The 60,948-nt window shown below is 39.7% G+C and overlaps 1 protein-coding gene across 2 annotated transcripts; it reads left to right on the plus strand.

Annotated features, from left to right (window-relative positions):
• Positions 1-3,804: 3,804 nt before the first annotated feature.
• asap3 (ArfGAP with SH3 domain, ankyrin repeat and PH domain 3) lies at positions 3,805-54,408 on the plus strand. Of its 2 annotated transcripts, none has more exons than XM_022668599.2 (26): positions 3,805-4,210; positions 11,741-11,813; positions 15,101-15,246; positions 20,124-20,198; positions 23,335-23,384; positions 24,911-25,025; positions 25,228-25,313; positions 26,478-26,553; positions 31,543-31,629; positions 32,062-32,171; positions 33,557-33,626; positions 34,146-34,233; positions 34,986-35,034; positions 40,696-40,859; positions 41,105-41,238; positions 41,999-42,090; positions 44,842-45,019; positions 45,790-45,875; positions 46,575-46,690; positions 46,822-46,889; positions 47,037-47,141; positions 47,932-48,127; positions 48,340-48,559; positions 49,267-49,480; positions 51,090-51,218; positions 51,859-54,408. In XM_022668599.2, exons 1-26 carry the CDS (start codon positions 4,085-4,087, stop codon positions 51,931-51,933), a joined length of 2,928 nt encoding a protein of 975 aa, XP_022524320.2. In that variant the 5' UTR covers positions 3,805-4,084; the 3' UTR covers positions 51,934-54,408. The 2 variants fall into 2 exon arrangements, with proteins under 2 accessions (XP_022524320.2, XP_049319851.1); XM_049463894.1 differs by having other exon boundaries at positions 51,090-51,214.
• The last annotated feature ends 6,540 nt before the right edge of the window (positions 54,409-60,948 follow it).

Genomic DNA, 60,948 nt, shown 5'->3' on the forward strand with positions numbered 1-60,948 from the left:
AACCTTATACAGCCAATAGGATCAGGTAGAGAGAAAATCTTCCAATGTCTGCATGGCATCACTAGTTCTTGCAGCCGTTTTCTCTCATGTGTTCTTGTGACAAAGTGTGTTTTTAAGAGCAGCCAGATCAGTTAACAATATCCCAAGATGAAAAATTATATAAAGCCCTATCCAGGCAGGATTATTTCTCAGAGAGGTGTTTGGGAAAAATATTTCACACTTATACTCAGTGATAAAACTCTTGCATCCGGACTGCAATTGAAAAAAAACAGTAGGACCAGTGAGTTTTTGTACCTTTCTTGGTCATGTGACATCATGTTCAGTAGCTGTTGGTTTATGTGGATCTCCGTGGAAACGCGTGTCCAAAGAGTAATTACGGTGTGTGACATGGGAAAAATAGCTATTTTAATAAACACGAGGGGTGCAAACTGGACGGTACTAAAATTAGCAGAGGACCATGGAGTTCAGCGAAAAACAGTAGGTAATTCTGTAATTTTCTCAGAGGATATCTGAAAAAAACACATACATGGTCGTTCCAGGAAGGAATAAAAAATTCCAGGCAGGAATAGAAAATTGGGCCACCTGAGAAACTAATTCCATCTGGATAGGGCTTAATTTGTGAAGCTGTGTCATGCACTGTGCACCAGTCATCAGATATATCAGATTCCATCAGATATATATCAGGCTGTATGGTCATTCTAACATTAACAACATGGGTATGATAGAATGATAGAATGTCTAAGAACAGTAATGAATCCTGAAAAGGGTTTGTACTTCTAGAAAACAGTGAATGCATTTACATGCACTTCATAATCTGATAACACCACAAGATCTAAGATTCCAATTAATGAATGTACATGCACTTTGGTAATCAGATCAGAAAAGAGTCAGAAAAATGTACTGGCTGATGTAAATCCTTTAGTAATTAATCATAATGCATACGAGAAAGAACCGTTTGGTTTTATGCTTTCATGTGACTCTAGGAGGCTGCAGCAGTATTAGCATTAGCTGCTAACCGTGCTAAGTGCTAGCTCTTTTGCCATTCAGAGGTGAGTATTATCAACCCGTAGCCTGCTGCTAACCCCGTCTAGCACTGCTGGGGCTGCATTTGCATTACCTGCTAACCACTAGCTCTTCTGCCATTCACGCTAATACTGCTGCACCCCAGCCTTAGTGGACATCTGGAAATTTAAGCTTATTGTAAATAAATTGCTCACCCAAATAAACAGGAGAGAAATCTGTGTAGATTAACATCCAGCGCTCATTTTACTTTAAAATATTTTTTTGAAGAATAACAAATTTGTTTACTTAGCTTAGCTTTACAGGTCCCAGTGGCGAGACCTGCTGAATTAGAAGGAAAACATTCTTCTGACATTCTTGTTCCTTACTAGTGTCACATAGTGCGCCTTATAATCTGGTGTGCCTTATGTATGAAAATAGACCAGAAAATAGACGTTTATTGTGCACTTTATTAGTGCACTTTATAAGCCGAAGCTCCTTATAGTGTGAAAAATATGGAATGCTGTTTATATGACTGTTTAATAATAAGATAATAAGATATTTTGACTGCATGTGAACATACTTAGTGAATCATACAATATCAGAAACCACAAAATCAAATCTACTAGTGATTAGCTTTGGTCCAACCCTTTAAAAGAGAAAAAAAAAGTTGGAATTGGAGCATGGGAACTGGAAATATTTAAGTGATTAGATATGGTGTATTTGAAAGTGAGAATGTTTGAATACCTGAGAAGAATGAGGGCATTATTAAAGCAGAAATCTCGGTGTGTGCTTACAGGTGACGTAACACCTGTACTGACAGCTCTGCTGGACTTCACATGCTCTGAGCTGTAATGCTACACTGCTGCGCTAAGCTGTGGAACTGAGCCCAGGTAACAGGTATGGCTGAAATACCTGAGGGGAGAGGTGGGCTGAACAGGTGTGTCAATATCTCACTGACTCTTTTAGACAGAAGTCTGGCATCACAGAGTGAAAGGTATTGAATAGCAGTGAGTGAAATTCCCAGTCAGCATCCATACTGGTTTAACACAAGTTTAACAAGCTCAAATTATGAAAACTTAAATGATCCCTTTGCTTTTTAATGAAAAGCTTAAAAGAGTATGTAAACACTGTTCATGCACTGTATGTCCATACAAAATCTAATCTTTAAAGTGGACATGGCAGAATAAGGTGGATACCAAATATATTTTAAATAAAATGTATAATATTAAGTATAAGGGGAAATAACTGTCTGCAGATAACAAATCTGCATTTAACATATCAATAAATAGTCTCATATGTGGAATAAATGTGTCTGGTTTTAGTGAAGCTGTCAGGTCAGACGTTAGCCTAAGAGCCTCACAAGCACCTGGGTCTGCTTCACAGGGGCTACATAACTGAGCCATTTCTCAAAGTATGTCTTTTGGCTTCCTCTATGAAAGTTTAGTAATAATGAAACACTCAGACTAAGCCGGACATTCAGATGAAGTTAGATTAGCTATGAAAGCTAATTAAACCGCTAGCTGGAGTAAACAGGTTTTATACTGTTGAATGATGCCTGTTATTTCCAGCCAGCCTGAATATCAGGCCTGTTTGATCATGTAGATCTATAACCTGTACAACCAGATCTCTGCCGCCACGTGCAATACGAACAGATTAAAACAGGGCGTCTAACAGAAACCACCGAACTTCCTCTTTACTCACGGCCTACTGAGTCAATTTAATTGACCAATTTTAATATATGCATACGCATACGTAATTACCCTATATGTATAATTGTTTGTGGAAACCCCTTTATAAAGGAATTGAACTGAACAACTGTAAATTGTATTCGTTGCTGACACAGGTGTGCAAATGCAAACACACACAAACACACATTGTGTGTCTAGTCCAGCATTGAGCTGTGTAGCAGTAGAACTGGGTTGTAGGAATGATGGTGCTCTGTCCAGTATTTCTGGAATGAGTTGGGGAGTTGGAAATGAGGTGGGTTGGTTACCTTTTCACATTATGACCTCATTAATGAGCTTGTTGCTGAATGCATTCAGATTCTCACAGCCGTGCTTCAAAATCTAACAGGAAATCACTCAAACATTTATTAAATACTGACTAGTTATGAGAATGTAGTGAGGATATTTGAGTATAATCAACTGACACTAAATACTAGATACTCAAAACCTAGTTTAACTGTTTAGTGCACAATTAGAAAGTGTGGCACAGTGGAGAACTGAGTGACCTAATACATCATCTGGTAGACTGGGGTTCAATTCCATGGGTGACTATACTATTCTAATAAGAGTCCATGTGCAGGTTTTTTAAATTTAAATGTAAATGTAATTGGAATGCAGCCAATGTATGTTTAGCAACAGCAATAACAGTGCTAACAATTGCAAAAAGTAAAGAAATTATTATTAAATACAATAATATGTATTAATAATAATTGTTTATATTCATATAATAATAATTATTATATTCTTCTTTTTTCTCTTCACTACTACATTTAAGCATAATAACAAACAACAGGAATTATTAACACCATTACATTTTTATAATTATTAACAATATTTTATTAATACATATATGCTATATACACATATGACGCATTATGCTATATATCAATAATATAATGTAATATATGTATATTATAGTTTTTGTTGCTTATATCAATTTATTGTTTATTATTTTATTATTGTATATTATTGATAAATCTCTGCGTTGCGGCAGACTGCTGCCCCCCTGAGCTCAGGAGGAGAAAAACATTCCAAAACATCGCGCGCGCGCACACACACACACGCGCGCGCGCTCAGACTGAAAGAGTGCAGTAAGTTGGGGAGCGCGCGCAGTGCTGCTCTCTCTCTCTCTCTCTCGCGGGCGGAGCTCTGAGTTCGCGGACCGAGGCGCGCGGGCACCGGTATGGCTCCGTTCTCTTTTCAGCTGCGGGAACCTCTCTGTCTCGGGGAATTGAAGGATTTTAACTGGGATTAACCTGGAATAACTGGGACTGAGCCCTGCGCGCGTTCCGAGACGACTCTTCGCTCCGTTCGGTTTGTTTTTGTTGTGTTTGTGTGTGTTGTGTGAGCGCGCGGCCATGCCGGAGAGTGTGAGTGTGTGTGATTTCGTGTGTTTGGCCAGTGAGGACCTGCAGAACCCAAACACATCCGGGTTCCACAGCAGACTGGGAGACTGCAGGAGCACCGTCAGCGCGCTCGAGGAGGTGAGAGAGCACCTACTGTCTCACTGTGAATATTACAGATTACCTGTACACACACCTGAACTGTGTGTGTGTGACGATTACAGATTACCTGTACACACACCTGAACTGTGTGGTGGGAGAGAGTTGGGTTTAAGGAATTGTCAGATATATAGGGCCAGCATTTACCTGTATATAGACTCACCTGTCCTACCAGTACTGTTTCACTGGTAAACAGACTCACCTGTACTTAACTGCATACAGGCTCACCTGTACACAGACACACCTGTAGAGAGATTCACCTCTATACAAATACACCTGTAAACAGACTCACCTATACAGATACACACCTGTACGAAGACTCACCTATACAGATACACACATTAGACAGACTCACCTATACAGATACACACATGTAGACAGACTCACCTATACAGATGCACACATGTAGACAGACTCACCTATACATATACATACATGTAGACAGACTCACGTATACAGATACACACATGTAGACAGACTCACCTATACAGATACACACATGTAGACAGACTCACCTATACAGATACATACATGTAGACAGACTCACCTATACAGATACATACATGTAGACAGACTCACCTATACAGATACATACATGTAGACAGACTCACCTATACAGATACATACATGTATACAGACTCACCTATACAGATACATACATGTATACAGACTCACCTATACAGATACCCGCATGAAGACAGACTCACCTATACAGATACCCGCATGTAGACAGACTCACCTATACAGATACCCGCATGTAGACAGACTCACCTATACAGATACAGGCATGTAGACAGACTCACCTATACAGATACAGGCATGTAGACAGACTCACCTATACAGATACAGGCATGTAGACAGACTCACCTATACAGATACATGCATGTAGACAGACTTACCTAAAGAGAGTATTGCTGGTGTAGTCTTACTTTATACACAGACCTACATGCACACAGACTCACATGTACACACATACACCTGTACACAGACCCACTGTTACACAGACTTACTAATACACAGACTCATCTGCACTTAAACTCATCTGTTCTTGCAGTCACCTGCACAGTCTCACCTGTACACACAGGCAGTGAAATTGCATTAGATGTGCTAAATAAACTTACCTGTGTAGTGTCACATCTCATCTGTTTATAGAACAGATTTCATGTACAGTGTTTAACCTGGACAGAGACTCTCCTGTGCAGAGTCTAAGGGGCCAAGACTCACCTGTACAGTGACTCATGTAGATTAGAGTGAATAGTTTAGTTGTGCTAAACAGTAATATAACTGTAGTAATACATACACCTATACAGAAGACCAGGGTAACACAAGCTTACAGACTAGTGTGTGGGAGAAAAAGAGAGAGAAAAGAATGAAAGTGTGTGTGTAGCCATATTTACTAAGCTGAAATGATCCTCCATTTGTATATTTGAGCCTGGGCAGCATGTGCCAAGAATCCTGAGAGGCTTCTGTTTGTGTGTGTTTGTGTGTGCGCATTTTCTGAGGATTATTTCAGCTCTAATTAAATTACTTCCTGATAGTGCGGATACACAATGTTTACTGCGGTTACATTTATAGGATATATTACATACATATACATATTATATACTTACATATATTATAAACACAAAACATATGATGTTCTTTAACTTCATACTTCTTTCCCGAGAGAAAATAAAGATTGATTGATGGTTACAAAGAACATTATCATTACATATTGGAACTTAAATATAATTCATATGAGATATATATTTAAATATATATGTATAAAAATATAAAGGAACGTACATGAATAATACATTTGGAACATTGTTATTACACAAAAGAACATACATATGTTATGTCTCTGTACAAAGTATGCATTTCTGACTAATTGTGAACACTACCTTCTGTGTGTTTTATAGAAAGAAAGTGAGAGAGAGAGAGAGGAAACCTGGCTGAGCTTTCAAGGGGATCTTTGTTTATAGCTGATGATTATGGACTGTGTGTGTGTTGAGGTCAAGGTGTAGCCTGAATGTGTGTTTGGGTTTTTTAAACCAGTTTGTTTTTGTTTCAATTTGATTGAAGCCTGGCTCGTGCTGTAGTATGCTTCATTTATGTAGGAAGACCACACACACACACACAGTAATAAGGAAAAGGTGTGAATGTGCCTGCTCCATAAAGCCACAGACAGGAAGTGTGTGTGTGTGTGTATAGAGTAATGTAAGTTGTTCAGGAGATGATTCTTAAAAGCAAGCCAAAGTTCACCAAGATTAAATACTCCAGCAGTGAGGAACCTTCAGGACCAAGATGAAGACTTGCTGATCTCTAGGAATAAGAAACTCCATCTCTGTAGCTAGTTGTTCAACTAAAGGTTTAAATAAGTGAATTGGAAACAGTCCAATTAGGATTGGGCAGATTACACTTAACCAGCTTTCCCATTGGTTGAGACTTCACAAGCAGAACTGAAGACTGTCAGATTCATCACCATCTCAATTAGAAAACAACCAATCATATTCTGATTTACACTGAGTAGATCTTAGCCTTATCTGGCTTCATATAGAAAAAGTCTACTCCTTCTTAAACTTCTTCATACATAACTGATTATAAATATAAGCAGCAGCCTAGTGTTGGTTACTTCAGAACTGCTACAACATAGAATATCTTTCACAAGCTTTTGCGTTTAATGTGGAATCCAAAAATAATAAGTAGTTCCAGTGCATTTTCTTTACCTTAGTTATATAATAAATTATAAAATTAATAATATAATAAAATCCCCCAAAAGGGCAAAAAAGGCATTATTGTACACATAGTTCCATGTTGTTGTGGTTTAAACTACGAATGTGAGAATATGCAGGAAGGAACAAAAAACTCGGTGGACCAATCACAGCTGCTGCTGTCTGTGACTCCACCTCTAGTTTTTACTGCTCAGATTCTGATGGCAAATTTTACAACATGCAGCTAATCTTAGCTTTACTTTTATGGAAGAAAGGAAAGGAATTGAACCATGGTCTCCGTGTTTTATGCAGTCGCTGGATTTCTAAAGTGCTGAGCTCTGCTTGCTGAAGGCTGAGATTGTGTGTTGTTTAGGCGTGATGCCGTAACACTGACCCTGTTACTGATAAGCACAGTTGGGACAGAGCCTGATAAGACTGTTTAGAGAAAGAAACAGAGACTCCAGTTGTGTCTGTGTGCTGTAAACAGAGTGGCTGGAGTTCTGGTGTGATTAATAGAGTGCGATTAGAGCACAGCCGTCTGTCTGCAGATCAGCTTCAGCACCATGCTAACCCCCCTCACCCAGTCCACTCTGGTCTGTCCAGCTTACTGAACTCTGTCTCCAGTGAGGTCCAGTCTGAGTGTCTGCGGAGGATCTCTGCACTGCCAGCTAGCAAGTGTTTGAGTTCATCTGCACTCCAGTGTGAATTTCAATCTCACCCCTGTCCTTATTTCACTTCCCAAGAACCTCCAGGCAGTTGCTGTGCACTCTGCTACCTTAGTAACTATTAAGTTCTATCCGGATGGGATTAGTCCTGGGTTATCGTCCAGAACGACCGCGTATGAGTTTTTGTTAGACGTCCTTGGAGAAAATTACAGGCTGAATTACCTGCTGTTTTTTGCTGAACCCCGTGGTTCTCCGGTAATTTTATTCCTTTCCAGACTCACATCTCTGATTTTTGTTACCTCGCGTTTTTAAAATAACTATTTGTCCACTGCCATGCACCGTAATTACACTTTGGGCACGCATTTCCACAGAGATCCACGTAAACACAACAGCATGTGGAAATGGAGGAGCTACTGAACACGATGTCACGTGACCGAGAAAGCCAAAAAACTCACTGGTCCTCCTGTTTTTTCAACTGCAGTTTGCATGCAAGAGTTTTATCACTGAGTAGAAGTGTGAAATATTTTTCACAGACGTCCCCCGGAGAAACTAATCACATCCTGATAGGTCTCTGTTAGTAACTTTACACTACACTACAGACAATTAGGTGACTAGTAGTTCCTATTGTAGAAAACAATTTAGCGATAAACAGAGTGAAAAGCAACACATTCATTTTCTCAACTTCACATAAATTAATAATAAAAAGTAGTAAAACAACATCCTAAACCAGTTGGCCCAAGAAATCCTTCAGCCCAGTTTTAGACAAGGGGGTCCGAGGTCCACAGATTCTGATCTCTGAACTTCTATTTTTCTTCCACATTCTCACTACAAAGAAAGTACTCCAGAGTTTGTTTCGTTTGAAATGTACACGTGTGAAAACGTCCTAAAACTTCCTAAAAGTTAAAGCTTAATGTTAGCTGTTGTGTGTTGTCATGTTTTAGCCAAAGATGTTCAAAGTATTCACGTTCATTGATCAGGTGAAAATATAGATACTAGGGCTTAAAAATACTTTTGAAGAAGATGAAGTATCAACTGTTGGTCACTAAATGAATTGACCTGCAAATAGGGTTGCAGCGGTAACCGGTTTCACGGTATACCATGGTATTAAAATGCACGGTTATCATACCGTGTGTGTTTGCTTATTACCGGTAAAACGCAAGCCAGCGGAGAAACTAACCCGCGCATGCGCAACTCTGCTCCGCTTCAGCTCCTCAGCACACAGCGTTGAGAACAGCAGAAAGTGCATCAGACTAAACAAATCTCCGTCCGCCTTAAAAAAGGCTAAACTAAAATCAGCAGTGTGGGACTATTTCGGATACCCGCCGAACGCACCCGAGGATGGTTATCTGATTTGTAATCAATGTGGACGTAAAGTCACAGCTAAAGGTGGACATACGTCAAACCTGTTCTCCCATCTCCAAGAACACCACCCCGCCGTGCAGCGCAAAGTATGTGTTAAGTTTATAATTTTAATCTGAACCTAAATAAAACCTCTTTGTAGTCGTGCACAACCCATGTGGGAAGCGCCCGCAAAAGCGCTGAGTTATCCGAAATTTGGGCACGCAGGTACAGGCGTGAAGTGCGTGCTACGATGGATTCACGTGTCCGTGTAAAGGTGCTGGCCGGACTGGATGTGAAAGACGCCATTCATTTACATGCGTTCATTTTCAAATCCTGACGTGCCTGTTTTTATGTGTTAAAACCAGACTCGGTGTGAGAGCCTTAGAATAGAAATCTCTATTGTGAGGATCATGTCAGAAATAAATCCCCTCTTTCTGCAGTATCTGGTTATATACCAACTTGGCAGTAAAACGGACGTTTACAACAGTTGTTGATCAGACACTGACCCAGGCTCAGTTTATCAGATATTAAATAATTTAAACTTAAATAATTGTACTGAATAGTTTAAACACAGGATCTTTACTTCTTAGAGGACATGTAATGTGTGTAACGTGTGTGTGTGTGTGTGTATATATATATATATATATTATATATATTTATATATATATATTTTTTATATACACTCTTAATGCCCTTAAGAGTAGTGGAAAAAACTAATTTCCTTCACCTGATGGTGTACAGCTTATTTTTTTTAAGGAGACATTAAATTATAATTGTTCCAGGTTTCTACAATAAATAGTTAATTGAACAAAAAAACCTTTGTTGTAATTTCTTTATGGGTCAGTTTAATAATATATGTAACAAACTGTGATACCGTGATAACCGTGATACCGCGGTATTTTCTGAGACGGTTATCATACCGTGAAAATCTCATATCGTTGCAACCCTACCTGCAAATAAAGACTTTGGTTAAACATCTTAAACTTTCAGTTAACAAGTGTTACTAATTAGACCTGTTAGCTAGATAGAGTTAGTTCTAATTAAAAATGCTAGTTAAAGTCTGTTTGGTAAGAGTTAGCATGTTTAGCTTTTCATGAACATATTAATTAAATGAAACATATTAGCTGGAGTGACCCTAAATAAAACCTGTTAGCTGGAGTTAAAATGAGGGGGAGGTACTTTAACCCAAATAGAATTTTAGTTTAATCTTTAAGGTCATGATGGACTGACCTTGAGTCTCAGATAAGTGTGTGTATTTGTGTGTGTTTGTGCATGTTTGGTCTGTTTTCGGTTTCCTGAGGGTAAATCTGAACAGTTAGGCCTTTCTGTTCACACACACTGTGTATTTGGGCAGTAGTTACTTATGATTACTAGAGTGGTGTTTATGTTGTATATACATGTGCTATACATAAATGCTAAAAAAAGGTCTTAGACTTTTAATAATAGTGATATGAGATGTATAAAGATATCTACTCTACCTTGTACAGTATATGAAGAACACCGCTACCTGCCAAAGAACCTTTTAGACAGTAATGTCTAAATAGAACTGTTGAACATCTTTTTAAGAGCTCATAGATTACACTATATGGAGAAAAGTATTGGATCACAACTCTAACTAGATAGAATTTAGGTGTTTGATTCAGTTCCATTAGCACAGGTGTATCAAGCCCATAGCCATGCAGTCTGCCTTTACTGACATTAGTGAAATAATGGAGTGGATCTGTAATATGATGGCACCACTGCAATTGTCAGCTGTTGAAATTTCTTCCCTTCTAGATATTCCACTATCAGCTGTGTGCAACTATTATTGAAAAGCTTCGGAAGAAGCAACTCAGCCAATAAGTGTCCGACCACGAAAAGTTATAGAGCGCCGTGTCCGAGTGCTGAACTTTGAAATGGAACGTCATAAAAGCTCCTGTTGATGGAATGTGTGTTTCAATACTTCATAATACTTGTCCATATAATGCAGGGGGTTAACAATAGGCGGCCTACGTGCCAGATGTGGCCCAAAAGCATGAAACTCCTGTCTCTCTGTCGCCCTCGGTGTGACTTTAGTTTCCTGTTTTTCCGTCTGTTCTTGGGCTCCCTATCTAGAGTTTTTTCCCGGCTGTATCCCAATTCACTAACCAGGGCAGCGGTAGTCTATTGGACTGTGACCCTGACTACACGGGTTCGATCCCTCGTGAGGAGCAGTGTGTTTATTTATTCATATTTTCTTTTCTTCTTGGGTTTACCTGCCTTGAGATCAACTGTTTTGCAGTTGGGTTCAACAACCCTCTGGGCTGGAGAGCTACTAGTCTGTAGCACTCCATCCCACTACACTTCATTTTCCAAAACAGAATTTTTTTATGGCACGCCATGTAATGGCTTGGAAAACATCTGGCCTGCGGCCAATCTTAATTGCCGACCCCTGATATAGTGTAAGGGAAATTTGTATAGACATAGGAAGTTTTGATTCAGCCCTGAGAGCAAGAGCGTCAGTGAGGTTATGAATTTACCCAGTAGGCCTATCTAAAGATAAACTGTATAGGTTAAATAACCTGTTAAGCATGTTTTCTTTTGTTTTTGTGTGTAACTTATCCTATCTAGAGTCTCATACCTTATCATAAGGGTGTGTGTGGAGTGTGTTTGGGTGTCTGAGTGAGAGTGGTTACATGACTGACATTTGTTGTTGAGTCACCTGTCTGTGGTGAGTGTGTGTTTGTGTGTGTGTGTGTGTGTATTCATAGGAGGAAATGAGTTCAAACATCTATGTTATGTATTCTGTATAATTCAATATTAACGGTTGTGTGTGTGTGTGTGTATTCATGCAGTCTCTGGAGACTGACCTGAGCTGTCTGCAGAGGATGAAGAAGATGGTGAAGAGCATCCACGCCACCGGACTTAGTGAGTTCTAAACTTAATAAAAAAAAGTACCTCGTGCTTCCTTACTGGCCACTTTATTAGAAACTCCAACTGTGTACGTGTATGTGTTCTAAGAAATGGGGGCTTAAAGCTGTTTCTCGTTGTGAATTCTGATAAAAATGAGTCAGAAACTTACAGTTCAGCAAGTCTCCACCCATCTCTTTCTTTTGCTCTCTCTCTGTCTCTCTTTCTCTCCCCCTCCCCGTCTCTCTCGACCTTTCTTCTTTAACCAGCATCAGATGCTTTATTCTTTAACCAGCATCAGATGCTTTATTCCGGTAATCCCACAGCGAGGCCCCATTTTCTGCCCCCCTTTTTTTCTTTTTATTTTCTCTCTCTCTCTCCTTTTCTTCTCTCTCTCTTGCTCTCGCTCCCGAGCTGACGTTGTGACTCATGGCCCCCCTCTCTCTCTTTCCTAACTCTTTCCTGTCAGTTTTAAGCCGCCTCCCCTCTCTTGCAAAGTGGTGGTCTGTAAATCATCACTTGCTCTCTGTGTGTGTGTGTTTTAATAGCGAAAGAGAGAGAGAGAGAGAGCTAAATATTTATTCATTTGATTCAGGTGGTTCTGTTTGTACCTGCCATTAACATGTGTTTTTGGTAATCACCTCATGTTCGTATTTCTCTTAATTTCTGCATTTAAAGTAGTGGTGCTCTGATCTACATTTTTTTCAGTTCCAATCAGATTCCAGCACACAACTGCCGATACAATATGTATACACCCACAAAAGCTATTTCCAAATTAATATTATTTTAGCAAGATAAAGCTGAAACATAAATAAACCACAGAGCACATGTGAAATGAATTTTGGGTGTATTAAAACACGATAAAAAGTACTTACCTTTGATGAATAGCACACCTCCGCTCTCCTGCAGTTTTCTAAGATCCAGTATTTTGTGCACTTTTCCAGGCTTTTACAATGGGTGATACGGGGCATATTTTAACCTGCAGATAAATTGCTTTTCATACTGTTATCCAGGCTCAAACTAGCTCCACACATTTAAAACAAGGCATTTAGAACTTAAAAAGTGCACAAGAAGTTCAATAAAAGCCACTGTTTACATCCCATAGTTTAGGTAAATCTCCGGGCGGTGCCATCTTAAATTTAAGTCACAGTAAGTCAACCGTTGAGCACGAATTTTAACATTTCTGAGCAATGTTTATGTAATTTGTTGTTGGTTGTTTGCATTATAATATTGACAGTAACCAGATATTTTCAGCAACAGCAGGAATTCAGGCATTGACAAGGAATTCATTTTGCAATCTGCTCAACTATCCTACCTGTTTGTTCGTCCTCGACTAATTGTAACTAACATTTAAGATGGTGACACTTTAACAGTGGCTTTTAATAAACTTCTTGTGCACTTTTAAAATGTCAGGGCTCCCCGGATACCACCAATAAGGTGTGGAGCTACTTTGAGCCTGTATAACAGTGTAAAAAGCGATCCGCAGGGGCAAAATATGCCTCATATCACCCAGTCTAAGGGCAAGGTGCACAAAATACTGAATCTCAGAAAGCTGTGCGAGAGCGGAGGTGGGCTATTCAACAAAGGTAAGAGCTTTTTATAATGTTTTACTACACTTCAAGTTCAGTTCTCCTTTAAGAACACAAATACACTGAAGCATACCCTGTGAATAGACTGTAGTTTTTAAAAGCACGACTAAAGGCGTTTTCACACCAAGTCACTCCAGTGTATTTTTGCTCTCTCTGCTATGGAAATGGGACATAGAGAAGCCACAGATCTCATAAATGTCCACTCTTTTAATTTATATATCTGTTTTCTTCTCCTTTTATCTGCTCTTTAAATTCCTCCTCCACGTTGTGGTCGTAATGGAGCATGAACAGACAGGGTTGTTTATAAAATGACCAGATAAAGGGGCATGTTATAGTCACCCTTCCCCAGCCATTCAGCTCTGCTTCTTTAAATTCTGCAGTTTTATAGACAGTGTGCTGATCTGTGCTGACTAAGATTTTCTCTTCTGCTGCCTTTTATTTGATGGTCCTTTTTAATCAGACTCCTATTAAAATTTACACAAAGTCGCAGTCTGTTTTCAACTCTGAAAGACATAATTAGTATACAGCTCTGAAAAAAACTAGTTTTAGTTTCTGAATCAGTTTCTCTGATTTTGTTATTCATAGGTATATGTTTGAGTAAAGTTCATAAAGTTTTAAGAGTTCAAGAATTTGGTGGAATAACTCTGGTTTTTAATCACAGTTTTCATGCATTTTGGCATGTTCTCCTCCACCAGTCTTACACACTGCTTTTGAATAACTTTATGCCACTCTTGGTCCAAGAATTTAAGCAGTTTAGTTATTCGTGTTCATTTTTAAGACTTGACAAATCAGATGCAGCGTTTTCCACGAAAGAGCCTTTACAGTCTTCTGCCTGATCAGTGTGGGTTTAGTCGTTGAATTGCTGTACAGGATCCAACACTGTGCTGAAAGGTCATGAGCTGTACTGAAAGGTCATGACTGCTGAGTAGGGATTGTGTGTGTGTGTGTTTACAGCTGTGTGAAAGCTGCTGTACTGATCTGCTGTGCTAGATCAGCACTAATCACTCCTAGAGCTGACTCAACACAACAATCACAGCAATGTTCCTCATAATAAGCAATTGTGCAGAATCTGTTTATTTTTGGACATTTTATGAGCCCAAACTGCTACAATCATATTTATCAGGTGTGAACCTGCATAATGAAGCCTAGAATAGCAGGTTAGCAACAATGCTTACAGGCAGACATAGCCAGGTTAAAGATGCAATGCTAATGGTGTGGTTGACTGTGATACTAACGATTGTTCTAAGCTGGATGACTTGCTTATCTTTGCCAGCAGGCAGAGGTCACCACACAGTTAATGTATCATGTCTGTTAATTACTCTAAATTTACTCTTGAGCTATTAAACCTAGAATACCAGCATGTAGCTGCTCACAGTGACATCAGGTTCAGTGAGCAGATCGCTCCTATGGATCAGCCGAATAGCACAATAGCCCATTTAGCAATTTTTTCAATAGAAGGATTGATATCTAATCCTAATGTCAATTTGGTGCATCCCTGAATTAATCTTAAGCAATATATCATACACATTATGATATTTACATTATTTTAGTATTTAGGTCTGCTACTTGTAAAATGCATAGCTTATTTTATGTATTTGGTATTTGTGCAACGTTTGCATTCCAGAAATTATTTTGCATAACTAAAACATTATTATTCTTATTATTCATATTATGCAGTATAGAAATTAATCATTATTCATATTATATGTTCTACAGGTCACGTGGAGAGTAAGGAGCAGTACACTGAGGTTTTAGAGAATCTGGGGAACAGTCATCTCTCTCAGGACAATAACGAAATCTCCACTGGCTTCCTGAACCTGGCTGTTTTCACACGGGAGGTTACAACACTCTTCAAAACACTGGTAAACACACACAAACACTCATATGGATATAATGCATGCGAACATTTAGCAGTAGATATACATTCCGTTCTAGAAGTTGATGTGTTGAAGCAGAAAAATGGACAAACAGAAACTGAGACACTTTGTAAAGAACCAAACTGAGATCTAGAAGCCTGGATCAGAATTATTACTGAACTTCAGGAAGAATCCTCCAACTCTACATCCTCTTATTATAAAAGGGACTGAGGTAGAAAGTAGTGATCGACTGATACGGGTTTTTTGATGGCCAATACCAATATTTAGACAGCAGTAGTGGCCAATGGCCGATATTTAAAGCCAATATTCCAATTGAATAAAATACAATAATAATACTAGTAAACAAGACAAGATAAAATACAACATTGTAGTGCACTTAATATACACAAGCAGAGCAGCATCGCTATGTTTTTAAAAATGAACATTTATCTAAAAAAAAAAAACAACTGTAACGACTGGAAATACTAAATAACACAAGGTATCTGGGGTACAACTAACAACTCACACAGGGGGCGCTCTAACAGACAGAATGACAGAGCTGCCCACAGCATTTGGCCGATGCCGATATGTAAATATCGGTCAATATCTAAAAAAAAAAAAATTAATCGGCTGGCCGATAAATCTGTGTAGAAAGGGTCAGCAACTACAGATTTCTGGGACTGCAGGTTACATCTGACCTGAACTGGACTCTTCACACCACAGCCACAGTGAAAAAGTACAGCAAGGGCTGCTCAGAAAAGCTGGGCTGAACCATCTCCCTCTCACTCAGGCCTATAGGGGACTGACTCACCACAGGTATCACTGTCTGGTATGGTAACAGAGTGGACGGCTCTGCACAGAGTTATAAAGATGGCAGATAGGATTATAGAGTCTATGGAACTTTCTTCATCTGAGACTCACTCGGCCCGGCTCACTCTCTGCTCAGACGTAAACACTGCTCATACAGTTTAAGGCATGGCAGAGCAGACAGCATTATCACTCATAGGACACGCTTTTTAAACGTAGGAATAAGAATTCCAATGTGTCTGTACACAAATGAAAAAAGAAATAAAAAAACTTGACCTTGGCCTTGAACATCTCCACAACATCAGGCAGATCCTGTGGGCTGTAAGAGGACATAGGCTTAGCTTCCTGAGGCTTGTTGATGCTAATGGAGGCTCCACCCATCTCACAACTTACAGGAACTAAAGGATCTGCCTTAACATTAGATTTGGGGCCAGATACCACAGGACACCTTCAGAGGTTCTAATGTCATGGTGGTTATATATACTGGAATATTATTATTAAATAGAGGTACTTTATATACATTTAGGTCATTGGTATAACCTCACATCCTGATGAGGTAATAACAGACCTCTGTGTGTGTGTGTGTGTCTGACAGGTTATTTATGAATGAAAAGCACTTTGGCTCCTGCTGAACAGTAAAAGTTCACTAGGGACCAGGAGGTGTGTGTGTATGCGTGTGTGTAGCAGCTGCAGCCACTAAAACCGGTCCATTCTGGCTTTCCATTTTAATTTATTCCAGACCCAAGCACGTGATTGGGTGGCCCCTGACCCCCAACCTGTCAATCAAATAGGTCACCCGGGATACACAGGAGAAACTGGGCTATAAAAACAAACTACATGTGATTCACTGCCTCTCTCTTTCTCTCTCTATCTCTTTCTCGCTCTCTCTCTCTTTCTCTCTCTCTCTCTCTCTCTCTCTAAGAGAGCAGTTTCTGCTGCAGACCTTTTTATTGTCCAGTTAGAGGTTTGGTGTTCGGGGTAACTCCACACCTCAGAGTGATCCAGGTCGGCTGAGGATACAGTCTGACCAGTTTGCTTTAAAGGGCTGATATCAGGGAAAATCAGAGCATACCTAAAGCTGCATTTACACTGCTCCATCACATCAAAGCACAGGGATGTATCCATTCATTTCCAATGGGAAGCGTCAACTCCGTCAGACACAGTTGCGCAGTGCATCATGGGTCTGACGCGTTGAGTGTTCTTGGCACAGTGTATGAAAACATTTATCTCAGAGACGCATGAAAGAAAAGCTAATCACTGTGGTTTCAGGCTTCCCTGTTGTTTATGATCAATCCTGGCTGATTTACAGGGACTCTGATCAGCGTAATACAGAAACAAATACAAAACCATTTCCCATTTATTAAATCGATTTAATTGGACGACGCAGGGAATGCCTTTGTAATGCCCACATGTGACCAGGAGGGGGGCAGTGCGTTTATGTGCGTTCATGTGCTTTGACGAGATGGAGTAGTGTAAATGCAGTGTAATAAAATAAACGGTTCTAGTACGTATGCACTGCTGTTAGGTTCTATCTTTACCACAGGCATTGAAACCAAAGGCCACGTTCTGCAGTAGCACGCTCCTCCCTCAACATGGTGATATAATGCATCAGCCGAAATCACCTTTATTTACAGCTAAGGCTGAGAATTATGATGGAAACAGTGGAAGTCTTGCATTTGTCGTTAACATAAGCAAATCGTCTTTCATGGTAAACTACTCCTGTTGTGTGTGGAGGGTTGGTTCAGGTCACTGCTGCTTTTGGCACTGAGCCACCATGATGTCACTCTATTCAGTGAGTGTTTTGGGTGTGTGTGGGAGTGTATTCTCTTCACAAACAAGCAAGTGCTGGAGCTAAATGTCTGTAGATTGATTGCATGGATGTCTGTTAAATGAATGGATGGAGCTAAATGTCTGTTGGGTGAATGGGTGGAGCTAAATGTGTTGGATGGATGGATGAAGCTAAATGTCTGTTGGAATAATAGGTGGAGGTAAATGTCTGTTGGATTAATAGGTGGAGGTAAATGTCTGTTGGATTAATAGGTGGAGCTAAATGTCTGTTGGATTAATAGGTGGAGGTAAATGTCTGTTGGATTAATAGGTGGAGCTAAATGTCTGTTGGATTGGATTAATAGGTGGAGCTAAATGTCTGTTGGATTAATAGGTGGAGCTAAATGTCTGTTGGATTAATAGGTGGAGCTAAATGTCTGTTGGATTAATAGGTGGAGGTAAATGTCTGTTGGATTAATAGGTGGAGCTAAATGTCTGTTGGATTGGATTAATAGGTGGAGCTAAATGTCTGTTGGATTAATAGGTGGAGCTAAATGTCTGTTGGATTAATAGGTGGAGGTAAATGTCTGTTGGATTAATAGGTGGAGCTAAATGTCTGTTGGATTAATAGGTGGAGCTAAATGTCTGTTGGATTAATAGGTGGAGCTAAATGTCTGTTGCATTAATAGGTGAAACTAAATGTCTGTTGGATTAATAGGTGGAGCTAAATGTCTGTTGATGAATGGGTGGAGCTAAATGTCTGTTAGATTAATGGGTGGAGCTAAATGTCTGTTGGAGGAATAAATAGAGTTAAGTGTCTGTAGGCTGAATGGATGGAGCTAAATGTCTGATGGAGGAATGGATGGAGCTAAATGTCTGTTGATGAATGGATGGAGCTAAATGTCTGTTGATGAATGGGTGGAACTAAATGTCTGTTGGATTAATAGGTGGAGCTAAATGTCTGTAGGCTGAATGGATGGAGCTAAATGTCTGATGGAGGAATGGATGGAGCTAAATGTCTAGGCAGAATGAGTGGAGTTAAATGTCTGATGGATGAATGAATGAGGCTAAATGTCTGTAGGCTGAATGGATGGAGTTAAACATCTGTTGGATAAATGGATGGAGCTAAATGTCTTTTAGATAACTGGATGGAGATAAACGTCTGTTGGATGAATGGATGAAGTTAAACATTTGCTGGATGAATGAATGGAGCTAAATATATGTAGGCTAATTGGTGGAGCTAAATGTCTGTTGAATGACTACATGGAGTTAAATGTCTGTTGGATGAATGGATGAAGCTAAATTTCTGGTGGATAAATGGATAAAGCTAAATGTCTGTAGGCTGAATGGGTGGATCTGAGTGTTTTTTGTGTGACACTGTAAAGGAAAGGTTTTTTTTACTAGATTTTGGAGCATTTCTGTGAGGATTTGATTGTGCAACGATGCAGCGATACAAGCCAAACAGCACAGCTACAAACAGAGCAGCAATGGAACTATTTTAGAACGTGGAGTGTTTATAACCAAACAAATCGTATTTTTTGTCCTCTTTAACTCAAAATTATTATTGCTTAATAAAGGTCTGCCTGATGCCCAGATCCCCAACTCATACCAAAAACGGGGGCTTCTATGACATGCCTGGCATTTAACACAGTCCCAAATAGGTTTCCTATTCTTTTTGGCAGTATTTCTCTGCAGAAACTAGGCAAGCTGTGTGTGCATTTGCAGTGGGTGCAGTTGAAGGGATGTCCACAAACATTGGGAAATCTACTCTATTTCAGTCCTCTGTGATTGTAAATCTGCAGGTTCTGAGCTGTAACGCTCCTCTTTTAGCTCTGAATAGACTGAGGTGATATTTTCCTGGAGTGGATTTTCTCACACATTCTTTCCAGAGGAATATTTACTCAAAGTCCCGCTGTTCCATAAGCGGCTTGGCCTCAGTGCACACCACAAGCTGCAGCAGCCCATTCATCTCCACAGGAAAGCTGACTGGAGACCAAGAACAAATGGACACCCCGACGTCCTTCTGCCCAGAAATCGGGCTGACGTTGTGCTTTTTGTTCAGAGACAGATTGAGGCAGAGTTTAGATTAAAATGGTTTGGCAAAAAACAGAAATTATACTTAAATATAATAAACTATTTTTTCACACACAATCTTCAAACAGTGCAGTTTTCTCTAAGGTTTCAGAATGATACAGAATCTGACAGGCATTTTAGACATAATTATTAGGCAGAGCATTGTATGAGTTTACATATCTATATCCATGTGTTTCTGTGTGTGTGTGTGTGTGTGTGTGTATGTGTATATGCAGGTGCAGAATCTGAACAGTATTCTGTCCTTCCCCCTGGAGAGCATCTTGAAGCATGAACTCAGAGACACCAGACTGGTGAGATACAATTCTACGTACTGCATTAAAGTTGCAACATTTTAAAATGCTCAATTTAGATTAAATCCATATTAAAGGCACATTAGTGGGAAAAGCCTAATTCAGGATGAGTCCTGTTTAAAGGTACATTAAGGAATAAAGCCTAATTCAGAATATTCTACATAGAAAAGTGCAATAAGAAATAAAGCCTAATTCAGAATATTCTACATTAAAAAGTGCAATAAGGAATAAAGCCTAATTTAGAATATTATACAGGGGTTGGACAGTGAAACTGAAACACCTTTCATTTTAGTGTGGGAGGTTTCATGGCTAAATTGGAGCAGCCTGGTGGCCAATCTTCATTAATTGCATATTGCACCAGTAAGAGCCGAGTGTGAAGGTTAAGTTAGCAGGGTAACAGCACAGTTTTTTCAATGCACACATGGGCACATTATGGGTGACATACCAAAAGAGTACAAATTGTTGGTGCAGGTCTTGCTGGCGCATCTGTGACCAAGACAGCAAGTCTTTGTGATGTATCAAGAGCCACGGTATCCAGGGTAATGTCAGCATACCACCAAGAAGAACCAACCACATCCAACAGGATTAACTGTGGACGCTGAAAGAGGAAGCTGTCTGAAAGGGATGTTTGGGTGCTATCCCGGATTGTATCCAAAAAACATAAAACCACGGCCAAATCACGGCAGAATTCAATGTGCACCTCAACTCTCCTGTTTCCACCAGAACTGTCCGTCACAATAAGGAATAAAGCCAGAATTCAGAATATAAAGGTGCAATAAGAAATGAAGCTGCAAAGATGCAATAAAAATACAGAATATGTTCACAAATAAAGTTCAATAAGGAATAAAAACAGATTCAGTATATACCTAAATAAAGGTACATTAATGTTAAATATAAACTGCAGCATTAGATGGAGTGACATTCTCTAACAGAAACATAGTAAACCTATAGATAATATATAAAGGAACAAGAAGTACAAAGAGGGTTTTTTCTAATAAAGTGGCCAGTGAATATAGTACATATTTAGTAGCTTAGGCGTTGTAGCTTAGACACTTACTAAGTGTCTGATAATGCTTTGTTGTAATAGTGTAATGCTCAGTATGAGATGTTATAAGGCTTTAGGTCTGGGTGTGTTGCAGTGTGAGGTCAGAGCAGACACATAGCTGAAGTAGTTTAGAGGAAGAGGTGAGGAGGTGTGGAACTCAGCTTTGTTTTTGGGTTGTGTTGCTTTTGTGTCTTTATTAAAACGATTTAGCTATGACATGTTTTGTGCTTCAAGTATGTGGATAAGGTATGTTATATGGACAAAAGTATTGGGACACACCTCTCTGTTATTGAATTCAGCTAATTGACTTCCACAGGTGTATTAAATCCCAGCATGTAGTCTACCTTTACAGACATTAGTGAAAGAATGGATGATTGTAGAGAGTTCACTGAACTGAACAGTGGTGTTATGTAACAGGATGGTACGACTGCAACAAGTCAGCTGGTGATATTTCTTCTCTACTAAATATTCCACTATCTGCTGTGAGTGATTATTATTGAAAAGTGGAAGCATTTAGGAAACACAGAACTCACGAAGTAGGGGTGCAAATCTTCCAGTGTCTGGCGATTCGATTTAATTCCATTTTTTGGTGTTACGTTTCGATTTAGAAACGATTTTCAATTCCGGATTTTTTTTCCCAATTCAAATGGTCTACAGATTTTGTTTAAATTATGTGATTGACAAGATGAAATGACAATTTAAACAAATAGAACATTTATTTTAAACAATACATTTAGGTTCCTTACTGTATAAAATCTTTTTGCAACATTTCATATTTCATTTTTGGCAAATCTTACGTAACCTTAAAAATAAAACACAGACGTCACAGTCTGGCTAACTAACTAGCTTGCTGTATGGTGGTCTAGGTGGCATTCTTCTACGGTGGCCAAGTGAATGCATAATGTGGTATGCAGTACTGTCGAGAGTAGGAGCGTCAAAAAATTAAAATGATTTTGGGCCATTTTGAATCAATTCAGAATCGCCATGACTAGGAATCACGATTCTTTAAGAAATAAATTTTTTTCAGCACCCCTACCACTAAGTGTCCAATCACAAAGGTGTCAGAGTGTTGAAGAGCATAGTGCAAAAACGTGTTCTATTAACCAACACACTGCTAATCAGTAACTGCAGAGATCCATCCCTTCTGTTAGAACTGCATAGGGGGACTGACTAAACAATAATGCCTATGGGTTCCTGCAGGTGGAATGAGGAGGGTCCCAATACTTTTGCCCATGTGTTTTCCATGTATCCAATAAGCAATGAAATTTTATGACCCAACAATTAGCACAGATGGTCTTACTTCAGATGGTCATTATGTTTTGAGATGTTTTATTTTTAAGGTTTGTTTTAAAGATTTACGAAAAATGAAATATGTTGCAAAAAGATTTGATACAGTAAAGAACCTAAAATTATTGTTTTAAATATATATTCTGTTTGTTTAAATTGTCATTTCATCTTCTCAATTACATATTTTTTTTTTGTTTTTATAATTTCATTTAAAGTTTTTCCCCTTTTCTCCCCAATTTACACGGCCAATTACCCAACCCACTCACTAGGACTCCCCCAATCACTAGTAATGGCCCAACACACCAGGAGGGTGAAGACTAACACATGCTTCCTCTGATACATGTGAAGTCAGCCACCGCTTCTTTTCGAGCTGCTGCTGATGCAGCATTGCTGAGCAGCCAGCGCGCTTGGAGGAAAGCACAGTGACTCGGTTCTGATACATCAGCTCACAGACTACCTGTGCTGTGGACATCACCCTAGGAGTGATGTGGGGAGAGAGCGCCATCTACCCACTCGGAGGGAACAGGGCCAAATTTGCTCCCTCTGAGCGCCGGCAGCTTGATGGCAAAGCTGCATGAGCGGGGGTTCCAACCTGCGACCTCCCGCTCATAGTGGCAGCATTTTAGACCACTGGACCACTTGGCGCCCGCAATTACATAATTTAAACAAAATTTGTAAAACATTTGAATTGAAAAATGGTCAGATGTTCTCCTCAGTGTGTGTAAGTTGTGATTTAAAGCTGTGGACTGTAGTAAGCTACTGACTGTCTGTCTATAAATCCCTCTGTTTCTGTTTCTCCCTCAGGACCTGAGGAAGCAGATGGAGAGAAGCTGGAAGGATTACGATGTTAAATTGTGAGTTTTTCTGCAGACAGATGTATGTCTGCATCACCATTCTGTACAGTCAAGTTTAAAAAATGTAGGACACCCCATGAAAAATATTATTTTTAAGACGAAAAAAAGGTTATAGAACTACTTCCATCTCATTTAATGCAAGAAGAAATAAGAAATACCACCACAAATGGTCACATCGTTGGCTGGATTAAAATTAATGTTTCAGATTGAGGTAATTTTTTCTTTTTTTTTTTTGCTGTGAAATCATTATGTATTGGCACAAAACATTGACACAACACAAACAGATAATACTTCTGCAATAACATAATTTAAACACAATAAAACAATAAAATATGATAACTAACCTAATATGTGGTATCCCTCATCTATACAGAAAAATATATACTTTGCTCTTTAATTTGGATCTTAAACATTCCTATCAAAATAGAATATATAAACTTTAAAGTATAGTAGAATAGTCTCTTTTATAAATGTTTTAGTGTCAAATATAATTCAATATAAATATACTATAAAATAATAAATATAAATATCTATTTTATCTATTATTTAACTATTTATTTTCAAGCAAGCAGAAAATTTGATAGGAAAATAGTTTTTACTATTCGGTATTCACACACATTAGTTATTTGAAGCCATTGCACAGACCTGTAAGCAAGCTCTTATCTGTATGGATGCTCCCATATGCTGTTAATGAGCTAATATTTGCAAATCAGCTTGTATCTTCATTAGTACTGATAAATCAGTTTGATGTGAAGATTAGGATTTTATGAGCGTTTATTGTCAGTCCTATTTTTTTACTGTGATTGTGGGGGTGTGTTAGTTCTGTTTGTTTTGGATTGGTAAATGCTGTGTACACATTGTTTTTTTGAGTAGCACAGTGGCAGAGATAGGCCTTGGACCTTGGAGACCTTTTACTTGGAAATTTTATTCCATTCTTCTTTACAAAACATCTCCAGTTCAGTCAGGTTTGGTGGTTTGTGATCATGAACAGCCTGCTTAAATCACACCACAGATTTTTAATAACATTCAGGTCTGGGGACTGAGATGATAATTCCAGTACGTTGTACTTGTTCCTTTGCATGAATGTTTTAGTAGATTGTGAGCAGTTTTTAGGGTCATTGTCTTGTTGAAGTATTCAGCCCCGAATCCACTTTAACTTTCTCACTGATTCTTGAACATTGTTTTTAAAAAATCTGCTGATATTGACTGAAATCCATGTGACCCTCAACTTTAACAGGTGTACAAATCAATAAAAAAACAACAAGGGTGCCCACATTTATGCACCTGTCTAATTTTGCTTAAAGAATTATTGCACATTTTCTGTAATTCATATAAACATCATTTCATCTGCTGTATGATATATTTAACCAAAATTGCTGATCCAAACAGGAATTATTATTATTATTATTATTTTTTAATTTCAGCTATTTGATACAATTTGATTTCAGCAGTGTGGCAGTTTTACACAATATGTTACTCTCTATAATACAGTCCTTTACCCTTTTTTCTCTCTTACTTTCTCTCAGGTTAAAGGTGGAGCGGGAGAGGCAGAAGCAGGCCGGTTTGATCAGGTTAGACAGTTCGGACATGGTGGAGGACATGGAGAGAGAAAGGAGGACCTTCCAGCTGCAGATGTGTGAGGTGTGTGTGTGTGTGTGCAAGGGGATTTCAGCTGTAGCTGCACTGTTGAATTGGGGTAAAGGATGGAAATAAAGTGCGGGGAGGAGTTGAGTGTCTGGTTAAGTGTCTCCTCAGCTGTCAGTATATATTTATATGTATTGTTTATGTAATATATATAAGTTATTATTCAATAAATATAACAGGTTGTATATTTTTTCTGCAGTATTTGTTAAAAGTTCAGGAGATTAAGATGCGCCAAGGCCCAGATCTGCTCCAGAGCCTCATTAAATATTTCCAAGCCCAGCTCAAGTACGTTTATACACACACACACACACACACACACATGTACACACACACACATAAGCTGTGTTAGTTTTTTGCTGAAATATTGTTGTGTTGTTTGTTGCTTTGTTTTTTGTAATGAAGGACTTCTTTACATTAAATTCTAAAACATTTAATTCAGCTACATCTACAAATTAATCAGTATATAGTTGAAATGATTTAGTAACTTATATGAATGATTCAGTAAAGTCTGTTATTTTTCTCAATATCAAGTATAAGGATTTCAGTATCTAGTAGAAAAAGTGTTACCATAAAGACAAAAAGTATGTGGTATTTGCAACAAATAATTCGGTATATACTAGAAATTATTCACTAGCTATTGTAAACAATTCCAATTCCAATAATTTAGTATCTACAATAAATAATTCAGTGCCTACACTATTTACTATTCAGCAATACAGTATTTGTTACAAATGATTCATGGCCCCTATAAATTGTGCAGTCAGTAATTTAATAATAACTATTAATAATGACCATTAAACTAATATGTATCATTATATGGTATGGGCCAACACACAGGTCATTAGGGTTAAAGGATTAATGGAATAGAAAAAGTGTTTACAGTATATACAGTTTTTACATTATGTACATGGTTTACAGTGCATACAGTGTTTACAATAAATACAGTTTTTTAATTATGTACAGGGTTTACAGTGTATACAGTGTTTGCTGTATGTACAGTGTTTACAGTATGTACAGTGTTTACAGTATGTACAGTAGTGGATTAAAAGTAAGTTGGGAGATGCTAAATGAGAAACAGCAGCAGCACAAAGGGGTTCCTCTGAACTCAACAATGAGCATTCAGTCAGTTTCAGGGCAGAACAGGGGGAATTGAATGTATTTTGGGATAAAGTCGCTTCCTGGGATCTGGCTTTGGGAGATAATACAGAATTCCTGTTTCACTGGTTCATCCGACACTGAACATTGCATTGTTCCTACATCACCCAAACACACACACACAGCTTCAGCTTCAGCCCAACAATAGCTGCTGTTTTTAGGATTCAATACCAGATTGTATATCCTGACCTACATATTACATCTGTGCGTGTGTGTGTGAGAGTGTGTATTCTGTATCTGTATGAGATGACTGTGGTGATAAGATTGATTGATGCACTTGTATTCTTTCCACAGTTTTTTCCAGGACGGATTGAAAGCTGCTGAAAATCTCAGTCCATTTGTGGAAAAGCTTGCAGCATCAGTTCATACGGTAATAACATTATTTGTGTGTGTGTGTGTGTGTGTGTGTGTGTGTGCTTGAGCAGGTTTCCAAACTAACACCATCCTGGGATGGTCAAAATTAGCACACTGGATGGAATAAAGCTCTTTTGGGACGCTATCAGGATTTATAGTATAGCGTGTGGTTAAATTTGGTTATAAACAGTTAATGAGGAGACTTTAAATATAAAGGCTAATTCTTATTCTGCATGACTTCAGTTTGGGCATTTCTCCCCTGAGGGAAGTAACTTTAGGTTTCTAGATGTCACAAGTCACTTGTCAAAAAGTCACAAGTCAAAAAGTTGCTAAGTTGGCTTCACTGGGGCTAGGTTTGATATCCAGCTCAGCTATTGTTTCAATACTGTGCAGTTCATATGTTTTAGCTGTAAAAACATCCAGTTTGCAAAGAGGTTTGTGAAACTGATTTGCGAACAGCATAAAAATTAACTAAAACAGTAACAAAGATATCACAAAACTGTGATTGTGTGATGCTATATATATACATCTCAGATACATCTCAACATTTGTTACCAAAGAGAATAAAACACCTAAATAAGCAAATTCCAGAAATTATGAATTTATGGGTGTCAGTTTCACAAAATTGACAACCAATATTCTTCACCTCTATTCTTCACTATTTCTTTGATTAGCACCACCACGTAGAGTAATAAGGCAGCAGAGATGTATAATAATGAAGTAGAACTACTTCACTACTGTACTTAACTACTGAAATGCTGTATCTGTATCTAGTAGAGTATTATTCTTTCTCCTACTTCCACTTTTACTTCACTACATATTTTACATGATATTTATACTTTTACACTGATAGATTTTATATGTGCTGCATTGTTACTCATTACAATAAAAAAGTTAGTAATCATTCTACTATCAACTCACATTATCACTAAAGCCAGAGCAGCAGATGTTCAACACTAGCAGTTGATTTGATGAAGCTGCCTACCTAGGTTCAAAAAATGTTGAATACTTTAGTACTTTCACTTAAGTGTGGAGCTTAAAGAAAACTTCAACTTCTACTTAAATCACTTTTTTATAGAGCACTTTTACTTTCTCTGTGGGGCAGTAAGTTTAGTAGGTACAATTTTGGGATGAGTCTTAGGGAGTGTAGAGCACCTGTGTTTCAATAAAGATATTAATATTTGACATCAAGGTAACACCAATCGATAATGCATGGCAAACCAATATTTTACAATGTATCGTGATTTTGGTATTTTGTCCCATCGCTTGCTCTGATACAAAATGTATTCAGGGGATGAAGTGTGGGCTGCCATTGTTGCAAACAATCCTTTTGTTTGAGGAAACACTGCAAAATTATGTTAAATAAATGAGTTATTATATGGTATTAATTATCTGCCCTTTTTAATTTTTTGTTCAAACACAGAAACTGCTTTCTTTGTCATTGTTGCATAATTTAATTTTTTTTTTTTTCAGATGGCAAATTTTAGGTGCGTTCTTAGTTACACTACAGTAATTTCCCTGGTTACACTACAGCCATTTTTACAGTTACACCAGAGCCATTACAATTGTTGCTTCTACGCCCATCTTGTTTTTTATTATACTACAGGTGGTTTACTTGTTTTAATAGGTTTTTTATTCATGAATCAAATTTGCTTATTATTTTTACAAAAATCCCCAGATTTGTGCTCATGTACAGGTAAAGCAGATGGAGGTTTTTGGGCATTAGCGATTTAAGTAAGGCTGTCTGTGATCTGCTGTAAACTGTGCGGGTGGTCCGAGCGGGTGTATTGTTATGTTAGTGGAGGGGGGCAGCAGTGTGTGAAATTACTGCATTTTTTTCTGCCTCAGTGAGTTTGAACCTCACCTGCTGGAGGCTCTACTGCAGGCGGTGCTTTCCCGCTGCACACACACACGGAAGCAGGGTAATACGGAATTGTGGTATTTTTCACTGTTAATGACGTTTGAGATACCTGTGCGTTTGTGTGTGTGGGAGGGTCAAGGGAGTGTGTCGGCTTTCAGTATGAGGAAGTAGTCTGGAGCTCTGGGCCTGTGGTGTGTGTGATTAAAGACGACTTTGTAATGGAGCTACCCACATGATTGTATGTGTGAGATTGTAAACATGATGAAGTCTAAAGTTCTAAGCCAGTATTTTCTGATCAAATATTAGTTCTGAAACTCCGTGTTTTTTTTTTACTGAGCAGTGATTTCAGGTACCAGTCAAACGTCCTCAATGTGTTTCCTTTCTTTTTATGATATTTAACATTGTAAATGTAATATTAAAGACTATATTAAATTTATACAGGAACACATAGAATTATTTTTTTAAGCAGACAGTGTTAAACCAGAATATTTTAATATTTTAGTAGCATATTTAGGTTTGAGGACAGATCTGCACACTGATATTTTAATATTTGTTTTAATCTCAGTTTCTTCATAAGGTAGAGTCACCTGGAATAGTTTTCTCATCGTCAATAGTTATCCCAAATCAACATCTCAGCTGGGTTTGAGTCAATTAAGTCCCTTCATTATTTTGATGTTTTTATTATTAATCTACAATGTTGAAAATAAATAAAATAAAGAAATAGAGAAAAACATACTAAGAGGCGTGTCCATACTTTTGACTGGTACTGTACTGTATTACAGTAGTAATAGAAGGCTTGAAAATGTACCTTATATTAAATGTCCTTATGAATAAAGAACTCCTATTATACATATTAAAAAAATGAATCTGGAAGTTGTTTGTTATACAGTGATCATAAATTTACTTCAGCCTTGCTACTCAAGTACCTGTTTAAAGTTTTATTTGTCACATACATAAACATTGTACCGATAGTAGTGAAATAGAAGAAGAAATAGAGTAGATAAAGTATATAAAATTAAAGATTTAAAATAATGTAAAGTGTAGAATATATACAGAGATAACAGAGTAGTTTAAATAAGAAGAATAGACTTACCTACTCTAACTTTACATGTGTAAAAATAACATATATAACTAGTTAACCAGCTAGCCTAACTAGCTAAGCTAACCTAACAGTGTAAAAATACAGTCAATTCTAGTCACACACTAAGTAAGCCAGTTACTTAACTACCTCAGCAGTGCTATTTTAGTAATTGAAAATTACTATTTTTTTTCATTTAGTAAATGAAAAATTTATTTCAGCATTACTACTTTAGTCACATGTAGCTAGATAACTGAACATTTAAAAAGAGACACGCAGTCAGTGTTTTGTTAGCAAGCACATGCTATCTAAAGCTAGCTAGGTTTGCTCAGCTAATGTTTCTTGCTAGCTTTTTTAGGTCGCTCTGTATAGCTTCTATATTTCAGCTAAAAGTGAAGTGAAGTTTGTGAAGAGGAAAAAAACTGATACAAAGAGTGATAAACAATGCTTAATGCTTATTTAATTTAATTTATGTGAGTAGAGGTGTGCAGCTTTTTCTCGCCTTTTGCCTCCCTATAGTAGCATCAAACATGCCCTCCTTCCTCCCCTTTGTTTTTTTAACTTATTTAACCGAACACCAAAAACATCTGACAAATATTTCCTTTTGTTCAGTTTTGGCCACAAATAGTTCTAGTAAATAAGTTAAATGTTTTTGTTAACATTTATCAATACAGTTGTATGGTTTTAGAGATACATAACTTCCTCCTACTCTCACGCAAATTCTGCCTTGGACCTATTGCTACAACATCCTATCTAAACCAAACTAGAATATGCTCCTCCCAGTCCTTGCGTCCGCACCAAGGGTCATGTGTTTGTTACACTGTGCACATTGTGGTACAATAAGTTTTGGTTTCACACTGCAGTTGTAGGGAATGAGATAAAGAACTTTATTACATCCTGTCGTCGTCTGTGTTTTGCGCCTCTCTGTATTACTACACAACTCCACTTCGGTCTGAGACCACTTCTTTTGGTAACTTTTTTTCACCTGCTACTTTGTTTGTTCGAAACTGTTTCCAGACTGAACATCGTAGGTGTGAAAGTACCCACACAGTTAAAACAGTAAACAGTAAAAAATTAAAAAGTGTTAATATGATATATTTGATTAATTTGGTGTAAATGTAAAGTATTTTCGATTTTCGACTTTCTTAGCCTCTAGAGAGTTTTTCTTGGAAAACTCTCTGTGTGTTTGAGAGTGTGTGGAGAAGAAGAGTGTGTGTAAGGCAGGACGTGTTTAAACTGATCTGTTATATGAAGGTATTCATCTGAAGAACTGGTTTGGGTGATGTTTCTGACAACACGTTCAACCTGTGGGGACTTGCCCTATTATAATTGAAATCATAATCAAAACACGAGAGAGAGACAAGAAAGTATGAAGAACTTCTTCAAAAAGCAACCATCTGAATCAGCAGACTCAGTTAGATGGTTAATAAACTGATGTGAATAAATTTATGAAGTAATCTAGTCTTGGGACACCTGCTCATTCATTGTTTTTTCTAAAATCAAGAGTATTAAAATGACTTTATCTTGCTATCTCTACTGACCAGAGAAGGCTTTCTACTAGATTTCAGACATGCATAGCTGTGATGCTTTGATTGCATTCAATAGCAAGATTTATCATTAGTAATGTCAGAATGTTAGATAATCACCACCCACCTCATCCCCGCACCCCAAACGTGAAAGTATTAGTTGGAGCACCATCATTACAGAAAGCTTTATACCCATCTAGTCTAAACCTGGCCAATAGGTCCATGTGTGATTCTATAGAATGCCCTATTCTATTGGCAGTACATCTCCACAGGAACAAGACTCTGTGTGTGCGGATTTTCATATCTGTATCAGCAATGGGTGCAAGTTAAACAAATATTTGAAAATACAGTGTCAGCATACTGTTTTTTTTATATCAGATTAAAGCCCTGTCAAAAGAAAACCACTTCTGATAAAGGGGCCTTGCTTTGTGTATGCCTGATGGTTTTCATGAGCTCATAGTATCACTGATGTAAAAACAGCCAATCAGAGAAGTTTGTGGTTGATAAGTGTTTGACCGTCTTGTGTTTTTTTTTTCACAGGTTCGTCAGGACCAGGATGAGGAAGCGAAGCAGCTCTCTCAGCTCCGGGACGCTCTCAGGAGTCAGCTACAGGTGGACGGCAAAGAGGCAAGTTTAAACTGGACTCCCAGCATGCATCACTTTATTTATGCTAGAGGTGCTGATGTCTGGGAGGAGGAGCATACCCGAAGCTCATCCTCTTCTCAATTAAATGTCCATTATATTTATACTTCTGCCTTCCATGGTGTTATTAATGATGTTGGTAATGGTGAAGTTGATGTTGATGATGATACAGATATTGGTGATTGTGATGATTTTAGTGATTGTGATAATGTTGTTAATAGTAATGGTGATGTTACTGATGTTGCTGATGGTATGTAATTTTGCTGGGAAAGATATTTTTGATGTTGGTAAGAGTGCTAAAGTTATTGACGTTGATGGGCATTGAAAATAATAATAATTAAGATGTTGATGGTGGTTGATTTTTAATGTTGACGGTGGTTGATGTTGGTGATAAGATGTTAATGATTATTTTTGTAGGAGTACATGAACCGGAAGAATTCAGGTCATGGCTACAGCATTCACCAGCCACAGGGCAATAAGAAGTACGGCACAGAAAAATCTGGTTTTCTCCTGAAGAAGAGTGATGGGTAAGAAAGAAACTTTTTTTACACTGTTCGAGAGTGACCTCGCCTCAACCATAGTCTCTCATTTAAACATAACCAAAATATTCCCACAGTCTTTCACTTTTACAGTGTTCTCTTCTATTCAGACTATTCTAGAATATTCTCTGCTTCTCACTGTGCTTCACAGGGCTTGGTTTATTTGGTTCTTTTTCCAAATCTCCTGAAGCCAAATGTTCCTGTTCATGTTTTTGGGTCAGGGAGGGTTGGCCTTGAGGGGTGGGGGTTGATGGGGGCTACAGCTGGAAGTTGCAGCGAGGTGTGTGTGTGTGTGTGTGTGTGTGTGTGTTTGTCAGACTCAGCTGTTCTTCATTAAGTCTGGTTTGAACTCTGGCTGGGGTCTAGACTCACACACTCTCCAAACCAAACCCACTACACACACACACACACACACTGTCTGATCTCAGTGGAAGGATATGAACGTACTGAGATCAGATAATCTGTGGTTTAAACTTTTGCTGACTCAGATTGAGAGTTTTCCAACACAGTAAACAACACGACTCACAGATCACCACATTTAGAGTGTCAGAAATATTCATCTTAATAAAAAGCTGTAGCTCCGCCTCAATATGACGCCACAGACTGAAGTGAGACGCTTGCAGTAATAATTAGAAGTAATTTTAATCAACAGGATTAAACCAACAAATGTAGTCAAAGTACAAGCACAGGTAAATACCAGAGACAAAGCTCGGTATGCAGCAGAAACAACAGGAGCAATACTTCACGAAGGGCAGTACAAACAGAGCGGTATGTATACTTAGTAAAACAGCTGAAAGGAATCAAAACACAGGTGAGGCTGCTCTGCCAATCTGGTGCTGATTGGCTGCCTGAGACACATGATTGAGGTGTGCATTCTGGGAATTGGAGATTGGTGATGATGACAAAGTCTGTAGAGGAATTGGAAGTATCACAATACTTAAGACTCTCACCCTAATGAGACCGTAGCTCCATCTCAATGTGTACGTGTTCTTTAAAGTAGGAAGTCTTCATAAAAAGTGGGACAGATATTTTTGTGTGTTTTGAATAGAACAGAACTACTGTCATGCTAAACAGTTGGGTGGTCAGTGTTGTGGGCTGGAAGCTTCCTTTCAACCCCTCAAAAATCAAACCCCACTGAGATGTGAGAGAGAGAGAGAGAGAGAGAGAGAGAGCAGCTCTGAGTCAGAGCTGAACGAGTGTGTGTTAGAGCTTCATTACTGCTGGGGGATGTATGTGGTTGATGACTGAAGAAAGTGGTCATTATGTTGTTACAGTAAACACTCGCTTCCGGCTCGGGTTTGAGCCGCCCATCCACTGTGACGTTGGTCATCATGGCGTCTCATTTTTACAGTGGCTTTTTTCATGTTTTACAGGATCAGGAAGGTGTGGCAGAAAAGGAAGTGCGGGGTCAAGTATGGCTGCCTGACCATCTCTCACAGCACGGTGAACACACAGAGACACACACATACAGACCATTCATTTTACCATTAAGATTTGCTTCAACTAGTAACATTTAGGAAAACATGCATTATGTTTTTTCTGTTAAATATATAATATATTATGTTAATAAAATTTAGTTTACAGTATTTATTATCAGTGTTATTTGAGCATTTGAGTATTTTAGTGAAACAGGGATACAGAAAAGTATAAAAGCAATATGTATTTGTATATATATATATATAAATACATCATATTTCAATGTTATAGATTATATTACATTTAATGAAAAAATACATGTAAAATGTTACCCGAGGACCAATTTATAATGTATAATTTATAATGCCAGCAATCAACAGTGTAGAAAATAATTTAAAAAATAAGAAAAAAGCATTAAATGAGAAGAAGTGTGTACAAAGTATTGACTGAAACATGTATGTTATATGTATATTAATAATACTTATATATTCTTCTAATGCTTTGTATTATATTACTATAATAATGATGTTCCTATTTCTGTCTCAGATCAACAGACCTCCAGCTAAACTCAACCTGCTCACCTGTCAGGTGCGGCCCAACCCTGAGGAGAAGAGGAGCTTTGACCTGGTGACCCGTAAGCTGACCTTTTTACCTTTTCTCTGGCCTCACTGATGTCAACAGGGGGACTAACAAAGAGTAGCTTATCAGCTTCAAGAAAACAAGACTCTAATCTCTCATTGCAATTTCATCAGACCATAAGTGAGGTCAGCTGACCAAAATTTATATTACAATATATTTCTTAATTTAGATGAATACATTATAATTCCAGTAGTGTTATAAAAAATAAAAAATATACCAAAATGTATTACTGTACAAACTTTTGAAAAATTTACATTTCCAATTAAATTTAGCTCTAGTTGGAAGATTAGTTAGCCCTGCTACTCCAGCTCATCCCAAACATATTGACTGGAGCTCCATCATCACTCCAGTAAACCCAACTATCCAATACATGGGGTATTTTTACCCCTCTAACCCACAGTTTAAGGTCAGAGAGTTCCGTTCTATTGATCAGATTAAAGCAGCTGAACTCACTCAGTAGAAGAGACGTCTGGATACTTTTGGAGAAATGTGTATGGCAAGATGGATTGTCTGTCAAATGTAGGTGTGTGAGTACACCAGTGAGAGGCAGTGTGTGTGTGTGTGTGTTATAATGAAAAGCAGATGCTGTGAGGGGCTTGACTGCGTGTGTGTATGTCTGTGTGTATGTGTTAAATAACGAGAAGCATGTGTTATTAGGGGCTTGTCCTGGCTTGTTGTTTCTTCTGAATTCACTTCCTCCCCCCTACACTCTTTCCATTCACACCCCTATCTCTCTTTCTCTCACAGATAATCGCACATATCATTTCCAGGCGGAGGATGAACAGGAATGTATGATGTAAGGATGCATTTGCCTATAACAGACCCCTCATACATATAACATATACATATAATTTATGTATTGTGTAGCAGTTGTAATAAAACAAGCCAAACACCAGCAGCATGAAGGATCTGGGAGAGAAACTCATCCCGCTTTTTCACCAAAAGAACTCGGAACCATGGTGCTTTTCAGTGAATCGGCCCTCGTTTCCACCAGTTTTAGTGGAACGGTCAAAATGTCACATCACTATTGGCTAATGTGGACGGAGTCGGAGAGCCAGGGTGCGCTGGTCCGCTGCTATGGCAGAATTCAGCGCCCCAGTCATCTGGTTAGCTCACCTACTGCCCAGCACGCTGTCCAGCACATCATGAAACGCCGGTACACTCCCCCGCCCAGCTCCACTCCATTTATAACCTTTTTAGCTTGTTTTCACTTGTGCTTTGATGCAAACATATACTGTCTGAGATAAATCCTCCTGTAGTTCACCGTAGAGTTTCTCCTTCCTAGTTCTCCCCTCAAGTTTATCCTGAAACTTTACTTCGGGTCACGTTTTGCACTGAGGAACTTTAGGTTACTTGCGTAACCCCGGTTCTCTGATAGCATGAGTGAGGTGTCTCACTATGGGATACGCCCCTTCCGCGTATGCCTCGGAAGCTCTATTCCACTACGCCAGCCAATGAGGCTGGCTGACAGCTGTGACGCTCGTGCTCCCACCCCCCGTATATAACACGGTGGCACAGCGTCACCTCCTCATTCAAAAAACAGGCACACCTCTTCCTCGCTTCACGCTGCAAGGAGGGTGGTCTGGTGAGACACCTCACTCATGCTATCAGAGAACCGGGGTTACGCAAGTAACCTAAAGCATTTCAAGCATTCGTTTCGGTGTCTCACTATGGGATATCCTAACTCCCGTATTGTCAGACAAGCCTGCCTGAACACACTGTCAACCAGCTAAGCCTCACAGTGGAGACTGAGTGTTCCCTGAGCCGGCGCTCAGCACCGCATGTGCTATAGTAGGTGCTGTTATGTCCAGTTTATAAAATCTGGTGAACGTATGAGGCGAGGACCAGCTCGCCGCTGCACACACCTCCTGAATAGAAAGGCCACTAAAGACCGCCCATGAGGTCGCTATGCCTCTCGTGGAGTGTGCCCGGATGCCAGGCGGGACTGCTAGCCCCTTACTGGTGTATGCCAAAGCGATCGCTTCTGAAATCCAGTGCGATAGTCTTTGTTTAGTAATAGCTCTCCCTGTGTACGGCTTAGCCCTAGATACGAAAAGCTGATCACTCTTCCTAAAGCTTTTAGATTTATCCACATAGATACGCAGCGCTCGCACAGGACATAGTGCATTTAACCGCTGCTGGTTATGTGAGGTAAAAGGCGGTGGATAAAATGCCTGCATGACTGAATGACTTTGGGAATAAAAACAGGGTTTGGACGCAAACATATCTTTGTATCCCCCTGCGAAAACTGCATACATGAGGAGTGCACAGAAAATGCTCTCTCACTCACGCGTTTAGCTGAGGCCAAGGCTAACAAGAGTGCTGTCTTAAAAGACAGGATCTTAAAGTCTACCTGGTCCAGAGGTTCAAAAGGTGCTGCCGACAAGGCTTCAAGCACCAATGACAAATCCCAAGATGGAGACAAGGGTTTGGAGACTGGTAGCAACCGCCGTGCCCCCTTCATAAAGCGGCACACTAAAGGATGCTGTCCTACTGTTTTCCCTTCAAATCCCACATGGCACGAAGCAATAGCTGCGAGGTAAACCTTAACTGTGGAGAAAGACCTGCCTTTATCAATCAGGTCTTGGAGGAAAGACAGTATAACCCCACAGAACATTGAAACAGAGTTTCAAGTTTATCTGAACACCACTGTTCAAACACCCCCCACTTGTATCCATAGAGGGACCTAGTGGAGGGGGCCCTCGCACTCTGAATGGTTTTAATAACATTAGGCGGTAAGCCTGTTGCACTTAAGTTAAACCACTCACGGGTCAGACGTAAAGGACTAGGCGCCCCCCCCCTGCCTAAGTCAGTAGATACCTGCGCAGTGGGAGGGGCCAGTGGTTGCCCTGGAGAAGCTGCGTGACTGCCGTCAGCCAATGCTTGTCCGGCCCATGTGGAACCCCTAAGATTACAGTCAGACCTCTCTCTCTTACTCTGGCTAGAGTTGGGGAGATTAACGTTATCAGTGGGCACGCGTAAAACAGTGTGCGCATCCATTCGCGTGGATAAGCGCCGACCCCCAGAGTGGCACTCCGATTGTGCGGCGAGTAAAACAGAGGGCACTACGCATTCACTAGTGACGCAAACAGATCCAGCGTTACTCTCCCGTAACGCTACGAAATCTGTTAGACACTGCTCCATAAAATCAGTCTGCGTGCGTACCGGATGGGAACGCAGCCCTGCCTGGCGACTGACATACACCGCTGCTGCCTGTCCTCACGAGAATGTGGCATCTCTTTAGAACAGGGAGAAAAAGTCTGAGTGTTAGCTGAACCGCCAGCATCTACGGACAGTTTATGTGCATATATAGCTGCCGGTGATTCCACCTGCCATCCACTGTCCTCTCTTCGTGCATGCCCCCCCAAACAGACAAATCTGTTGTCACTACTTGTCTGGCATGCACTGTGCGCATAGGGACACCCTGTGTTAGGAAGCGCTCGCGCTTCCACTGACACAAAGCCATCAGCGCCGTTTCTTTCTAGCGCATGTGACGTAACTGGTCCAACCTGAGCGAGGCCACTCAGCACCGAAACTCCCTCATGAACCATCGGTCCAGAGGGACACCGTCTATAGCTGAGGCCATCATGCCCAAAGGTGGGAATATAAGCTTCAGCAGAGCTAAATAAATCATTTTGAACGTGCTTGTCCGTAAATGATTGTTTAGAGCATGTAAATGCAAAATAGGTCTCACTAGTAAGAACCGGGAGTAGAACATGCCCCGAACTTGTCTGGGTGATGCTACTCTCATTGCTCTTTCCTTCAGTAATTGGGAAATTTCCCCCTAAAGAATGTGAGCCAATTCCCCTGGGGCTGGAGAATGAACAATACCCCTGAAACGGGGAGGCTGAATGTTGAACTGCAGCCTGCAGACATTTCGCTTTGCTCTGAGCACCTCGCGAGATAAGACGCATGTGCTCCCATTGTTCAGCTATGGGGCGTTCGCGCCCTCTAGCGGAAACGGAGTGCAACTGCAACTGCCGTCCACTGCGCATGCGCCACACGGCCGCGTCAGGATAGCGTGTTTGACGCTTTCTAGCCCAGAAAGCAGGGAAACTTTCTGAAGCTTTTGTTCTAAGCATTTTATGTTTTGCAACATTTTGTGTTTTATTTTGACTCATAACATGTGACAAGCATAAAACACAGAAACACTTTGCTTTATTTAACACTGCTAAATGTTAATCACTGCTACAATGAGTGAGGGTGTGCTTGGTGTGCGAACTGGGCATGTTTGGCACACAGAACATACGGGAGCGCTGGAACTGCGTTCCGCCTGAACATTGGGGAGGGGAGCCAGCTAAACGGGGGGTAGATTGGCTCCCTCCTGGCGCCAGATACCCATCAGGCTGACTTCTTCTGCCTCCTCACTATCCCCGTAGGTGGGTTGGAGGGCGGCTGGGCAGCTTGTGGGGGTGGCTGGGGCTTCCTAGACCAAGCAGCCTTACTTTCAGCGCTTCCGCTTTGACCCGGCTTGTCCATCTGGGGTTTCGGCCGTTTGGGGATGCGAAAGCTGACAGTCGGACGGGCCGCCGCCTGTGTGAAAGTGGAGCGAGGGGGGGGTGAGGGGCCAGGCTGTGATTTCCTGGGTAGGCACAGCTGGAGCGCTTCATCATCCCTTTTCTTTTCTTCGCACCGCTTCTGCATCAGCGCGAGAGCGGAGCCGAAGATGCCCCCGGGCACAACTGGTGCATCCAGTATGGCCTCTTTCTCCCTGTCTGAGAGATTCGCTAAGTTCAGCCACCTGCCTCTTTCCTGGACAACCATAGTGGCCATGGCTTTGCCTGCCGCTTGGACCGCACATCTCTGAAGACGGAGGGAGAGATCCGTAATCACACAAATCTCCTCCCACTGAGGTGAGCCTGGCGTGGCTGACGTGTCGTCAGAGCTAAAGCTAATTTGGTGTTTAGCTTAGCTTGGCTCGTTAGCTTAGCTAGTTCGTTTAGCCGTTGTTTGGAGACAACCCGACTAAACAGGAAAATATTCGGTCTATGGTGAAGACCTAAATAAATCCTCTTTCTCTTCAAAGTCACTAAGCGCCCGGCGACGGAGGTATTAACTCCGTCTGTGGACTGGCGGCCTGTAGAAGAGAGAGTGTGTGTGTGGAGGCTTCTGGAGTGAAGCGAGAAGAAGGTTTTGAATGAGGAGGTGACGCTGTGCCACCGTATTATATACGGGGGGTGGGAGCACGAGCGTCACAGCTGTCAGCCAGCCTCATTGGCTGGCGTAGTGGAATAGAGCTTCTGAGGCATACGCAGAAGGGGCGTATCCCATAGTGAGACACCAAAACGAATGCTTGAAAGAGAACCTAGTATTCTTTGGTTCCCCCTGCGAACGAACGTTCTTGGTTCCAGAACCTACTTTAGTTGGTGGAAACACGGCGAAACGGTTTAAAATTAGGTTCGCGAACCAGAACGGTGCCGGATTCACGTCGTTGAAAATCAGAGAGGGAGAACCAATAGGTTGTCTGACATGCGCAGAGTAGCCCAACAGGCACGCAAGCAGTGATCCTCCATGAGTCATTCTGATAATGCCAGCACCACTGGCAGATGGCTGTGTGACACAGCACTACATGCGTGCAGATCATTACTACAACTCCAGTGACAATCCCACTTTTGTCTTGGTGGAGACAAACAATGAATCTGTGGATAGAGGCACGGTCAGGTGTTCAATAGCTATATAAATGGTTTGTTGTTCGACATCATAAGTACAAAAGATCTGTGTAAATTTGTACAATGCCAGATCAATTTGGTCTTCATTTCAGTGATTGATACTGGATAGAGCAACCAGTAGCCCTATCTTTTCTAGATGTACACACTGCTATTTCAACAGGGCAATGTTCATCCACCTACCTCTGCCTTTTCAAGAGGTTGCCTTACAGACTAGGATGGCATACCATGACCAGCTGCATTGCCACACCTATCCCACATTGCAAATCCAGCTCTGGAACAAATTAAGAGACCACTTTAGTTTTGAGTTTAGAGTCAGTTTTTTTGTTTTGTTATTAATATGTATATGTTTAATTAAAATGAACATTGTTGTTTTATTTTGTAAACTACAGACCACATTTCTCCCAAATTCCAAATAAAATTATTTTCATTTAGAGCATTTATTTGCAGAAACTGAGAAATAACCAAAAAGATGCAAAGCTTTCAGACCTCAAATAATGCAAAGAAAACAAGTTAATTTTCAGTAAGTTTTAAGTTCAGTAATCAATATTTGGTGGAATAACCCTGGTTTTTAATCACAGTTTTCATGCATCTTGGCATGTTCTCCTCCACCAGTTTTACACACTGCTTTTGGATAAATTAATGCTACTTCTGTTGCAACAATTCAAGCAGATCAGCTTGGTTTGATGGCTTGTGAGGTTTTCAATTTGGAAAAATTAAAGAAACTCATCTTATTAAGTGGTCTCTTATTTTTTCCAGAGCTGTATATTTACTCTCTTTTCTCTGTGTAGCTGGGTGTCGGTGTTGCAGAACAGTAAGGACGCTGCGTTGAACACGGCTCTCAGTGGTGATGAGCAGCAGTGGGGGAGTGGCCTGCAGGACTTGTCCCGGTCAGTCATTGCTGGACTCCGAAACCTGCCGGGGAATGAGGCATGCTGCGACTGTGGAGCTCCTGGTACACACTTACACGAACACACTTTCATAGATGTAGGTGTTTCTAATAAAGTGGCCAGCTAGTAAACTAGGTAGATGCTGCTAGTAAAACACAGCTTCTGTTATGCAACATAACACTGATAGCTAGAACATTTACCAGTCAACCAATCAGACTGAGGGCAGAGCTCCCTGTAGTATGATTTAGCTTTAAATTTTTGCTTTCTTGTTGTTTATCTGAAATGTAACCCTCTCTTCCTTCACCTGCAGACCCCAGCTGGCTGTCCACTAATCTGGGCATTCTGACCTGCATCGAGTGCTCTGGAATCCACAGAGAGCTCGGAGTTCATTACTCACGCATCCAGTCGCTCACACTTGACATGCTCAGCACATCAGAACTACTGGTAAACACACAGTCACTCAAACACACACACACACACATACAGTACAGGCCAAAAGTTTGGACACACATTCTCATTCAATGCGTTTTCTTTATTTTCATGACTATTTACATTGTAGATTCTCACTGAAGCATCAAAACTCTGAATGAACACATGTGGAGTTTTATATACTTAACAAAACTAAAAAAAATGATATTCAAGTTTCTTCAAAATAGCCACCCTTTGCTCTGATTACTGCTTTGCTAACTCTTGGCATTCTCTCAATGAGCTTTAAGAGGTGGTCACCTGAAATGATTTTCCAACAGTCTTGAAGGAAGGAGTTCCCAGAGGTGTTTAGCAATTGTTGCCCCTTTGCCTTCTTCACTCTGTGCTCCAGCTCACCCCAAACCATCTGGATTGGGGTCAGGTCCGAGGACTGTGGAGGCCAGCTCATTTTTTGTTAATTACATAAAACTCCAATGTGTTCCAAATGTGTTCATTCATAGTTTTGATGCTTTCAGTGAGAATCTACAGTGTAAATAGTAATGAAAATAAAGGAAACGCATTGAATGAGAAGGTGTGTCCAAACTTTTGGCCAAACTTTTGTATACAGTACACAGTGCATGCTTATACAATTCTTCTGATTAGTATTTGTATCTTATGGGCTCAGAAAATTAACTAGCAAAATTAAATTAAATTAATTAATCTTATTAATGAGTGTCAGATCAGCAGAATCTAAAGTGCGATTTGTGCTGAAATTGTTTCCTGCTATGTTTCCTCACAGCTTGCAGTGAGTATCGGTAACAACAGGTTTAATGACATCATGGAGGCCAACCTGAGAGATGACTCAATAAAACCATTACCAACCAGCGGCATGTGAGTTCCACAACAACACTGAGCATAGTTGTCATATTTTAATACACATAGATGCATGCACTCATCATCAAAACTATTGTTGCACTCATTTAATTGTATTCAGTTGAAAGATAAAGTTTACCAAGAAAAAATTAAAGTATTAAAATTTTCGACTGCTATGGGTAACTAATGGTCGAGCAACGCATGCGGAAATAGTTACACAACATGCCAGATGTCAATATTCTACATATATATATATATATATATATATACACAGTATTTCCAATGAGTGTCACAGAGGGGCAGTGTGCAAGCAGCACTTTCTGCTCCTCTCCCTGCAGGACAGCCTATTCTGCGAGTAAAAAGCGGTTAGCCGCTATTGCTAATGCTCCAGCCTTAGTGCTGGAGAAATTTACGGCTTACTTTAAATAACAGCTTACTTTAAATAAACGGAAGTGCTTTACTCACCCAAATAAACAGTTATCAGGAGAGAAATCTGTGAAGATTAACGTCCAATGCTCATTTTGTTACAGTTTTGTTTACATAGCTTAGATTTATTTAACTAAGTTAGCTACGCCCACCCCCACCACCACCCAGCGGCGAGACCTGCTGAATGCTAAAATGCGCCTTAAAATCTAGTGCGCCTTATTTTGCGTAAAAAATAAGGTAATTATTACTATTGCTAGAAATAGTGATTGCCATATGCATGTATTGTGTATCATTAAAAAGATTAATCAGATAAATGATTGCAAATACAAAATCAATTAGTTCTTACTTAAAATTAAGTATACACAGATATTTATGCAAGTATCGTATTGAGTCAAGTCATCATTTTGGTATCATGAAAACCTAGTGTAGAGGCAGTTTGGTCAGTGCCAAGACAGACAGTTTATTGTCATGTGTCGCATGTCCAGAAGGGCTGGTGTCGTGATGTGGGATGCAATTTTATACAATACATTAATATGGTACTGCAACCAGTAACTTTTCTGAATGTACGCTGTGGTGCACTGTTCCAACATGACAATGCTCATATACCGATAATGCTAGCATCTTCATGCTTGCCTTGAAGACACATAGCTATTAGGAACTTTGTCACTGAGGCGTCTGCCATGTTGCATTAGAGATGCATTAAATCATTACACACTGCTTCTGTATGTGTTAGGGGTGTCACGATCTCGATATTTTATCGAAATCGAATCGAAATGAGGTCACGATCTCGAGTATCGAAGTCAAAAAGAGGATCGACGATCCCTCCCGCGCGCGCTACGCAAATAGCGCAGCGCGCTACGCAAATGGCGCGGCACCAACACAGCGCATCCTATTCATTTAAATAGAGATAGCCACTGCATGAGCGCAGTCGGCGGGAGTGTGATCACTGTTTTTATCTGTCCAACGGGGGAGGGGGGGCGGGGGTTGGGCGCGCAGGTTTTGTATCTGTATCTAACGGAGGGGTGGGTGCGCGCAGGTGAGAGCGTGTGAACTCGCTGAAATGCGTGTCAGTGTGACTTGAGAACACTGACTATAGATCACAGTGAGGTGGATTAAAAATCTTAAACTTATAATTGACTACACCTGTTGCTTTCCATTGAATTAAAAAAACATCTTTCTCTCAGATAAAGTAAACACAAGCGTGTTTCTGACTAAAATAAAAGCTTTTCAGGAGAGATATAAGTTATGTGTAAATATTTATAAGACAATACCCACATCACTTATCTAACCAGCCTGTACTGATTTCTGCCCCCCAATAATGCTTTCAATAACCTCTTGTAACCCCTGGGAGCCAGGGGTTACACTCTAATAGCCTTTAATAGTCTTCAGTAGCCTTTAAAAGACTTACCTGGCGGCCGTGGTGTGTCCACTAAACTCCGTAGTTATAAACATCCTGAGGTTAGCAGCGCGCTAACTGACCTGTTTATAATGTAATCCGAGCAGTGACTCCGTGTCGGCTGTTCTAACCTGCTGCTGTTAGCTGCTTGGGCTGAAAGATGAACTGTAGTGAGCTGTATTATCCGGTTAGTGGGGTTAAAACCTTTATTTGTTTACAGAAACAGTAAAAACGGACTGGCTGAGCTCTGTAGCCCGTGGCTGGGCTGTACTGAAGTAGTGACTGAGTGAAGAGAGCGGGGTGCTGCTGCTGCTAGTGGTTGGATGAAGAACTGCAGCTTCATGTAATGAGCAGTTTCACCAGCCATCCACACACAGCTCTGATAAACTGCTTGTTTTAATAGTGCACACTGTTGCTACCAAAAAAAGTCACTAGATGGCATTACCATATATATCTTAATAAATAATAATAATAATATTTATAATATTTATAATAATAATAATAATAATAATAATAATAATAAATATATTATTTAAATTTTATGAGGCATAAAATAATAACAAGAAAAAAAAACAAGAAAATCGAGAATCGAATCGAATCGTGACCCTCAAATCGAAAATGAAATCGAATCGAGGATTTAGAGAATCGTGACACCCCTAGTATGTGTAGCTCAAAAATATTTCCCATATCAGTATTTTTATTATGTATTGTTCCTGGTAATTCTTATCTTTATTTTAAATAACTTCCTTCTGAGTGCATAGTTGTATATATGTGAGTGTGTAGTATACAGTAGTACAATTTCATTTTCCAAATAATGTAAAGTATTTGTAGTGAATATGGGACACATTACATATAGTTTTTTTTACATCTATTATATAATATTGAATATAGATGACTCTGTGCCCTGTGTTTGTGTGTATATGTGTGTGTATGTGTGCATGTATCAGGAATGCCCGTAAGGATTTTATTACTGCGAAGTACGTGGAGAGACGTTACGTTTTGCCTAAAGAACAGTCCGAGCCCCTGCGTGTGTACGACGCTGTGAAGTCCAGAGACCTCACAGCTTTACTGCAGCTTCACGCTGAGGGAGAGGACCTGGCCAGACCTGCAGCCATACCGGATCAGGTAACAAGCACACACACATTTTTTTTAAACTTTCAAACTCTTAGTAAAATGAGTAAAGTGCAGCTGATTGATGGGTGATGGGACTCTGTTGTTGCTCTCAGTCAGAAACAGCCTTAAATTAGTTTTTTTTAGCTTTTAGAAAATAACACTGAGCCAGCCCCCCCCCCCCTTATGGTCAGCGTGTGGAGGGGCTTCCGCTGGATTAGTCAGACGGGTGTTCTGGAGATAAACCCTTCATCACGGCTGTGGGGCGGGCTGTGTATGGGGGCTGTGTGTGAGAGTTGGGGGCTGCCGTGTGTCAGATTTTGCCTTAAATCAGTGTGTGTTTAGCGTAGGAGTGTATGATTTACGGCTCAACTACTCCTTCAGCGTTCCTCTCACTGCAGTCATTCATTACAGCCTGACCGGCTGATGACATCACTTCCCCTACAGTTATACGCTCACTCTCCCTCTCGCTCGCTCCTTTAATCCCACGTTTCCTCTCCTTCTTTCGTCTCTAATCAGATCTGATTTGGCCTCCTCCACTCTGGGACTGTGAAATCCCACCGCTGTGTGTGTGTGTGTGTGTGTGTGTGTGTGTGTGTGTTAGATTTAAATCTGTTTGTTGTTGCAACACAGAGATCCAAACTCACCCACCCACCCTCCCACCCCTCTTACACACAGAGTTTTGATGAATCATTGTTTTCTAGAAATCATTATCATCTTTCTATCCTGTTTTTCTCACTTCCTTCTGTGTTAAATGTTCTGTCTCTCTCTCTTTCTCTCTGTAGGATCTAAAGGAGACTCCGCTACACTTGGCTGTGCGTTTAGCAGAGAAAAGCTCTCTGGCTCTGGTTGATTTCCTCATACAGAACTGGTGAGTGTGTACTTTAACCCCACCCATTCAGCCTACAGCAGTTTACAGTTTACAGCAAAAGTATTCGGCCCCCTTAAACTTTTCAACCTTGTTGCTACATTTCAGGCTTCAAACATGAAATATGAAATTGTAATTTTTTGTGAAGAATCAACAACAAGTGGGACATGATCGTGAAGTGGAACAAAATTTATTGGATATTTTAAACTTTTTTTTTAAATAAAAACCTGAAAAGTGGGGCGTGCAATTTTATTTGGCCCCCTTGCGTTAATACTTTGTAGCATCTTCTTGTGCTGCGATCACAGCTGCAAGTCAGTTGGGGTTTGCCTCTATCAGTTTTCTGCCCATTCTTCCTTGCAAAACAACTGGAGCTCAGTGAGTTTGGATGGAAAGCGAACAGGAGTTTTCAGCTTTCCGCAGATTTTCGATTTGATTCAGGTCTGGAATTTGACCATTCAAACACCTGGATACCTTTATTTGTAAACCATTTCATTGTAGATTCCATTCAATTGTCCCACTTGTTGATTCTTCACAAAAAATTACAATTTCATATCTTTATGTTTGAAGCCTGAAATGTGGCAAAAGTTTGAGAAGTTCAAGGGGGCTGAATACTTTTGCAAGGCACTGTAGCTCCACCTATTCAGACTACAGCAGTTTATCTCCAACCATTTAGTATACAGCAGAAACGTGTGTTTTTTTCAGTGGCTGTTTGGAGCAAAAGAAAGTAGATGGAAACACAGCTCTGCACTACAGCACAACATACAACAAACCAGAGTGCTTAAAACTGCTGCTCAAGGGAAAGGCTACCTTACACACAGGTACACACACACACACTCATTAATTGGCCAGTTATAACAGTATATTTGAAGTTTTTGCCTTTTCTTTGTATGGAATTTCTCACTTTTTGTACTCTCTCTTTTTTCTCACTCTCTTTTTCTCTCTCTCTCAGTAAACTCAGCTGCTGAGACGGCACTGGACATAGCTAAGAGGCTGCAGCACTCGCAGTGTGTAGAACTGGTGAGTCTGACCTCACAATACACACTTCACCCACTGAAACACACACTTTATCGCTGACCCAGGCAATAAAACGATATAAAGGCAAACAGCACCATCTAGTGTCTCCACATGGCAACTATTTAACATACAAGTGTTTGTGTGTTTCAGCTGGAGCTTGCTCACAGTGGGAAGTTTAACTCTCAGATCCATGTTGAGTACATGTGGGAAACTCCACAGGACATGTACGACAGCGAGGATGACCTGGATGAGAGGGTTTGTCTCACACACTGTTTACATAACCAATTAATATTCATTAATTTAAAATGATTAAAGGACTGACTATTAAAACCCAGACCTTGACTTTCTGCTCACTGACCGCATTATTAGATTCTGCTACCTTGACCTTTCACTCACTGGCCACTTTATTAGAAACCCCTACATTGACCTTTTACCCACTGGTCACTTTATTAGAAACACCTACCTTGACATTTTACTCACTGGCCACTTTATTAGAAACACCTACCTTGACCTTCCACTCTCTGGCCACTTTATTAGAAACACCTACATTGACCTTTTACCCACTGGTCACTTTATTAGAAACACCTACCTTGACCACTCACTGGCCACTTTATTAGAAACCCCTACCTTGACCTTTTACCCACTGGTCACTTTATTAGAAACACCTACCTTGACCTTCCACTCACTGGCCACTTTATTAGAAACCCCTGCTTTGACCTTTTACTTACTGGCCACTTTATTAGAAACCCCTGCTTTGGCCTTTCACTCTCTGGCCACTTTATTAGAAACACCTACCTTGACCTTCCACTCACTGGCCACTTTATTAGAAACCCCTGCTTTGACCTTTTACTTACTGGCCACTTTATTAGAAACCCCTGCTTTGGCCTTTCACTCTCTGGCCACTTTATTAGAAACACCTACCTTGACCTTCCACTCTCTGGCCACTTTATTAGAAACACCTACTTTGACTTTCCACTCACTGGCCACTTTATTAGAAACATCTAACTTGTACTTTTACTAACTATATGTTACATTTTTAATGCAGGTCAGCCCACCACGAAACCTGCGCTCTCCTCTGCCCTCTGCTGGCAGTGGGGGGAATTGCTTTTGGAACTCCAGCAACGGCGTGACCAACAAAACCTACCAGAACGTGGACTTCCTGTACCGCAGCCCACCAGCCAACAGCGCCCCCTCTGGTGTCTCCATGCCTCCTCCACTGCCTGCAAAATCCATTCAGAGAGGTCAGAGATACACCAAGACTTTCTTGTCTTGCCTTAAGATATTTAGGGGACTTTTTTGACAGAAGTCAAAAACTAAAAGCATTAATAGACAACAAATTAATGGTCAAATAAATGTTTTAAAAGTCAACCTAAAATGTCAGCAGACATCTTATGATATCTTATTATTAATCATATTTTCTGTAAGGATTAAACTTTATCCTCTTATTTAACAGGTCGTTCAGACCCACAGATTAGCTTCTCTGCGCAGGAATCTAATTCTCGCCACAGTTCAAGCTCCTCCGGTGGGTCGTTCAAGAACAGCCCCCCCTCTCCACTCTTAGAAGCATCAGGGGCTCTTCCTCGCTCACCCCGCGCCACAACACTGCAGAAGAGACAGACGGTGTGCTGGGAGGGACAGTCTTCACCAACAAACAGCTCCATTGGGCCTGTCGTGTAAGAGTTACTGCTGAACACTGCTGGCTCTGCACAAATACACTTAAACACCTAGTAAACTGACATGCCAAAAGTCATTTGACAGGAACAGGCGGGTATTATGGCCCACGTCTTTTTGTAGGTTTCATCGATGCCAAAGAATTCTGCACTGATCTGTGTGGGGTCTCCTGCGCTAAGTGTCGATATAATTGACAATGTCAGTTATTTTAGTCTGTCGACTACAAAGTTCATTGTTGACTAATTATTAATTTGTAACAGTACTGCATTACACAAAGTGCTGGGTTTACAAAAGTGCTCAAGCACAACAGATTACATATTTATTCCCTGAATATCAGTACTCGCCATGTTTACACAACATCCAAATATTTAAATGCCTTTTAAATCTTATGTTTAGCTGTTTCTGTTTTTTAGAGATGGGGGACATAGCAGAAATAATCGTTGACTAATCAACTGATCGAAACAGTTTTGGAAAAGTTATTGAAATTTGGTCTACAAATCTTTGTCTTTTGGTTATTGACGAAGAAAATCTATTTTTAGCTAACAAATACATCAACACTGAGTTAGTTCAGTAATTTAGCCCTACACAATGACGCTCTCAGGATCTTATTTAATATTTAATATCTAAATTATTATTTTTTATTATTCTGATCTGTGCCTATTTGACAAGAAAGTAATGTAGATGTGTGTGTTTGTTTGTGTGTGTGTAGATCAGAGAAGACAACATCATATCGGAGAACGAATGGTGGTGGTAGTGGACATGGCAGGTGTGGGTCCGGCTCTCCTGGGTCTGGTTCTGGCGGCAGTGTGGAGGAACTCTACTGCAGCCTGAGCAGCAGCACACCTAATACGACTGCTAACACCAGCACTAATCTCCCAGTGCCCCTCATCTTACCACCTCCCAGATCTCGCAAGAATGCAATGGTACGTTATTTAGAGAACATGATTACAGTTATGTACATTAATATTAAAGTACAATTTATATATAGTACAAAGTTGTATGTTTTTGGTGATGTCACACCAGATTCATTTAAAACTCAGATTTAAGGCTCAGACTGCCACAATACTGGACAGCTAATTAGAACAAATCTTATTTGTATATATTAGTATTATAGGGGTAGAAACAAAATCTACCAGTTCAGTTTTAAAGAAAGGTTAGAGAGATTAGAAATTGCTGTGAAAAAATAACATGCAATTAAAATTTAAGATAAGACAAATTTATTGTAGAATTGTTTTAAACATTCAGAGGTTTTATAACTAATTACAAATAATTCTTAACTTAACTTAAAGGACAACTCTGGTGTGAAATGGACTTTGAGTGTATTAAAACATGATAAAAAGTTTTTACCTTTGTTGAGTAGCCCAATCCGGCTCTCCTGCAGCTTTCTGAGATATAATACTTTGTGCACTTTGCCCAGACAGGCTTTTAGAATGAGTGAGATGGAGCATATTTCCCCCCTGCAGATAAATCACTTTTCCCACCTCCATATTCTAGCTCAAAGTAGCTCCACACCTCATTGGTAGAATCCAGCGAGCACTGATATTTAAAATGAGGGATTTACAACTTTAAAACTGCATAAGAACTTTACATCCCGTAGTGAAGGTAAATCTCTGGGCGCCGCCATCTTAAATTTAAGTCACAATAAAACGAGCACAAATAATAAACATTTCTGAGCATTATTTATGTAAATTGTTGTTGGTTCTTTGCATTCTAATATTGACAGTAACCAGATATTTTTAACAACAGCTGGAATTCATGCATTTTTAAGCAATTAATCTGCTCAACTATCCTACCTATTCTTTCGTGCTTGACCGTTGACTTATCGTGACGTGAAATTAAAATGCTGCGCCCAGAGATTTACCTACACTATGTGAAGTAAACAGTGGCTTTTAATAAACTTCTTGTGCAGTTTTTAAAGTATTTAAAAGTCGGTTTGGGCAAAGTGCACAAAATACTGGGTCTCAGAAAGCTGCGGGAGAGCAGCGGTGGGCTACTCAACAAAGATTCAACAAAGATACTCAACAAAGATTTCCACCGGAGTTCTCCTTTACATAGAAATGTTGGTTATCTATACTTTACTTGAATAATAATGTTTCTAATTACCTTTTACTGCCACTTACATTTTCACACAGTTACCTAAACTTTCAGATGTATATCTCCATTCAGATAGTGTGAATCTGATTGTGGTTGGATAAAAAGTATAAACATATACCATTCCGGCACCCCACATGCTCCCCCCACACTCCAAAAAGAACATAGCAGATGTATGCAGCCTAGTATGAAGATGATCCGTGGCAGGATCATCCTATGTGTAATGGACCCCATCAGGATCAGTGATGGGACAGGGAGGGTGCATCTAGGTCTCAGCAAAACACATGTATAGGCCCACACAGAACCTCTGCCCACTCAGCCCACATTCCAGCCATCTGAGCTCCACTTAATCATGTTGGCCAGGATATCATGGGATCTTAAGAAATGTTTCTATAAATAAAAGCTTTTTTATTAATGTGTGTGTGTGTGTGTGTGTATTAGTGCTCTGCAAGGCCACGACTAAAGAAGGTTCGAGCTTTAGTGGACTGCATGGGAGTCAGCTCTGACCAGCTGGCCTTCTGTAAGGATGATGTTATCATAGTAACTGCTGCAGATGATTTACACTGGTGGGTAAGTAGATGCACACACACACATACAGTACTAGTCTAAATTTCTTACTTTTCTTGCCTCTTAATGTGTTTGAGAGCATCAGTTGTGAAGAGGTTGAGCTGGTATACATTGAATAGCTCTATTTAAATAATGTTCTAATCTTTATCATGGCATGAACTACTTAACTAATTAGTAAGTCAATGTAAAAAAATCAAAAACTTTGAATGTGCAGTCGCAAAGACCATCAAAAACATTATGGTAAAATTAGCTCTTATCAGGACTGCCCCAGTTTCTTCTGTTGTACAGGATAAGATCATCAGAGTTACCAGACTCAGACATTTTTATTGAACAGCACCCCAGACCCTTAAAAGCTTCAAGTGTTTACTACAAGACTCCTTATGTCTTCTTTCATATTAAATAAAAAAAATACTAACATTAAATGGAAGGTGTGTCCAAACTTCTGAATTGCTACCTTGAACGTGCTGACCACCTCAATATTTCTGAAAAAAATTTAGATCAGTATGACTGTAGTAATAATACAAATGATACAAAAGTAGGCATTTATAATTAATAAAAACAATAATAATAATAATAATAATAATAATAATAATAATAATAATAATAATAATAATGATAATGATATGTTTTGTTGTTATTTCAGTTCGGGCACGTGGAGGGCAAGCCGTCGAGAGCCGGGTCCTTCCCGGTCAACTATGTTCAGAAATTGGGAGAGTGATTATTTTGGAAGCTTCCATCACATCGTCCTGAAGCTCAGCAAAGCCTGTCCAATACAGAACTGCTACCTGACGCGCCAACAGCAGTGATGTGGGTCTGGGGAACTTTTGTTTGCTGATCTTTGTGCGGATTTCCTTTCATCTGAGAGAAGAGGAAGTGCAGCAACACATTTTATCAGCCCTACCTGCTCTTCAGCTACCGTTATTGTAATTTATGCAGCTAGCTAACTGACTTAGCTTACCTAGCCTGCTAAAGCAGGTGCTGTTTAAGAGCTTAACCTGCAGCTTATTTAGTGCAATTACAACTGAGGACATTGATTTTGGAGATAGACCAGAGTCAAGATTTTGGACCAGAATTAAAATGTTAACTCAGCCCACTGAAAATCTCCACCAGTAGGACACAGAACTGCTAAGAGAGCAGCATGTTAAAATGCAGCTGTAGAAAAACAGTATGACAAAGTATCACCTATAAAAGGTCAGCACTGAAACCTGTATAAAAAGATCCACCAATAAGAGATAAGCAGTGCCTAGAATCGACCTATTCGAGAAACCTGGCTAAAAATCTGCTAATTAAAAGACTGGCACTACTAAAATGCATCAATTGGAGATTACCACAGCTAAAACTCCACCAATAAAACTCCTATTGGTGGAGTTTTAGCTGTGGTAATCTCCAATTGATGCATTTTCGTAGTACCAGTCTTTTAATTAGCAGATTTTTAGCACAGATAACCATCACCCTACAAGATTATAGCACTTCTGAAAATCTGTATTAGTTAATATTTTAGCAGCTGCATTTATATAATCTTGACATCAGGGGGTGCTGTAGCCTCTTTAAAAGCTCCCTCACTTTCTACTTCCCTGGTTCAAAGCACTTTTTAGTCCCTTGTTGGAACGTTTTCAGTATAAAGGTGATTTAAACCTGTTCGATTTGAGTGACTACAGCAAAGCAAGGGGAGAGAAGGGACGTGGCCTTTATTTCTGACTTTATTCCCCCTCCAGCACAGTCACTCATACTGACATTAATATTTATGTTTGATCATTGATCAGGCTGTAATGTGGGAGAGATGTTGCAGAAGATGTAATATTGTGTAAATATTGTAAATTAAGGACAGCAGCTGAAATTCAGGACTAAAGAAGAAGGAAAGGAGACAGTAATCTCGGTGCTGAAGGGAAAATGGAAGCGCCGTCCAGACGGAGAGACACCGGATACTCTTCAGTTCGATTGGTTAGTGGACGTTCAGTCTGGAGATGCTGGATCATGCCATCCGTTGGGGGTCATGAAACGAAATGTGATGCTTATTGACTTTCATCCGGCCCAAAGGTCCACCACTCACAATGTTTGTGTGTGTGTGTGTGTGTGTGTGTGTGTGTGTGAGAGAGAGAGAGTGAGAAAGGTATTGTGTTCTGTCTGTGTCTGACCGGATGGTGTGTTTATGACTCTACAAAATACTTAAACTCAGCTAGAGCTCTATAATCTTTTATAATGCTCAAATTCAGTCCAGTGCATGGCTTAAATAACCATATTTTACATTTCTAATGTATTTTATTTACAGTAAAATTAATATTTGTGTGGATGTATGCTAATAATTCTTTCTAGAGACGGATTATCCAAGCTCTTCTTAGAATAAAACAGGTTGTTCTAAGACTGATGGACTCTGTTCCAATTGGCTGTGCCTCATTCAGAAGCACTCAGCAGAAACACCCCTAAAAATAAGAAAGTACAAGAGGGCAGGGCTTAACAGAGGATGCATATATAGTGTGCTAAGGTTTGCAAAGGTTTGTGTACTGCCAAGAGAATAGGGCTGGAGCAGGAAAACTTGAACTATTTGGCACAATATGCCACAATGCCTGGTGTGGACTAAATGGCACTTAATGGAGCTTGTGAGCAGTGGAACTCTTCTCTGTAATGATGGAGTTCCATTCTGTACTTTTGGGATGAATGATGCCTGTAATTATCCAGCATTGTCACCTAATATCAGCTACTGCTCACATCAGCACTGCACAAATATGCCTGTTTTGTATGAATAAAACTTATCATCTGCAATCTTCTGAAGCAGAATCATTTCCACAAATGTCTGTAGAAGGTTAGTGTTGCTCCTGCTGCAGCTACTCTTGACAGATATGTTTGCATTATTGATGAAAAAAGTGACTCTTTATGACTTTCTATGAACAGTTTTTACTACAGACTGTAGACCCCAGCTTCTCAGAGCCCCCCTGCTGCCCTGTTTGACACGCTGCTTATGTGTTCAGCTCTGTGTTTTTATCGCTTTTTATAATGTTTGTTTTTTGCTCTGTTTCCCATTTTTACAGCCCTGTTTGTAACTCAAGTTATTAATTTTTAGATTGAGAAATGTTCTTATATTTGATAAGCTATGAGAAATTATGTACATTGTCGTTCTGTGGGAATAAAAAAAGCCAAAAAAAAAATTGAATTAATTTCAATTCAATTTACTGAATTAAAAATGTATACTCTATTGGTTTGAATTTTCTGTGTGTTTAATAGTAAAAATAATTTCAGGAGCTACTGTGGAGACCAAGATGGGCTCTGGAGGTCTAAGCAAAAATCTAAATTATTTCCCCATATGCTGGTAAGACAGGCAAATCTATAACTCCCAATGTGACATTTAGCTGAGTAAAGTGTGTGTAATATTCTATACTATTATATATTATTATATATACTATTCTACTGATATATACTACATAACATCTATGCTGTGTCCTTTTCACTATATAGTGACCTACTTTGTGGTTCCACAAAGTGTTGAACAAATTCTGTTTACTATTTCTCAGTTTTAAAGGGATTAAAAAAATTCATGACTTCAGCAAAACTCAGAGAAAGGAATCCCACAGACGTTAGAAATGTTGCAGTAAATTAAGTTTATTGTGTTTTATTTTTTTGTGTGTTTTTGTACATTGACTAGAGCCAGTGTTTAAAACAAAGCACATTCAGTTCATTTCATTCAGTCTTCAGTCAGAGTGTTACATACATTCATGTTTACAGTGTAAAAAATACAGTGGAGCAGAAAAAATATTATTAAATCAAATCAATTGTGGCTTTGCTTAAAATCTCAGCCTATTACCCATGTTCCCTGAGCCCCCCGCTTCCTTCTGTCTCGACCTCAGTGCCAGGAAGCTTATAATGAGCCTCGCCGCATGACATAAGAGGAGATTAATGCTGTAGAGAAAACAGAAGCTGGAGTGATCTCTATCTGATTACGTAGCTGGATATCTGTTTCAGTGCTAATCCAGCATCACCAGCGTTTTTGCGTGTCTTCTAAAACTGCATCTCTCTGCCTGGATTCTTTTCGGACAGGGCCGATGCTGCCAATTGGCAGCCCTGACGCATCGTTACACAACGGCTCTGCGTCACGCTAATGGCAACATAAGTGTTTTTCTCCAAATCCCACAAATGATCTGTGTGATCTTGGAGAGGGTCTGACTGCAGCGCTGCTGTAAAACCTGTGAGAACAGAACTGAGTGAAGGGATTTGCTTTTATCAACCTGCAGCCTTTTATCAGATTAAATATGCTGTTGATTTCTGTCTGCATGGATGAAGAGAAAATAATAACAGGACTGCTGTTCTCAAATTACACTCGCTTAACCAGACAGCAGCAAACATTTTAGTACAAAGGGGTGGATTTGAGACTGACACTCAAACTCAAGTCTAATTCTAGAGCTCCCAGCTGGTCCTGCAGCTCATAAAGACCTCTGGATCTATTGTATCTCTAAGACTATTATAATCTCTAGACATTTCTGCAAGTTCTGCTAAACAGTTCTAGAATGGCTCTTCAAGCTAGTTTTACAAAGACTACTCCACAGCGTTCTAGAATGGCCTGGTTAAAAGGCCTGGAGGATTAAGAATGAACAGCTGAGTGCTCAATTAATTAAAATATTGAAAATAGAGGTTACAGAATGGTCATAAATCAAATGAGGTTTTAAATTTGGCCTGGTTAATATAGCGGAATTCTTGTTAGACTAAAATGTCTAATATGGCCCTTCAGAAAGACCTAGAATGATTTAACCAAAAGAGTTCTAGAATGGAACCTAAAGAAAGTTTGGAAATGGCCATTGAAGGTTATAATTTTGGAGTTTTGGAGTTTAGACGTTCTAGAATGGCATGCTCAACATGATTTTTGAATGGTGTGCTCAAGACCATCAAAATTTTGAAAGAGTTTATTATCCTAAAATGGTGTGGTCAGAAAATTTACAATGTCTACAATGGTGTCCTTAATCGAGTTGTAGAATGGCTCTTTAAGAGAGTTGTTTTTTAGAAAGATCATCAATAAAGTTTGCTTCTGGATTTTTTTAGAATAGCCTGGTTAAGAATGTTCTAAGCTGGACCTTCAACCTTCCAGGATACTTCTAAAAATAAACATTCCTCCTTTTATGTCAGAATCAGCTGGAATGGCTCAGGAAACACAGGGTAAAATATCAGCTTTGAAACATCAGAACTTGTCTAAAGCGCTTCCTTCGTCCTGGTGGCCTCTCAAATTCTGCTGACCCGGTTCTGCGGTAGATCAGCAGGATGTTTTTATTGCACCCTCAGAAAAACCGAAGCTCAGCCCTTCTACGCAACCAGCACAAAGAGCAAACATGTTCTGCAGCTTTAATGCTGCCTAATGAACAGCAGAAGTGACCGATGAGATCATATGATGTGTACTGAGAAAAGTTCTGCTCCACAAAAGAAAAACCTGTGTCTACAGTAAATAATTATTAAAGATCTTAATTATAAAAAGGAAAGAATACAGTAAAAATCAGTTAAACGCCATTGAAAGTCTCACAGCAACTAACAAGCATAACACTAATCAGCAGTACATTCAGCCGGCGCTGCGGAGAACCTGGAACCAAGAACAGCAGGCAAGGCTTTCATTAATCTGCTTGAAAAAGAGTGAAAGGGAAGTACACTAGGATATTATTTTATTATATGACAAAGTTTCATCAAGATTAGGCGCTTCCCTTGGAACCCTCAGTTACCTAATGTTATTTTTAAAGGCCTTTTGTCCACTGCAGGGCAAACAGCTCAAAGTGGCTTTTCCATATGGACACAGAAATGATGTTGGACATGGCCAAATTCAGCACCCCCACCAGGAAAAGCACCCCATCTCAGGAGTGTGCACATACATCTTGGCTTTAACTTTTTTCAGAAAATGAAAATGCCCAAGATGCTGTTCTAAGCTATGCTGACTCCTAAGAAGTAATGAAAAATATTCATGTCACCTGCAGCCTCTCCCAAGAGGGAGTGCTGAATTTGGCAACGTAGTAGTGCCGAAATCTGCAACCCCACCAGGAAAAGGACCCCCCTCGGCAGCACGTACGCACTGTCTTCTTGACAAAAGCGCTTACACTCAGAGATGGTGCTTTTCCTGGCGGGGATGCTGAATTCGGCACAACACCCCCAGCTGGCGTAAATAGTCACTTTATGAATTATGAATTTAGATAGTATGCTCAATCACATAAGACCAGACACATTTGACAACAGCCACTGATGAGACACTATGCATTTTCTGGTCCTGAATTAGCGGTTCTGCAAAAGGAAAAAAAAACATAACCAGACTAACAATCCGGCATCATGGCCTTAGTAACCATTTGTTCCTGTAGTGAAAAAAGGCCTTCGTTTAAGGATTTTATTACATTTTATTTGTCCAAAAATGACAAACCTAAAGTATACTTTTGTTATCACTGAACAGGCTTTCTACAGAAATAAAACTACAGAATAACTCCAGTGTTTTAGATACACAGACAGACAGCACAGTACATTCATTCTGTGAGTGGGCCCAGTCACTGAGGTCTTTGGAAAAGCTTTCTTTTTTTTTTTTGTTCTTTTGTTCTTAGTGAGCTGCAGTGCAAAATACAAGAAGGAGGTGTCTCAGCCAAATCCAGGGCTGAGTCCATACATTATTCACTGTGTACACACTATGTATATGAAATATACAGACTGAGTAAGGCATTGGATGGACAATCAACATTATATACCGTATATACATCTAGAGTCTATAAAGACAGAGAGAGAGAGAGAGAGAGAAATAATATACATTATATTACTATAGTCATTGGTGTTAATGTTAATAGACTCATTATTTCAGTGGCCACTTGAATAAAAAATTATACGCAAAGATTTTCTAGACTGGTCTTTTGTATTTTGCAACGAGCTGATTAACATTACAGAATGGCTTAATATATATAGATTTAAACTGGCCCTTATCTAGAATTATCTGTACAACAGTTTTAGGGTTATAGAACTACCACTCAAAGATTTTCTACAATGGACTGAGAAATAGACTTTTGGAAAGACCTTGTTAAAGGATGTCTAAAATACTCTTGTTTATAGTTCTAGAATGGCCTTTAAACAAATCCAAAGCATGGTCAATCCAAAGCCGGCTTCTTAAATGACCTGGTCAAGTCCTAGAATGGTTCACCAACAGAGTTCTAGAAAGGCTCCTCAAGAGACTTTATGAATGACCCTGAAAGGTATTTGTAAAATGACCTGAATGACAGGATTTTAGCTTGGCCTGAGTAACATAGTTGTAAAACAACCCAAGCAAAATAGTTTTAGAATAACTCTTCACTGGACGGTCTTTACACAAATACTGGATCTAGGTTGGCCAATAGACTTCTGGCCAAGTTCTAGAATGGCTCACAGAGTTTTAGAATGACCAACCTAGAAACTGCCTGGCCAAAAGAGCTCTAGAATGCCCTGATCAGTAGAATTCCCTGGTTTACAGAGCTATTTAAACTGTTACTACAGTAAACAGGAGCCTTATTCCTTAAAACATCTTGAAATATTAACAGTGTTTTATGCAAGCAGCCACATGAGAAGATTATGTAGAGTATGTAGTTTGGTATGTGTGTAATATGGTTGATATGCTGCTGTACAGTACATGTATGTCCACATCAAGTGACCCATCAGTTCAGCTAAAGCAGCTTTTACAAACATGCAGTCTGAACAACAACCCTGTATAAACGAGGGACATTAATGATTCTCTGTTATCACAATGATGACCAGTGTGTATTATTATTAACAGGTGCAAGAGCTTTAGCTAAAGTAGCCCTTTTATACAGATGTGTAAGCATGAGAAGTAAGCTGACTAGTGTAATATTCTGGGTGCACTTAATGCAACGGGGGATACACATTAATTTTGCTAAACAACCTGTTGCTAGTCTAAGGCCCAATCCCATTTCACCCCTTGGCTCTACCTCTTATTATACATACTTGCCTAGAGGTAGGCATACTCAAAACAGAGGGCTATAGGAATCACTGGGAAGATGGCGGCACAAGCAAACAAAGAAACCCACAAACCTTAGTGTTCAACATTTGCTGGCCATTTTCTTCATAACAAGCATAGAAAAATCGCTAGTAGTCCATCTCAATTGCTAGCTAGCTAGATAACTTTTACATTCCACCTTAAATTGTGCAACAGATAGCAGAGGCAGCAGCATTTAAGGTGAAATAATTTTTTTTTTATTTTTTTTTTATAAAAGCTCATTTTAGCTCCCCATCATAAAGGAATTAAGGAATAGACAATAATAATGAATTGCCGCCCCTTTTCTGAAAACATACAATGCCCTAAAGTTAACTAGTTAACCAGCAGCTAGGTTATTGAACACTGCTATATATCTATATTGTGTGTATCAAGGCTTGACCCAATTCTTAAGGGGAAGATTTTACCTCTTCCTCTCATAAGAAGGGTTACACTCGATAACAAGGGGTAGAGGTACAAAAGAGAAACAGGATTGGACCTAAGGATTAATCTCAAACCACTCACATTGACCCCTAGTCCCATAAGCAGTGAATTCATTTACAAAAATGCAAGAATGGATGGGACTAGATTTCCTAAAGTCAACAGAACATGAGCATAGCTGCAAGCTAACTGCTAACTGCTGACTAGCAGGATACACAACAAAGAGTTAGGGTGTAAATGTATTACTGCTTTAGAGATATAGATAACTAAATTGATGGGTTCTTGGAAATGGGTTTGATCACTACATAGGGTACAGGTAGTTTATTAGTGACACAGAAATGTCTAATAGTGTTTTATTTCTGTCAGGTTTATGAGTTCTAACAGAGCAGGGTTATATGTCAGTATATAAGTTCAGTACATAGGCTACAGGGGTTGATTTGGGACACAGCCTTAATCTTCATCCCAGCCAATGTATTTTACTTATTCCCAATGATCTGCTGGAGTGCGTGCATCCGAGACACTATAATACATACTACAGACGGTTCACAAAATGGCTTTTCATCAGTTTAATAACCAGGTAACTAGGCAACCGTGAAACCGCCCTAGATTACAGCCTCAGTGTCCCAACGGAGGCCAAGCGACACAAATCCGGCATCAATAATTACAACCAATAAAACAGGAGACACAGATCCACCATCTGCCCAGACAAGAAGATTCTTTACCAACAGCAACCTACTTCAAAATGCTAATGTCCTAGCCTAATGATAGCTATGCTCTTTCATGCCATTCAGAGTGCACCTTCAGTGATTTTAAACATGTGAGACATTAATCATAATGATGATGATAAAAATGAAAAATGGGTCTCTGGTTGAGGTCCATAATTAGCAAGGAGAGCAAGAGCTCCCGGAGGGATTCTGGCCAATGGCGTCCCAGATCAGTCTGAATACCTGCTCTAAAGGTTATTCTGCTTATTAAACACAAGCAGCCTGCATAGTCTCTCTCTCTCTCTCTCTCTCTCTCTCTCTCTACCCTCAGAATCTTCCAGTCTGCTGTAAAAAGCACTTTAGCATTGGAGGTCCCTGCAGACGTGCTCTACAGCCTCATAGACAGTTTTTCCTGCACTTAGAACGAGAGAGCGAGAGAGGAACATTATGATAAAGAATGGATGGAAACAGATTCCAGCTCAATAGAGAAAGCAGGGCTGTCACTGTACATTAGATCAGTGATTCAGTAATAAAGATGGGCCTAAATATACACTCACTGACAAAAGCAAATTAAAAATCAAAGAATGCACTCTGCTTTGCTGCAGTTATGTATCAGGTAGATACACTTCCTTGC

This window comes from Astyanax mexicanus, chromosome 14, assembly GCF_023375975.1.
Source record: "Astyanax mexicanus isolate ESR-SI-001 chromosome 14, AstMex3_surface, whole genome shotgun sequence".
NCBI classification, from domain to species: domain Eukaryota; kingdom Metazoa; phylum Chordata; class Actinopteri; order Characiformes; family Acestrorhamphidae; genus Astyanax; species Astyanax mexicanus.

What these genes read in the sequence shown, in the direction of transcription:
- asap3 (XM_049463894.1), top strand. Translation starts at nt 4,085, where the DNA reads ATGCCGGAGAGTGTGAGTGTGTGTGATTTCGTGTGTTTGGCCAGTGAG. An exon ending in TTGCAGCATCAGTTCATACG is followed by an intron (nt 26,554 to 31,542) that starts GTAATAACATTA and finishes TTTTTTTCACAG; the next exon opens with GTTCGTCAGGACCAGGATGA. An exon ending in TCAGCACATCAGAACTACTG is followed by an intron (nt 41,239 to 41,998) that starts GTAAACACACAG and finishes GTTTCCTCACAG; the next exon opens with CTTGCAGTGAGTATCGGTAA.